The 70,578-nt window shown below is 52.9% G+C and overlaps 1 protein-coding gene across 8 annotated transcripts; it reads left to right on the forward strand.

Annotated features, from left to right (window-relative positions):
- Positions 1-27,066: 27,066 nt before the first annotated feature.
- ATCAY (ATCAY kinesin light chain interacting caytaxin) lies at positions 27,067-49,989 on the forward strand. Of its 8 annotated transcripts, none has more exons than XM_040537825.1 (13): positions 27,068-27,442; positions 29,325-29,454; positions 34,090-34,154; positions 34,506-34,727; positions 35,543-35,728; positions 36,405-36,507; positions 37,047-37,178; positions 37,562-37,648; positions 38,136-38,234; positions 38,507-38,542; positions 43,751-43,786; positions 44,614-44,649; positions 45,264-49,989. In XM_040537825.1, exons 2-13 carry the CDS (start codon positions 29,378-29,380, stop codon positions 45,271-45,273), a joined length of 1,089 nt encoding a protein of 362 aa, XP_040393759.1. In that variant the 5' UTR covers positions 27,068-27,442; positions 29,325-29,377; the 3' UTR covers positions 45,274-49,989. The 8 variants fall into 8 exon arrangements, with proteins under 8 accessions (XP_040393765.1, XP_040393766.1, XP_040393767.1 ...); XM_040537826.1 differs by having other exon boundaries at positions 44,617-44,649; XM_040537831.1 differs by lacking the exon at positions 38,136-38,234 and having other exon boundaries at positions 27,067-27,442.
- Positions 49,990-70,578: the final 20,589 nt, after the last annotated feature.

Raw genomic sequence — 70,578 nt, forward strand, 5'->3', positions numbered from 1 at the left:
GCATATATGTAATCAGAACGCTGCCAAGAGGCAACTTTCTGGTTTAGAAAATGGATTTCTTCTGTTCCATGTGAACTCATCCCATGCTGGGCTTGGAAAGGGGGAGCAACCATTCTCTTGGCTCTGGGAATTCGCTTTTCTCAGACTGGTGAACTACGTGGTGAGGTTGGTGTCCCTCACTCTTGCAGACTTTTCCAGCCTTTGCCTGGATATTACTGGTGGTTTTTGGCCCCAGCTACCATGAATCTGCAGACTGGAGGTAACCCAATGCCAACGACTTTGCTGCTTCCAATGAGTCTCATTATGTCTAAGGTTCTGTTCCCATTCCCAGCCCAACCTGGACTCTCAGCATCATATGAGGATACAGACTGGATAAAAGGGTACTATGAAGTTATATCCACAGCTACACAGCAGCCTAGGAGCAGAGGGTTCTTTTTGCTGAAGATTTAACAAGTAAAATATCAGGGAATTTGGAATCCCTCTGCCTCATTCTTCAGCTTGGTTGTGGTTTGGTTTTTGCCACATTTCCTACAGAAAAGCAGTGTGCAATATTGCTGCAGTTTAGATATTCTACCTACCCAGCATCCGCATACCTGCTGGTCCTCCATGCCCTATGTGCCTGCCTTCTCAGGGAGTCACTGCCTCTCCTCTCACATTAAAAGTTCTGCAGGAACCTCACCACTGCTGTATCTTCACTTTCATCTTCATTTTCTTCTTCACTGCCAAAGACTCTCCATGACATTTTCTGCTGGAGAAAATATTTGACCACCTCTGCATTCAAAGCTATCCTCAACATCTGGGGAAGGCTCAGGAGAGATCACAAGACTACAGCTATTTCATAGGTTAATATGTTCTAAGACCAGGAAAGATCACTCCATCCTCCAGCTAGGCCTGCCTCATTGTAGAACAGGACATCATCCACACAGGGACCAGCTGGCTGAAACACATTGTCCGAGGAGGTATCAGGATAGATTTGGGAGCTTTTGTGTGGCTTTAAAATTCAGCAGTTAGGGATCTGAGCTCTTTTTTTTTTCCTCTTTTTTTTTTTTTTTTCCCTCTCCTGCACCCATCACTCTCCTCCTGCAACAATAAGAACATGCTATAACCCAACTGTGAGCATGGATGGCAAAACAGAGCATGTCAGGGCATTCAGAGGCAGCTCCAATGCTATTGCCCTCAGCCTCCACTTCAAAACAGAAGGTAGATAAGATATTGCCTGCTAATGGCTTCCCATATAAATATTAGGACCTTCCCTCTCAACCAGTTTATTCTGTGCACTGACCCCTTTGCCAAGGTCACGGGGAATGGGAAACTGTGGGAGGTCCCCAAGTTTTATAAATGAGAGAGTCTCCCTGCATAGGCACGTACCATGAGGCAGGCGGGAGCCAGAGTCACTGATTAATGGTACCAAGAAGGTCTGTTGTAGGGGAGCAGCATAGGAGATGTGCTGAAGAGGGATTACCAAGAGATTTAGCAGTTCAGGTGGATTAAGGGTGATTTGTCATTTGTCTGCTATGGTTCTGTGGAAAAAGAAAAAGAAAGAAAGAAAAAGAAAAAGAAAGAAAGAAAGAGAGAAAGAAAGAAAGAGAAAGGAAGGAAGGAAGGAAGGAAGGAAGGAAGAAAGAAAGAAAAAGAAAAAAGAAAGAAAGAAAGAAAAAGAAAGAAAGGAAGGAAGGAAGGAAGGAAGGAAGGAAGGAAGGAAGAAAAAGAAAGAAAGAAAAAGAAAAAGAAAGAAAGAAAGAGAAAAAGAAAGAAAAAGAAAGAAAGAAAGAAAGAAAAAGAAAGAAATAAAGAAAGAAGGAAAGAAAGAAAGAAAGAGAGAAAGAAAGAAAGAAAAAGAAAAAGAAAGAAAGAAAAAAGAAAGAAAGAAAGAAAAAGAAAGAAAAGCCAACAGATGAAAATCGTTTAGCATGCAAGGAAGGGAAAAAACACAGTCGCTCCTTTTATAGTTGAGGTTTGGATGTGGGTCCAGGTATCACGTATGGGCTGATGGGTGGTCACACTGTTAGTCTGTGGAGTGGGTGAGGTTAACAGAGGTTACCTCCAGCACCAACTCACCATCTCTTCCACTGCAGCACATGCAGCTCCCATTAGCTCCCCAAGCTCCTTCACACCCAGTGGCTCTACTTTAGCCACTGTGCAATCAGGATCCCAAGTGTTTTGGGGGTGGGGTGGGGTTGCAAAGACAAGTCACAGCTACCCACACATAAGATAACAGCCTAAAATGGAGAAGAGGAAGATTGGGTTTTACCAGATGCTGGACACACCCTTGCAAAGCATCCTTTGAAAAGGCTGGACTGTACCCTGGAGATGGCCTGCTTGCAGTTGAATCCAGGTCTCCAGCTGCACACTTGGGTTGCCAGAAGAAATAAGATTCAGCAATGACCCCTCGTATGTACAGTATCTGTTTTTTCCAAGAAAAGGCAAAAGGAGGGACTAGAATGAGAAAATGTAATAGGCAAGTCGCTGAAAATGTAACTAATCGAATTATAATGGGGACCATGCTAGCGACACATCTCTGGTTTCAGAGGGAATCTAGATAGACAAGTAAAGGTGTAGTTGAAGTACCGCAGGTCTCAGATTGCAAGGAGTAATCCAGGACACACTGCTCTAAAATTTGACTCCTGCAGAGAGGACCATTTCGGAGTTCCCAGAGTGTGCTCGACTCAAGTTATTTCCTTGAACCTTTCCTAAGGATGGAAGAGGGAATGAGGCAGTGAACCACCTGCCTTCAGCTAATGAAAACCAGCACCCTAGCTAGGGCTTGTCAGGAAAGCACAGAACAAACCCTGATGAGGCAGGAGTGATTAGGGGAGCTGGGTCTGAGCAGGCACGCTCCCATGCCAGGAGAGACCAGCTCCCAGCTGCTATCTGTTGTATTCAGACTTGGTTAAAACACCATTTCTCTACAGGGTTGACAAGTCCAAGTGAGCACCATGGTTCCACCCCTTCCCCCCCCCCCCCCCCAAATATCATGCCTCAGAACAGTGGCAGAATCCCCTGGGAGATGCCCTGAAAAAGCTTTGGTGGAGCCCGGGATCAGCTAAGGTGTCTATTCCAGTTCTCAGGATCTCAGTTTGGGCCAATCAGGAGGCTCTGTTTCATTTATTTGGTAATGTTTCATTTTAGGCTGCAGTGACTTGGGCTACTTTGCTGTTTATTTTCACATTGTACTATACTGCCCTCAAGTTTCTAAACAGAAGTGACTTCCAATCCCCAAGTGGAAAATGTTTCTCTTGCAAAGGGAAAATGCAAACATTTCCATTGTGGTCATGTTTTTTTTCCCCCCACTAAAATCTTCCTGTGTGGAGATATCCAACTGCAATGACCCTTGACTGCAAAAAGGGTTCAAATCAGCCTTTCTAATAACTTCCCAAAACCGAAGCTTAAGGTTTCGGCTCCCAAGTTGACCACATCATTGCAGCGTCTGAGAGAAACACCCTGGTCATGTTGCCCATGACAGGTTTGCATTAGGGATAAGACAAAATTCAGGGCACACACAAGAAGATCTCCCAAACAGGATGTTTATGAGCACTTGGCCACTGCTGGTTGAGAGGGAGGAATGGGACAGAGCAAATCTGAGGCTGTTCTGGCTATTACAAATAGACTGCAGCCACCTTGGCAGTGCATTGCATGCACTTTTCTGCTTACAGGTTGACTGAACCACCCAGCTTTTCAATGCTTCAGCTGCCACCATCAATCTGAACCAAGGCCCCTGACCCAAGTGGGGCACTGTTCACACATTCCCTCATGAGGACCATACTTGGACCTGGCGGCAGTGTGGAGGGAGACTCAGCTGGTTCCCATCTGCCTCCTCCCAGCAGCTGTGCACAATGAGCTCCAGATGCGGGACTGGGTGTGCAAGGGCACGAGGCGCTGTGCTAGAGGGAGAAGGCGGAGGCAGACGAGACTGCTGCTTTTATCTCCTTTGCTTTGTTTATGAAAAGAGAATTAGTGCATGGTTGCCAACAATTTACTCTGGAAAGGGCGCTCCTCCAGAAATACTTTAACTGCCATCGCAGTGAGTGGACAGGGCTTGCCTTCTGTCAGCTTTCCCACTGCTGTCCAGAGATGCTGAGACCTGAGACCCAACAGTGGCCACTTGCTTGGGATGCTGACAGTGAAGCTCAGTTGAGCCTCTTGCAGCAGGTCCATGTGGCCAAAGAGCCTGAAGGAGACCAAGGAGACCAAAGCCTGCTGGTCTGCTGCAAGGAGACCAAAGCCTGCTCTGTTCAACCACCTTCCGAGAGGTTTCTCCTCAGGCACAGTGGGGTGGACAGGCAGACAGTCCAGCTTGCTCTGCCTTTGGGGTACCCCAAAGGCTGTGGCATCCCATAAGTCACATCCTGGCCAGGACACAAAGCCCTGCAATAGTCTGGACAGGGAAAGAGGCTGTAAAATGAGCATGCTGGACTGTAGGAGGCTCTTCCCCAAGAGCCTGCACCACAGAACTCAAAAAGAAAACACTGCAGCAGCTTTGGGCCAAAGAAATTCAAGACCTTATACTTTAGAGCTAAATGTCACCATCCAAGTGCTTTGAACCATGCATGAGGCAGGTCACAACCAGTACCCTCAGGTTGTAGAGCATGCCCTTGGATAGGGAGCTCACCCATGCTGCTGACCTGCCTGCAGACATGTTTCTGGAGAGCTCTGCTGAATTTGGGGCACAGTTGGAACCCAAAAGCCAGAAGAAGCTGAAGCCCCATTTTCCAACAAGATGGGGTTGGTGTGTCTTTCCTCCCAGCACTGCACAGGCCTGCTGATAAATAATTAGATTAAGAGCAAGCCAGCGTCTGCTCAAGGTTACTTATTGCTTTTAAGAGTCAAGCTTTATTTGAAATTATTTTTGTCTTCTCTTATTTTTGGTGCCTGCATTGGGTCTGAGTTCTGGAACATCCTGGATATACAAGCATCCCCTCTGCATGGTGTCAAACACTTGCCAGGCAAAGACATCCCTCCTGGAAGTACAGGAGATGGCCAGGAAATGTCTGCACATGGTTGTTTTCCCTTGGGGAGGGTAGGGGGGCTGTAAAACCCCAGCAGCTAGGAGGGCCATTTTGGAGGAAATCAGCAGGGTCAGGGCAGCAGGGCATGGTGCCACGTCTACAGCTGACACAGGTATCCTCCTGATATTTTGGTACTGCTGGAAGTAAGCAGAGACCTGTCCATGTTCCCTCTCCTCCTGCCAGCACTTAGTCCTCACTGCCAGAAAGGCCTTCCAGTCTCATTTCCTCTAAATGTTCCCCTCCAGGAGCCTCCAGGACCCTCCAGTGGCAAAGGCTTGGCAGGACTGCAATTGGACCAGGGATTCCCAGCCCAGCTAACAGACACAGACATTTCTGTGAGACTGTGCAAAGGGGAAGGCGGAAAAATGCAACTGGGACCAGGCAGGGATGAGCAGGGTGGTTGTGCCTGGAGGGGTTGCTTTGTGTGTGTACAGGCAGGTGTGCATTCACTCTTGTGTTCAAGGAGTGTGTATATACAAGGTTGGAGACAGGCTGCCCACTCTCTACAAATGCATACATGCACATGAATCTGCTGGTTGCACATGTGTACACTTCTATATGCAATCCTATCTATGATACCTGTGGTTCACCAGCCCTCCTTCTCCCAGCCCTACCTTGGCAGCCACCCAAACCAGTACTGACATGTTGAGGAGTTCTCCTCCATCAGCTCTAACAGGCCTTGCTGCCTTGTGGGGATCCTGCTCTGCAGCAGAGCCTCCCATTTGCATGCTGGCTGCCCTACCACAGCTCACAGTCAGCCTTCAACAACTCTGCTTCAATGAGGTAACCCAAAGCTCTGATTTTGCTGTACATTTGTTTTATTTGGGGGAAATTCATGAGGTTCTTGACCTGTGAAAGAAAGGAAGACAGGAAGGGAGGGAGAAAAGGAAGAAAAGATTTAATTAAAGTGTCATCTTACTGCCAGACTCTTTAAAATTTCAACTGTATCTGCAGTTGTGGATCCAAATTGCTACAGACTGACGTTCCGACAGGGATAACATGGTATCCAGGTGGCTGTTTCAAACAGTCACCCATCTAGGAACTGGGTCAGACCAGGTTTGGCCTTGCTTTCACATGGTCAAGGCAACAGTGAAGCTTTAACCCCAAGCTGGGGAGAGGTCTCTGATGTCCCCCATGGAGCTGTGACCCCTCCTGATGCTCCACCATGGTCCTTGCAGCTGAGGACTTAGCCCTGGCCGAGCCTCCAGCAGTCCCAACACAGCAGGTCCCTGCTTATGCAGGCAGCATCGGTTGCATAGGTGTTTATCTCTCCCAGCCTCCCTGCGACTTCTGGGCAAACAAGCTGTCCTGGCTGCCAGGGGACACTGGCCCTAGGAGAAGAGAACCCAGGCTGGATCTGGGCACTAGACACCTCAACCAGCAGTGGAAACGTATGCAATTGCCCGGTGCACAGAAATACTCTGTGGGGCTGTCCTCTTCAGAAAAACACATCTCTTACTTCATCAGTCTAAATATTGAGGACACTTTTTTTTTCCTTCTTCTTCTTCTTTCCTCCCTCAGTTCAGCTGCAAGCCCTTTGCCCTGGCACTGCTGCAGCACTGCTGGGAGAAAGCCGGGCCAAGATCCCCCTTCCTCTGTAGGTTGGGCCAATTTTTTACTCACTTTTATTCACTGAGACTCTGCCAGGAAGGTGCTCAGCATTTTACAAGCCCCACAAGAGTCCATCTGCCTGGAGATATGATTCAGGACAGCTTCTTGCATGGGCTGGCATAACACCAAACTTTTCTGATTTAAGCATATCTGTTTAGAAAGGGATTAAGCAGAAATAAGCAGCTGTTTTACAGAATAACAAAGAGAATGCAGGATCTGCACCCTGCTTGGCTCAGCAAGAGCTTCACAGGGAGATGAGTCCTAAACCACAGCAAGGGGAACCCATCCCACCTGAAAATTCTCCCCAGGATCAGGGAGGCTGAGGCAGTCACAGGAGGAGGGGCATTGCAATGGGTTTGGTTTGGTTTGGTTGGCTTGACTTTTTGGTGCGTCCTCCACCCGACACACACAAGTAGGTTTCAGTGGGAGTATTTCACAACCCTTAAAAACAACAACAGCAACAACAAAAAAATACTGCAGTGACCACAAAAGGATGTTTTTCATCTTGGGGAGGAAGCTCCTCTCTCCCTAGCAGTCAGGGTGGAAGTGGTGGGAGGAGCCAGTTTGGAGGAGGTTCTCTGGGTTGCCACAGGAAGGGCCTCCTGCCCCTAGCTGGGCTCTCCCATAAGAAAGGGCCTATGTGATGGTACCCAGAGCACAGAGAAGAGGGGGATTTGGCACCATCATCCAGATTTAAAGTTTTGATGTAGTTGTGCCACCTTGCTTTGCTGGGATCAAAGCTAAAGCAAACAAAGAGCAATTCAATGCTGGTTGGGCTCAGAGATCCAAGAACATCATCAAGGCAAGCTGGGCTCCTCAGTGGCAGCTGAGCAAGGATAATCACTGTGGCTTTCCTGAGATCAGAGCTGGGTTATGCTAAAACACGTCACCCAAACTGGCCAAGGGCATGCACATTTAGCAACCTGATGTTAAACTGTAGGACTTGCCTGTATATCTGAATCTGAAGAGTGTCTCCAAAGGGTGATCCTGCAGGTCCAGGAGTTGAATTTATCTTGCTTGCTTGGAGCTGGTGCGGTTTTTCATTAGGCTACTCCTAAATAAACCAACAGTGAAGCAACGTGAAACTAAAAAGAAAAGAAAGCTTTAATGCAAAAGCTGGAAAATGCCACTTACCTCCCACAGAGTGGGAACAGGCGCAAAGAGCAGAGCAATGGAAAAGCAGCATCTTTCTTTAAATAGCTTACTATAATTGATAGTGCCTCAGTCTGCTCTGTGTCGCTACTGGGAAAAGCTCGTGCCAATACCAAACCATTGCCTACAAGTACATCTGTGGTATTGGAAGGCTGTGGCAAGGCAGAGCTGAAAGAATAAAAACTCTTTGGAGGGGAAGATATATTTTCAGCTTGTCAGCTGCACTCACTTAAAATCAATTATAACCTCACTCCACATGTGGTGGTGGTTTAATGAATTCCCCCTTCCTCCTGGGACCACGCTATAGCCTAATTCACACCAGCAAGGGTGTTTCTAACTCTGCTCCAGCAAACTCCCCGGGCGCTCCTGTCTGACGTCAGTGGGAGCAGAGTGAGGTCCCAGCACCAGCCCAAGTCTGATTCTGCACAGCCTGTGCTGCTGTTTGCACTTCCAAAACATGACCGAGGTGCTTCTCCTGCTGGCATCCACTGCTGCTGGGTATGGGTTATGCAGGTTCAGGTCCTTGAAGAGTGAGGTTTTACTGTTGGATAAAAATTTGGGTAACTTGAAGAACAAGACAGCACATGATTTATTTTATATTTTTTTTCTTGAAATTGTCAAAGAATTAAAAGTTATAAATAGCATTGTCTTCACAATGTGCTGCTTACAGGGCTGTTGTTTGGGACTGGTTTGGGGTTTTTCTCTTCCTGTCCAGACGATATGGCTATTTTGCAAAATGCATCACCAATCAGACAAGGATGCTATTTTACCTCTTTAAAATGCCTTCTGGCTCAGTGGCCATATCTCCAGTGAGCACGAAACAGCGTCATGAACTCTGCAGGCTGTGGAAACCTCCATGAGTTACATCTGCAGCCAAAGGCACACAAGCCCTCCTTCAAAAACAAGGGACCTTCTGCCGTAGTCTTCCCACCCTGAATTCATGAGCTGGCTCTTCCAGTAACACACTCACTTGCATGTCATCAGGAAGGAATTTGTGGTATTTCTGATAATCAGAGATAAATTGGTACAGCAGCAAAATCCTCAGACCGCAAAACATTTCAGCGGGTCTTTTAAGCCTCTTGCTCTTCTGTATAGGCTGCCCAGGGGCTTGCTCATTCCTGGGCATCCCCAGCCCCACTCATAAATCAGAACATTCTAGTCCTGGTTTCCTCTATGCATCCGGGAACACTCACAGAGGTTTCTTTAACAAACTTAATCTGGGCAATTGTTCAAAAATTTTAAACTAACCTGCTATTTTTATGAAATAATGACAGCCCGTGGAAGCATAATTTAGCCCAGATCTGAAAATCTCTGTTTTAAGGTTAAAAAGTCCTCCAAGCTAAACCTTATCCAACAGCAGCAATGAAAAATCAACTTGCCCTATGTTCGTTTTTGTTCCTCTTATTAGTGAATCCATGCAGGATTCACAGCAGGGTCGGTCCAGCCTTGCTTTATGTAAAAATCCTAACTTAGAATCATATCATGGTTTGGGTTGGAAGGAACTTAAAGCTCATCTGGTTCCACCCCCTGCCATGGGCATGATCCCTCCTGTCAGCCCAGGCTGCCCCCAGCCCCATCCAGCCTGGCACTGCCAGGGATGGGGCACCCACAGCTCCTCTGGGCAGCCAGGGCCAGGGTCTCACCACCCTTATAGCGAATAATTCCTTCCTTATCTCTAATCCAAATCTACCCTCTTTCAGTTTAAAACCATTACCCGTTGTCCTGTCACTATAAGCCCTTGTAAAAAATCTCTCTCCATCTTTCTTACAGGCCCCCTTTAATTATTGATACACTGCAATAAGGTCTCCCTGGAGCCTTCACTTCTCCAGGCTGAACATCCCTAGCTCTCCCAGCCCTTCTTTGTAGGAGAGTTGTAGGAGAGGTGCTCCAGCCTTTCGATCATCTTTGTGGCCATCCTCTGGACCTGCTTGAACAGGTCCATGTCTTCCTTGTTCAGGGGGCCCCAGAGTTGAACACAGCACTGCAGGTGGGGTCTCATGAGGGAAGAGTAGAGGGGGAGAATTGCCTCCCTTGCCCTGCTGCCCATGCTGCTTTTGATGCAGCCCAGGGTACCACTGGCTTTCTGGGCTGCAAGTATGTGCTGCAGGCTCATGTCCAATTTTTCAGGCTGTTCTCGAGGTCACAGTTCAGTTAAGGGCTTGGACAACAGGTTAATTCCCCCAAAACCCATCAGTTTCAGGCTACACATCACAAGGTCCTTTAAAATGTTTAGTGAAAAGGCCTCTGGGAGGCCATTGATCTGCAAGATCAATGGATAAACACATCAGCTAAGTGAATGGACAGCAGTGCTATTGAAAGAGACTGTTTCTGGCGATACCCAGCTACCACAGAGATGTGCCTGGAAACCCCATCTCGACACAGATCCCGCTTCCCTGAAATGCAAACACTGCCTCACCCCTCAAAGCACTCAAAATCCACAGTCAGGGCTGGGATTCTTGGCAGGGATTCCCCTGGGGCCTTGAGATCCCCTGGCAGGAACAGGTCTGAGTGAGGCAGGAACCAGCCCCACATGCTAGGGCACACCGACTACTCTGGGGCTTAGGGTCTGAAGGGGGCCTTTGGCTTGTTAAACCTGCATTTCTCTGCTCAAGTGGCTCCTTGCAGCCCCCAGGGAGTGATATCCTCATGTATCAACAATGCACATTGAACATCTAATGTCTGATGTTTCATGGCTCTTTCCCACCATGGTATTTCCAAGAATTCCAGTGTTCTGGTGTAGTGCTGTCACAGGGAACATGTCTGAACCAGGACTCAGCTCTGAAACAAATGCAGGGGGAATAACATTTTCCTACAAGAATAAAATGAAAAGACCTGTTAATCCAGCCTGGAGGGGACAGAGAAAGGTGCCTCAGTGCAGCTGATGGGTTTTACATTAGCATTCTCCTTTTCTCAGGCTGGCCCCAGCTGATCCTGGCACTTTGCTTGCTCGGAGACCCGGGGGAAAATGGACCAAAGGGACATGATGACAACCACAGGGAGCAAACTATATTCTCCCAGCCACCCCATAACATCCCCTCCCAAAATCTCTTCCAGGCAGCACAACCTTCTCTCGGCTCTAGGTGCCAGTGACCAGCAAAGGAGGCTTCCAAGGGTGCAGAGAGGCACAAGTCCCTCTGGTGCCCAGTGTCCTGTGTGGCAGTGGCAGAAAGGAACACTCGCCATCTGAGCAGAGACCTACAGACAACCCCTGGATCCTCCAGGATGTGGGATCCTGTTTGCTGTCGGCAGCCTGCCCTGTGCAGAATACCTCAGATCTGCATCCAGCACAGCAGGAAGGCACTCCAGGAAGCTATTTCACACTGTCCTACTGCTTTGGATTAGACTCCAGCTGTCACCTGAGCTATGTAAATGTACGGGCTTGAGAAGTGAACTTTACACCCATGCAGGTGTGGAGCAGCCACTGCAGGGGCTGCAGAAACCACCCTAGATAAAGGGCTGACCAGAGAACTGCAGCTTCAGAGCCTCCCCAAAACCACTCAAGGGCCTGCTACAGATCTGATTCCAGTCAGGGTCAATCAGAAAATTGCCCTCTAATTATCAGCTGTCCTTTGGTTTACTGTGCTTTGTATCCTGAATGTGCAAAACAGTTCAGAAATGCACATTGCCTGTAAAAAACGCCTTGCTGTGATAAACAACCCTGAACCAACATTTATGCAGTAGCTTCCTGCTTCCTCTAAGACAGGAACCAAAGCAGGGCACCCTTTGCAATTAGCTATTGTAGACTTTCATTTAAGATTTTTCTGCCTTCCAGCAGGGCAGTCCATCAGGCACCACAGTGTTACAGTGAGAAACCACACAGGCTTAATGGGAACCTGCAGATCTTGCACACAAAACAGCCATAGCTTGGAGGTTTTTCAGCGCTTAGACTAGTAAAATGCTAATTAACAAGGATCTCTTCTCTCGGTCTTTTAATTTCTTTAAAGTTAGGGTTGTTTTCTGTCCTGTTACAGACGTCAGACTTGCTGCTGTTGGCACCCCTTTGCAGTGTGTGTGCGTGAGTCTGGCCCCCTCTGGCTCTCAGCAGGGAGACAAGGAGACTCAGGGACAGGGACATCCTCAGGTCTTGACACTTTTCCAACATCAAAGAAAACCAGCCCGTGAAGGGGGTAACAGCCTTTCCATCAAAACTATATCCACCTCTTTAATCAGTTTCTCCGTTTCTCCCTATTTCCTCAGTATTATAACTCAGAGACGAAACCTCTACCTGCAAATCCATCGTTGTGCCAGTATCTTCAGAAAAACAGGCATTCATCATCACTCACCTCAGCCCACAGGGGCTCGGCCAGCAGCTGAGGGAAGGCGCATTCACATACAGGCTGTGCTGTCAGCACCAGGACCCAAAAAGCTTCAGCATCTGCCCTGCACCAGCCCCATAACAGGCTCCCATTGCAAAATCTCCTACCCAGCCAGCCAAGAAACCTCTCTACAGGTTTTTGATTGGAACATGCATTTCTAGCACAGCCCAGTCATCTGGAATCATAGAATCATGGAATGGCTTGGGTTGGAAGGGACCTTAAAGATCATCTAGTTCCAGCCCCCCTGCCATAGGCAGGGATGCCACCCACTAGATCACGTTTGCCAGGGCCCCATCTAACCTGGCCTTGAACACCTCCAGGGAGGAGACATCCACAACCTCTCTGGGCAACCTGTTCCAGTGCCTCACCACCCTCTGAGTGAAAGCAAGGGAAAGTTCACACAGAAAGGAGGAGGTAGAGAGGCCAAGAACGTAGCTAGCTCCAAAACAGGATTAGACATTAGACTGTGGATGTCAGGTACAGCTAGAGTTAGTACAATAAATGATAACCATCTTGGCAGAGATAGAAACCAAGTGTTGCAGGATTTCTGGCAATATCCTTCTGTTGCAGATCAAGACGAGCATCTCCCCCCTCTCTCAGCACAGGATGTCTCTCTTCCATCTTGCCTTGAGGGAAGGTCCTGGCAGGACCCTGGCTCTGCCCCAGCGAGAGACCAAGAAGCTGTTGTGGGGACCTGGGAGCAGAGAGGAGAATGGGCTGGCTGGGCAGGGGGAGCCAGGATGGGGCAAGGGCAGGGGAATGTCCACATCGTGGTCCTTTCCTTTTGAACTCGCAGCTTGCACAACTCATGAGTTCAAAGCAAGGAGACAAGTTGCCTCCACACCCAGGTAATTTATTCTAGCAGATTCAGTTGAAATCCCATGATTTCTAGCACAGTCTCACAACTATTCAGTCATTACTTGCTCCTCACCTGTGATGCTTTAACAGGGAGAGGACAGCACACCAGTACCCCACAGCTGCTATGCAATCACCAACTTCGCCAGCTCTGGCCCGGAGGGAGCACCGCCAGAAACACACTGCTTTGCAGGCATCTCCCCAAATCACTCCCATGTGGGTGCCATGGCTCCAGCAGACGCCCAGAGTCCTAAGTGCTTCCAGGCTGAAGAAGTCACGGCTGCTGGTTGGCGTCACTCACACCAGGGAATGGGAGCCAGCGTCTCCCTACTGCCTGCACAAGGCCATGGCAGATGTCCCCAGAAGGAAAGTTACAGCCTTCAGTTACCCAGTTAAAAATGTGTTTGAGGGGTTTTGATTACTCAGTTTGACAGAGGGAAGAAAACCCTCCGGGTCCTGGCAGCAGTGAGGATTTATGAGCTGGGGCTTTGCTTCAGGTCACAATGCCTGATCATGGTAAGTATCACAGGAGCAAAAAAAAAACCCATAAAAGCTAAAACCAAACCAAACCAAACCAACCAACCCAAAAAAAAAAAAAAAAAAAAAGGAGCGATGGTGTCTGCATTCTTGCTGCTTGAATCAGATATGTTTCCTGGCAGCTCCAGCTCCCTCCCTCCCCCTCACAAGCTCCAGGGACTCAGGAAAGGGCAGGATGGAGCAGGTTGTCTCTGCTCTCCTGTGCCAAGAACTGTCCATGGCATCCCAGAGAGACATGTCCTAAACCAGGTCCACTCTCCCACCTCTTGTGCAGGAAGGAGGTGATCGGAGGTGTTAAGGCTTCCCCATCACTTGCAATCATCTCTCAAAGGATGTGGCAAATGCTTCAGCCCCAGTTTGCTCAAGGGCAGAATCTGCCTTCTTTCCAATTCAGGATAAACACAAGCCTGGCATTAATCCTGCTGTGTGGCTGGAATGCCTACTCCTTGCATGCCCCCCGCCTTCCCCTCAGCTCTCTCCCCTTCATCTCCCTGTAAAAGCATCACCGTCGAGTTGGGAAATGAGGGAAGACAAATCTCACAGCTGTCTGTCTCATTGCAGCATGTGAATGGCTTCCAGAACTGCCTCCAGACAAGGTGATTACTAGCAAGGGATTTGGGACCATGTATATTTATTGCCACAGCAGTGAATGGGAGACATGTGGCCACCAAACCCCAGTGCGGCTCAGAGGAAGCTAGCCTCCCAGAGCTGACCATCTATCTCCCGTAGGGCCCCAGGAGCAGCCTCCTGTTCACATTCATCCTCCTCACCTGCTTCAGGTCATCATTGAAGACAAGAGGCTGAGTTAACTGTGCTATCACCTTGCTCTTTGCTTGCCTTTGTACATAGCACCAAAATGCCTGGTGTTTCTCTTTAAGGCAACATTAAAATGAAAGGAAAAAAGTTATAAGTTATTTCAAAGGTCTTTGCTTCAAAAACATTCAAACCAAATTTATGTACCAAAGCCATAAATGTTCCATTTATTGCACACACAAAATAACCCTCTGCAATATGATTCCTCTAAATTTATGGTTCTTCCAGAGCTATTAATTCAGCCCAGGTCTTTTCTTCTTCTTTTTTTTTTTTCTTTTTTCTTTTTTTTTTCCTTTTCTTTTTCCACCTTAAGTAGAATAATTCATAAATGCTTCATGCTGGAGTGTACTTTATGAGCATTATTATGATCACTTGAATGTGGAAATGCCTGTGAAGTTATTACAATAACTTTAATACATCACAGACTCCCCAGCAGTATGGATAGCAAGGTACAAAACAACTCCATCAAACAGTGGAGGAAAGAGCTCTCTTGAGAAGCCATTTACTTGGCCAAATAATAAAGACTCTGTAGCCCATATATGTCTCTGAATTCAGTCAATAACAATGTCGGAGGTGAGTTTTAATTTACACTCCAGTTCAAGAGGGTTACATGTATTGTTGGCCAGAGCAGGACATTGATTCAGCCCAAATGGCTTAAGCCCACAAGTCACAATGCAATTTCCTTTATGTCATAGAATTGTCATAGAGCAGTTCCTTTGTGTCATAGAAACATAGGGTTGGAAAGGACCTACAAGATCGTCTAGTCCAACTGTCCTCCTATCACCAATACTACCCACTAAGCTACTAAATCATATCTCATAGCACCTTGTCCAGGCACTTCTTGAACACCGCGAGGGATGGTGACTCCACCACCTCCCTGGCAGGCCGTTCCAGTGCCTGACCACTCTTTGAGAGAAAAGTTTTTCCTCATATCTAATCTAAATCTCTCCAGGTGCAACTTGTGGCCATTTCCTTGAGTCTTATCATTGGTTATCTGAGAGAAGAGGCTGACCCCTTCCTCATCACAACCTCCCTTTAGGAAGTTGTAGAGTGCAATGAGGTGTCCCCTGAGGCTCCTCTTCTCCAGACCAAACAATCCCAGCTCCCTCAGCCTCTCCTCATAAGACTTGTGCTCCAGACCCCTCACCAGTTTTGTCGCCCTTCTCTGGACACACTCCAGGGCCTCGATGTCTTTCTTGTAGTGAGGGGCCCAAAACTGAACACAGTACTCGAGATGCAGCCTCACCAAACCCAAACCCAGAAAAAAGAGATGTCAAAAATGGTCAGAGGTGCAACAGCAGGGCCATCATAAGCATATTTAGAAGAGCATGTAATTTGAGGTCCCCAGATATCTAGTGAGATGCAGATAAGCAGAATTGCCCTCACCAGAAGGCAGACACTATTTTTTCTTTTATCCTTGAACATGTCACAGGATAGCATGCTGTTGAAAGCCAGAAATTAAGAGTTGCAGGATTGGATCCCCACAAAGATATAGCTGAAAACCACTGTTTTCTTCAAAGGAAAGAGGCAGAATACTACAGCTATTGAACTACTCCTAGATGGAAACAGGAAATCACCAAAATTAAACGTATTTTCCAGGATCGTTAAGCCATACAGGGTCTTCCCTCGGAGTGTCTCAAGGCTTTGCACATGCTTGTGGATTCCATGTCTGCGTTTCTCTTCCTCATTCTCCCATGTAAAATAGATCACTGGGGGGAACCATGGCCCAGAAAATGTAAAGCCAAAAATCAGTGGGAGGTGGAAGCATGTTTGAATTCCCTTAGAGGTGCTGTAGGACGACAACCCCTCCAGCACCCAAACCCAACTGCCCCATGACCTTCCCCAAGACCACCCAGAAAGAGCTGCAAACAGAGCCCCCAAGTCCTGTCTGCCTCTGAACCACCACTGCTCCCCAGAAAATCAGTCTTTTTGTCTTGTAAAGAACTCCTACAGTAATTGCCTTCATATCTCAAGGGTGTCTTGCAGCCACAGAGGTGCAAATATTTATCCATACTTGGAATTGCAGAGTGAAGCCTAAATAAGTGTTCCCAGACACTTCGGCAATTGTTGTTTTAAGACCTGAACCATAGACACCTGGCTGGAATTAATCAGCAGATGTGAATGTGGAGGCAAAGCAAAGCCCTTATTAACCCTTCACACGTGAATGTCAAGGTCACAGGGTGTTTCACTGGGGCAGCCTGTACCTAGATGTCAGCTGTCAACAGCTTGGGAATCCAAAAGCAAAAAATGTTCTCCACTGAACAGGGCATGAACCGGTAGCAAAATTTATTATGCTCCTGTCACCACTTGAAGACTTGCTGTACTGATGCACTCATTCGTGAATAACAGCAATAATAAATGTTTATTATTAGATAATAAAATACAAGAGTTAACTGCTTTCTCTATGGGCTCTAAATTCAATAGGAGTTTAAGCATCTCCAAGGGAAATCGTTCACTTTGTACCAGGTGTTTTCAAGTAGTTCACATCAACAGCTCCCCAACAAGAACAAAAATCCAAGCCCTTCAGAAGCAATCAAGCAAAGACCTCAGAAAACCTCATGGCCTCTCCCATACTAGCTCTTCTCCAACACAGTGGCTGATTCTTCTCCCATGGTAAACGATCAAGCCCCACTGTCCTAGACTCAAGCCTTCAAAAAATACACAGCACCAATGACTACTCCACAGCTGTTGTCCTGGAAGCATCAGGATAAGGCCATGCCCCCTTGATTTCATCCAGGGTGTATTCTCTGGTTCCCCCTATCCAAATGTCTTCATTCCCATCAGTTCCTTGCTAGGAAGGGACAAAAGCTGACAAAGCTAAGGCCAAACATTGGCACAAGAACATATCCCTACATGGTGAAATGAATTTGTTCACAGTAAAATACAACCTGAAATTAGAAGGCAGCTCCCTCAATGGCTGTGGCAAGGGAACAGCCTCTCTGAGGTTCCAGGACAGGCCCAACTAAGCCTGGCTATTACAGAACTGCAGCAGAACTAGCCCTTGGACCCACAAACAGAAGGCATTGCCTTCCTGGTGGAGGAGGTCATGCTTTTATGTCCAGCTAAACCTCCCAACGAGGCACCCAAGATGAGGTGCTGTGCGTTTTACCTTAATGCTAACCCATACAAAATCCAAGTATGGATGTAGCTGGCATTGATGAACTACATCAAGATGAAAAGAAAGACAACCTCTGCCCCATTCTGCCATTCCTTTTCACTGTGAGATGTCTGGTGAAAGAGAGTTCACCTGCTTTGAAGTGGGGATGGATCCAAGAACCAGGCAGGTGCAAAGCCTTCCTCAGCAGACAATATGCCATGAAGCTCACCCTGAAAGTCCATCACTTGCAGCTTCCTTTGGGTGGGCAAGGCTTGGGGGGATAATTCTAAGCAGATTAAAAACCTCTGCATGAATCACACCAACCCATCCATTTGAATCAACTTACATCCTGAAAAAGAAACGATCAGTTTTCTCTGCCACTGACCCGTGACATCCCTCTGCTGCTAAGCAGTTCTGATTGTGGGACTTACTGCAGAACACACTCACAGACACACAAACAAATAAATAAACCAATCTTCTATTTTAAAGCAGAGGAGAAAAGCCTCCCTGGAGCTGTCACTACAGATATTAGCCCATCGCCAGATTTAAAATGCTGCATTCTTGAGTGATGTTGGTTTTCATGGCCCATTTACTTGTTTGCTTCAATTTCCCCTCCTCAACAACTCCAGTTACTGGCAAACTCTAGTTTTTTGTAGCTTTGCTGGCAGGCTGGGATCTTTTTCACACATCCAGTCAAAGGATAAGAATGGGGCAGAATGAAGCTGGAAGGAAGATGCAGGGGAACAAAGGAAGGAGAGAAGCAGAATAGTGAGGGCATTATACAGGGAAAGGGAGGGACGGAGTTTGAAGGAGCGTAAGAGAAGCCTTGAAGATAAATGAATCAGAGCAGGAGGAAGGGTCACCTCAGCCATCCATCTCCTTTTATCCCTCCTGTACCTGAGCAGGATCAAGCCATACTTCTCATGCTGTGCTGAGATGGAAACAGCTTAGGCTCCCAGATCATCTGGAGCAGCTCTAAGAAATGGCTTCACTGGTTCACAGCTTGGCCAGGAGCAGAGTCCAACATCAGCTTCCTGGAGAGATAGTTCAAAGCATTGCCAAAACAGCCAAATATGACCCTGTAAACAAGAATCAAGGGACAAGGTCCTTACACAAACAGCCCCACCAGGTCAGGCCAAGGGCTCAGTTTGCCTCGTAGCTTCTCTTTAGCAGTAACTGTAAGAAGATTCTCAGAGAAATATGAGAATAAGACAAGCACATATGATATTACTGCAAGTCCCCTCCCAGTCTCCAGCTGTTTCCAAATCAGAGGAACTCTTGAGCCAGATGTACTTAGTACTCAGCAGTTTCTCTTGCATGCAATTGCCCAGTGTCCTCTTAAATCTGTATAAAATTTTAGCATCCACAGACTCCTTCGACAACAAAGTTGCGGGGTTGAGATCCTGCAATGTCTGTTAACGTTGCTCTCTCCAGCTCTGGAGGACTTCCCTGCCTGTCAGCAAGGTCAGACAGCATTGCTGCCTCTGTTCTCCTGACCATGCAAACTTTGAGCAGCTGCCTGGGCCATCAAATGCAGTTTCCCTCTCCTGCAAGGCACTGGGAAATGAACACAGTCTAGAAGGGCCAGATTTATCCCAGAGAAACTAAAAACAGCAAGGAACTTCCAAAAATTGTGGCCTGCTGCACTCAGTTGAAGAAGATCCCACCCAGCCAAACAGGTGTGAGTGCAGCCAAGGCCCAGGATGCTTTGAATCACAGCTACTTTGACACTAAACAATCCACTCCCCAAGCCAGGGCCAGCCCCAGCTCAGCTAAATAAAATAAAATAAAATAAAATAAAATAAAGCAGGTCGCTGGACAGCACTGTTTACGCCTTTCTGCATGATGTTTTCTTACTCAGGAAGACAAACAGGCAAATAGAGGAGGAAGAATTTGCAGCTAATCATCAGGGAGAAGGGTGTGGGTGAAATTTTGCATTTTATGAGATCTAAACAAGTCCAGCAAGGTTGGGCCGCGTGATGTCCTCTTACCACCAACCATTTTGTTGAGCTTAACAGCAGCACCCACACCAGGGCCATAATCTCTCCCAGATACTTTAGTCCTTTGTGATGGACCTGAACTAAGGGTTCAAACCTTAGGTGGGAGAATGGGGGATGAAATAACCTCATCCACTTTCATCCTTCTACAGCATCTAATTTCTACCCCAAAATATCTTCCCCTGGTGCTGGAGTTTGCAGAATGGCACTGCAGTGGAAGACAATGAGGGTTTACCCTGGTGCAGAGCCTGGGAAGAGGATTGGCCTGGGGCTGCTGCCCCAGAGAGTTTTTGGGAGATAGCCAGAAGCCCTCAGATAGTCAGGGAGCATAACCAACCTGCCGGTCAAGGTCTCTGTTTCCCCACACTCCATCCCCATCACAAATGAGCTTGTCTCACAAAGCCCATTCCAACATGACAAGTGTTTATATAAGACTAATGAACGTCCTGTCACGTACGACACCTTGACTTCCTCAGGCACCAGGGCCCAGGCACACATGCTGTTCCCTCTGCCATGAGCAGGTTTGCAAAAAGCTGCAGCCCTAGTTCGGCCCTGCTGGAGTTGCTCCACTGCAGGGAGCAGCCTGGCTTGCTTTGGGCTGTGCCTCCTCACACTACTGCCAGGCTGAAAGCCTTGTCCATGCAGGGAAACTACATGTGGCAAGAACCATAGGTGCTTCTCCAGGAGAGATGACTGTCCAATGGTGATGCTCTCGTCTCTTGCACAAGGACCAAGTGCCAACTGGCAGGAATGAGGCAGCCTGGCTCTCTGCAGAAGGTTGCAAGTCCCCACCATATCAGTGGGCAAGCACAGGATGCTTGCCTTTATGGTTTACTCATGCAAACCTCCCTGTGATTAAAATAAACACCATTTTCTCATTTAAATGCCTTAAAAATACCAACAGGATTTGAATAGGAAAATGCCAGCCTTTCTGTCAGGGCTCTCTTCATTCTATGCCACAAATATCTGGTGTAACTGTCTCCATCTTACCACTTTCCCAAGCAGCCCTAGCTCTGCTGGATTTTCCCCCTAAAGCCTCTCCAGAGAGGTTCAATAGTCACATGAAGTGATGGGGCCTGTCAGCAAACGACTGTGATTGGGTTTGGGCCATGCTTTCCTGACAGCTGCCTCTGTCTATGCTAGAGCTCCTTCCAGCTGACTCCTTTGGGCCCTGTAACCTAGGAGCCTCCTTGGAGCAAACATGTGTAACCTCTGACCGACACAGCCCAGGCTGCACTCCACCACAGGGCACTGCCTTCAGACAGGAAACCTGCAGCTGGGGAAGAACCAGCCTCCCCTCTCTCTTTTTCCATGTTGTCTCTTCCTTCGTAGGAGGCTGGTGGGACCCATGGGTGCCAATTCCCACCACAACCCCAGGATGGCCCAGTAATGTTGGTCAAGACATTGGATGTCGCTTCATAGGAGAGGAGGAAAGGTACTGCCAGCAGTCTCAGTTGGGAATCATGATGCTTTTTTTTTTTTTTTTCCAGAAACATTTGGGCACTTTCTTTTTCCTTTGAGACTGGGAAATGTGTGACCTTATTGATGCAGATGGTGCCCACCTGAATGGATTGTTCCTTCACACTGCATTCTCCATGCCCTTTACAGCTCCTAGGATTCATGCTCACTCATCCATCTGGACCTACAGATCCGAGTTTTGTGAGAGCGCACAGCAGCACCATTGTCCTGAAAAATGCAGAGAGCAGAAGGAAGCAGTAAGGAGAAGAGGCAGAGGCTTCTGCTGCTCTAAAATCTGCACTCAGCATGCTCTGGTCCAGCGCAGTCCAAAACACTAATGGTACTCGGCCCTTCCCAACCTGAAAAGCCCTGAAGCAAAGGGCCTGATGCAATGGGAACAGGCATAGATCCTCAGGGCAGTGGGATGTGCATCACAACCCCACTCACTTATTTCACACCATTGCCCAAACAGTCTTTTGCTGCCAACAGCTTTGAGCGCTGTTGTCTCCAGACTGGAAACTGCAGCAATTGTCCTATAAAAACCTCAAATGGAGAAGACAAACCTCCCAAGAAGAACTGGAAGACACTACAAGGTGAGGGTGTAGGGGTTTCCACATATTTATTCTGTGGTCTCCAGCTCCGCCAAGACTGAGCTGATCTCAGCAGCAGCAAGCGCAGAGTACAGCCATGCCTGGCAGCACTGCCCACGCTGAGATTGGGCTGCCCTACACATGTCCAAGCCCACCCCAGTCCCAGCCAGCCCTGGTTTGCCTTTAACAGAAATTACCTTGATGGGCCCTAGACAGGGGCAGAACCTGATAGTTCTGCTTTGTTACCACACCAGCACCCTGGGTGTTTCCAGTTCACCCCCTCTGGCCTCCCAGTAAGGAATCGCTGCACATCTTCTAGCTGTCGCAGCAAGCAAGATTTATGAAACCCATAGACAGTAAGGGGGGCCTCTAGCTGTCTCAGGATCCAGCTGCACACATGCCATCCTCTGCTAACCTTCTCTTTCACTCCTGATCCCTCCTCCTACTGAGCAGTCCTCCAAGCCCTTCCTGCTGAGACCCAGCATGGAAGCACCTCCATCCCAAAACAATCGATCACACCGTGCACCACAATAAACCAGCTCCATCCTCACACAATGCTCCCACACCCAGTTGAAACACCCCACAAAAGGCATAGTTAAAAAATAAGCAATTTGCAAAGGAGAGTTCAGATCTGCAACAACTGTTGTTCAACAGAACTAAGTCCTACCCAACCCCCCATTTCAGAAACCGGCCAGATCCCAACAGTGGCCTCCTTCCCCTGCTCCTCTTCTTAGATTCCTAGAGGTGAAGCTTAGACATGTGCAAATAGCTGGTCTATCCTTTAAAAATCAAAAGAAATTAGAAAGAGGAAAACATTTTCTCTTTAGGTCAACCCAAAATGAAACCTTTCTATTAGTTACAGCAAAATTATATTTTTTTTTCTTTAAGTGAAGACAATGAAAACATTTTGTTCTCCCCAAAATAAGGCATTTCTCTGTTTTCAAATGCATGTTTGAAGGCACTTGTGGTCCCCTCCTTTTTAATTAAAGGCAGGCAAATTTCAAATGGAGAATGTCACAGTGCAATAAAAAGTTAAAGAGTTTAATTTCAAGCATATCTTAAACAAAGCCTGCAGTTTTTCATCCCCAAAATACTCTTTATTTTTTCATTTCAGACTTGAACCAAAGTTGTAAATAATGTCAAAGGAACCAAAATAACTTTTTTATTTTTCCTACAAACAAATGTTTCATCTTAATTTCAGCCAGGCTAGCTTGAAGTGATTGGAGCCAGACTTTTCTCAGTGGTGCCCAGTAAATGGACAAGAGGCAATGTCCATGAATTGAAATACAATTTGTTTTAAATAGAAGAGAAAAATTATTATTTTTACTGTAGGGTAGCTAAACCCTGGAACAGGTTGTGCAGAGAGGCTGTGGAGTCTCCATCCTTGGAGATAATCAAAACCTGACTAGACATAGCCCTGAGCAACCCCCTAACTAATCCTGCTTTGAGAAGAGGGTTGTATTAGGTGATCTCTGGAGGTGCCTTCCAGACTTAATCCTTCTCATTTTATCATACACTGGAAAGGGAAGTATCCAGATCCTGCAGTCTCCTCTCTGAAGATTCACAGACATACACCAGGCCCATTGAACCACTGCAAGTTGTGGTATCACCAGCCCTGCTGAGTTTGAGAGTCACACAGAGCTTCATGCTATTTTTAAGTTCCAGTTCCTGAGATATTGTAATTGACTGTTTAAAATAAAACATGCATTTCTTACCCTTGTAAATGAAGAGAAAACCTGTAACCTCTGCCTGAACTGCAAGGGAGAAAAATAGAAGGCAGGTTTGTAAAAGAGAAACCCACAGGCATTTAAAATCAGCCATTCCTCAAGCAGTTTGAGCAAGCTGGATTTCTCTGGACCTTACACATCCTGCTTGGGTTCTCTGGTGCCTAGTAAGGTGTAAACTCTGGAAAGCTTCTCCCATAGCTGGGTATTCAAAATGTCCTGTTCCTGGGTAGATTCACTGGATCTTAATTTGAAGAGGCCGAGCTCACACTGGACTGTATAATTCATTAGGGGCTCACATTATTTTCCTGGCCACCTCACATAAGAGTCTGATATCCCCATGAGTTTGAGCCCACTGTCAGCTTGAACTGAAAGTGGTCACTCAGTACAAAAGCTGGTAGGGAAAACAGGCAGGCAGACACAGTGTCGCAAGCAGCCTTGCTCATCACAGCAGCAGTCACAGCTCAGATGGGCTCCTACCAGCTTTGCATCAGAGAATTTGCTCAACACTAAGCTGGGCACCGTCACCTCAGTCATTGCCACACTGCAGGATTAATAAAATGCTAGTGACTTTTGGAAAATTCAGGAAGTGTCCAAGTTTGTTAAAAAGAGATGGAAAGAAGAGTAAACATTCAATGGATGTTTCATATCTGGGCTTTTGGACTGTCAGAGTCTGCGGTCACCTCCACCTGTTGGGGTCAGGAGACGGGAGTGTGAATGGAGAAAGAGATCTATGAGTACGGAAATCTTGGACCCCTTTCATCACCAAGGCCTGAACTGCACTCCATCTCTGGGATGTTCAGCCGGACTCAAATATTTTAATGTCCTGGCCAATAAGAAAAACATTTAAAGTGCCCTTAATTTCTATAAGATTCCTAGAAACCACATGAACATGCGTGCAAATGCGCACACACACGAGCAATCCACAGCTCTGCGGTGCACACACAGCACTGAGCTCTCAGCTCCAGCAGCTTGTCCCAAGCAGCCCCTTGCATTTGGGGCAGGTTTGAGTTCATCTGTCATTAAAAGAACAGAGCGAGCATCTCTTGTCTGTTTTCTTCCAGCAGAACCCCACCTCGGGGCAGCGGCAGGATCTTTTCAATACTGGCTTTTGGAAAAGCATCTCAGCCCGTTTTCAGTGAGCCATCGAACTTATTTAGGGGTCAAATTTACCAACTCTGTTTTCCTCTTGGAGAAAGCCATCGGGACACTTTCACGCCTCAGACCCAGTCATCTCCTGGTGCAAAGTGACCTCTACAGTCTGCTTTGTGTATGTCCTGTTTCAGCCAGAAGAGACAGATTTCTCCGCAGGCTGGGCTGGATCCACTGCCCTCCTGTGGCCGACTCCAAAACTTCGCAGAAAGCCTGAGGTTTCTCGGTGTTCGATTTCCATCAGTGTAGAGAAACAGCTGGATTTGCCGTAATAGCGATAATATTAGCACTTTCGATCAAGCCAATAATTTATATTACAGGCTCACACATTTAAGAAAGTCAGCTAGAGCCTCTGGACTGCTGGTGACCAGCAGGACTGCAAAGTCCCCATCAGCACAACCTCTCGCTGCCAGAAGTGAAAAAAGCTAACAAGTAACTTAAAAACCTGCTATTCTAGGTGAGAGGAGCATAAGGAAACACTAGAGGGACTGGAGCAGGGTAAAAAAAGGTGCTCTGGAAAAAAAACAAACAGTGTTGGGAAGGTCCTGCACAATGCATTCCCTTGCCTCCTCCAAGTCAGCGGGACTCTGCAGGAGTTGTGCTCAGCAGTTGGAGGAACAGCAGAATTCTTGGAGGAATTGCAATGCTGGAAAATCAGCTCAGTGAAGTGTTCACTTTTTATGTACCAGCATACCAAAACAAAATGTACTGCGAAAAAACATTTGGGCTGGCAAGTGGAGATGGGCTAACTCAACCCTTCACGCTGTGCATCAGCTCAGCAAAATACAAGCAGTGCCTTGGTGACCTGATAGGGTTTTAGAAGCAGCACACTTGCTCCAAGTCCAAGGACCACAGCCAGTAGACGGCATTCATACGGGGTTGTATTATGTATATGTATGCTATTAGGTTTAAACTGTCTTGGAAAACATGGAGGATAGCATTTCTCATATAGAAGTGAAGGTAAAATGCAAATATTAACCTTAGCCTGCTGACTTTGATAAGCAACTTTGGAGCTGTCAGGTGTTACAGACTTTCTGGCATCTCTTTCACTCCCCATTGATCTTCTGGCTGCTTCTTACGCCTTAAAGAAATATAATGCCTCTCTAAAGCATCCCTAAGAATCTTGTGTATCCTGGACCACAGAGATGCCCAAACAGAGAGATGTGAATGAGGGATACCCCACCATTCCTCTGAGGGATGATCCAGGATCTACCAGGCTGATGATGCACATGGCTACAAGCTGCTAGTGCTTAGCTACCACTGAGGAAATACTGCCCTAAGCATCTCGTCCTGTAGGAGCCGCTGGTCCTAAGTAAGCAATGTCAGCATGGAGGTATGCCACTTGTGTAAGGCCTACCTCCCTGCTGATGAACCCAAGGTCCCAGTTCCCAACAGGTGAGGATGGGAACACCTAGCAGGTACATGTGGTTACAGAAGAATGAAATGGCTGAGGTAATAGGAGAGGCATTTCCTAGGTGGGCATCTAAGGAGTGTTTGTCAGTAGGGCTCCTCCAGAGCAGGGCCTCATGACATCGTAACTTAGCCAGCAACATAGCACATCAGCCCTTCTCCTCAGCCTGCTGACCTTGCCAGTGTTGACCAAAAGTGCTGGTGGAGCCCCCCAGCATCACACTGCGACTGCATGGGAGCCAAGACGACCACAGGGCTCATGTTCTTATTGTAGCAGAAAAAAGAGGTGCAATAAGTAGAATCCTGCTTCCACCATATCCCATTCCTTCATCTCCCCACCCTGCCCTGCTCTCTAGATCACTGCAGTCCCTCTGTCCATGGAACAGCCCCCCAGAAAATCAAATGCATCTTTAAGAGGTGGTAATAGGAAAATCCTAGTGCAGCAGGCAAATGTGGAGTTCACAGCCCTGCTCTATCTATTGATACAATAGAAGAAATAGGCTCTCTCAGACCATTTCTGCTAAGACTCAGAAGGAAAACTGTTTTATTTCCTTCACTGGGGGATCACCACTAAAAATGAAGATGACCTACCTTCATCTTAGTACAGCACCAAGCAAGTTGTCTGCTCTGTGCAAGCTTTAGGGGGATTTTTGACAGTAGACATCATCAAGCTAACACCAGGGCCTCTAACAGAAGCTGGGTTGAGTACTTGGCCTGAACTGGAGGTAATGCTGTTTGCTGGAGCCCAAGAATCAGAAGGCAGAAATCAGAACCTCTGAATATTACTGCTACTTCATTCACTTTTAGATTTACACTTGCAAAGAAACTTGCAAAGGCCTCAGGCTAATGCTGTTACTGACATCCTGGAAGCAAGTAACAGGAGTTGATCCCCCAGAATAGGGAGAACTCAGATCTATTTGTACAGTACTTGGCACCAGAAGTGAGACCTGTGCCTGAGTCTTAAGTACAGATCAGCTCTGAATGTGCCAGGCAAGATGGACCTTTAACACTGATACAGACAAGCTCCCTCGCATTCTAACACATGCTCAAACCACTTTTTTCTTTCTCAGCGAATGATGCACTGCATTAAAAAGCCCTCCTCTTCCTACCCGTCCCTCCCCAGCTCCATGCCTCCTCTGGGACCAGATCCTGTTGGATGAGGGGCATCCCTCACTCCCACTGAAAACAGCAAGGAGGTGGTGCGCTCAGTCCCTGGCATCATCATTCATCCCAAGCAAGAGCGATGGGAGATATTTGGTACCTCTCAGCCAATTGGAGGAGAGGTGGCACCAAGAGGGGGTGCTTTCAGCTCTTCTCTCCACCCATCCTCCCATAACCCCCCCCTGCCCCCCCGTCACTACCACCATCCTCCTCACACACAAAAGCAGCACAATTAGCTGACTTAAGAGAGCTGACGCTTAGCCAGCTGCAAGAGGAAAATAGTGAAACAGGAAGGGAGAGAGGCAGCTGAGAAAGCGGTCGCCATGGAAGAATACAAATAACAGCTCCCAATACCCTCCCAATGAAATCCACATCACAAAGCACTGTCTCCTGTGAGAAAGGCAGACCTAGATGCATCCACACAGTCTTCCACTGAGAAAGCACCACACGTCTGCATCCAGATCCAGGCACTGAACCTCCTGAGCAGCCCGTCTGCACTGGGAGGAATGCGCAGCTGGGATACAGGCAGGATCTTCTTTGTTCCACATTAGCCACAAGCATCGGTGAGTACAGCGTCATCTGGGCTTCCATACTGCCAGGCAATGTCTGATATTAAGAAACATCAGGCTCCACCCTGGGATTCGTTTCAATTTCTTCCCTTTCTCTTTCTCCCTCCATGATGCTTTCAAGGGCTAGCAGAAAGCAGACGACAGCTATGGGGAGCGGGGAGGGAAGGTGGAGTCTCTCTGAGCACCAAGGTATCTCCCTTACCTGCAAGTTGGGATATAAAAATGGGGACACGTATGACATGTCATGGGCATTGCATGCAGCCAGGCATGGTGGTTAAGGCCAGAATACAAAATGTGCATGCTGTGAGGAAAGGCTCAGAGATGCTGGTCAGCGAGAAAGCCCTGCAAACCTCACAGACAGCTCTTTGCTCTGATTCCTATCTCTGTCAGTGCCTGTAATAAAGATGGATGCCTGATTTACTCAGGCCTCTACACAACTTAATTCCTTCAAAGCAGATACACACAGGCAGATTTACTTCTCCCCAGTTCATCACCAGTGACACCCTCTGTAAATACAAGCCTCCAGGGAAGCAGAAAAAGCACTGGCTCTCTAGAAAAGCCTTATAGCAATGGGTCAAATTCTGCTAGATGATGATTTTCCTGACACAGGGGACAAACAGAGTAGCCCCATCCACTTGGGAAACCACTCCAGGCCTGTTACTCTAAAAATATATGTTACTGCCCAGCCCATGCCTGGATACATTTACAGCACAAGGGCTGAGCTCAGGAAGAACATTCAAAACTGTACTGCAGCAGACAAGTTAATGCTGTGCCCACCATTTGCGCTGATTTCACCTGAGCATGTTCTGTATAAGATAAAGCCTGCCCTTGTCCCCTTTGGGCTCAGGTGCTACTGAGCTCATCTGCAGCAGCAGCCAGCTGAGAGAAGCATTTCTGCTCTTGCCAACTGGAGCTGGTTCTGTAAGGACTGGTCCCGTTCCCTCAGCTGGACTTTGTAAGGGGTTGCACTTACACACCAAACACAGATGCAGTCCCAGGGAAATAGGTAGAAAAGTCTGATATTTGTTGGCTGGCAGTGTAGGAATCTTCTAATGAAGGCAACAATATTTCTGGTCTTACGGGCCCCTGGCACTACCAGGGTGTTACTATATGTGAGAACAAGGCCCCTGGATCTGAATCTCTCCTGTTCATACCAGTGCAGGTGAAAGCCCAGCCTGGGAACAGCACATCTGCATTGCCTCCATCTGAGGTGCTCCAGGTTTTTTGCTGCTTTTTTTAACTTAGAGCAAGGTAGAGAGCGAACTCTTCAGGGGTGTGAAAGGACATTCAACAACCCTGTGAAGGCCTCCTCACCCTCTCCCATTTCTCTCTTGGTACAGGGACAAGCATGGGGATGGAGAACAGATCAGGCAGCAGCATTCGGGAATTTCTTTGCAAAACCTGAGCCATTAGCTTCTGTTCAAGCCAGCAAAATGGAAAATGGTGCTACTGCAACACCAACCTGAAAACAGCCTGGGAGGAGCTCTTCTCTTCCCTTTAAGCCACATTTAATTTCCCTCAGCAGAGGTGCATGTTAATGTTGAGATTACTATTGCAAGAAAGGTAGTAAGGGAAAATAGGAGGGTGTCAGACCAGAAGGTATTTATTTACAGGGAGAAGAGCTAAGACCACAACAGTGCAGAGATATACCTGTTGCTTTGATTCAAGGCCAGCCTCACCTCCTCTTTTCTTGTCCAAAATGTGTCAAGAAGCCACAAACCTCCATGTTCTTGTCTTATGCCTTTTGCACAACAAGCAGCCATCTCGCTGCTTCTCTGTCGAGATTGGTATTGGCATACCTGCTCTGAACCTGCTCGGATTAGGTGCTCCCCTGTAGTGATGCTCAGTGCCAGCCTCTCTGCTTTCCATTTTCCAGCCTGAGCCCTTCCTTGAGGAAAACACTGTGCATCCAGACCATCTCTGAGCACAATGGGAACCACAGAAGCCACTCTGCGGATGGAGAATGTGGATGTGAAGGAGGAATGGCAAGATGAGGACTTCCCCAGGTTTGTTCCCTGAAAAAAAAAAAAATCAAGACAAAACAGGGAAAGCTTTATTTCTTCCTGTAAGAAACCAGCAGAGCATGGAGCATGCTGGTCCCTCCTACCAGCCCCAAAGGCAACAGAAGCCTTGACTCCAGCAGAACGACTGGCCAGAAAGCAGGGCTTCTGTAGCAAGGCTACTTTCAATGATTAGAAAAGTTTGGGTGGTTTCTGGCAGCACTCTGTAAGCATGCCAAGGAGGGTAAGGAACAGGGTGCAGAGGACAGAGAAAGATTAACAAGGATAAATACATGCCTATAGGGATGGATGGACGGAAGGACTGACTATTGGATCTCAGCCTCTGCATCAAGCAGTGTCTCCCCAAACAAAGCAACAATGCTTTGCCACAGGAACCAAAGTCATTGGGATACAATGACCACTGGAACTGACACGCTAAGAGGCAGAATCTGACCCTGCCATGGGCCATCTGCTTGGATGAATGAATGAATGAATGAGCAAAACACTGCTCTTTTCCTTCTCCCTTCTCCTAGGACAGCTTCTCAGTCCTGAAGATAATTACCTTTTCCAGGACACGGTAGATATAGACTCTTCCACCCACATGGGCAACCTGGTTGTTGCTCTTCTCATGCCTGAGACAACAGAGCACTGGTCGCAACAGTGGTTGCAAACCTTGCAGGAAATGATGTGTGGGCAAGAAAAGGTGCCAAGGTGACATCTTTCACCTTCACAGGCGCCTTATTAACCGCGCAGAGAGGTGACAAAAATCTTTGTAAGCTCAGTGAGCACTTAACTCCCTGCAGCCACTCAAGCATTGCCCCACACATCCAGCACTAAAGCCCATCGCCCAGCAGCAGCTTGCTGAGGCACACAGCACAGCCAACACCAAGCCTTGCTGCACCCAGCACAGCCAGCCCCAGGCACATAGGGGCCTGGGAGGTTGAGGGGCTTTTCAGGGCTGTTTCACCCCATCCCAGCTGCAGCTGAATCCCCCCAGCAACCCACAGGGTCCCTGTGTTTGCAGGACAGTGGCTCAGTGTGCTATGTGGGTAGGCACACACAAACCCTTGCCATGTTAGAAAGGATCTCCTGTGTCCCTTGGCACCGGTGGATGAGCTTAGCTCTGTTTACCCCAAGCCCAGCTGCAGTGCTAATCTAAGCATCTCTGCCTGCCAGCCCAGCACCTGGCTCCTAGGACATCACTTGTCCTTCCACTGGCCACAGAGGAGTGCTCAGCCAAGCCTTGGGTTTCTAGGACAGATTTTTCTTTCCTCTGAAAGCAGGGCTAGCCAAAGCTTTGGGCTGACAGACCTCTGCCAACATAAAGCTCCCTTAGAGTGTTGCACTGACAAGCTTTTAATTGAGTGGAATGGAAAGTGAGGTATAGAAAGAAATTATACACCCGATGCTCCCTAGAAAATCCGGGGATAAAGCTGGGCTAGCACCTGGACACCCATGCAGTATGCTGGAGCAGGAGTCAGGCTGTTTCACACTTGCCATGCAACCAGCAAATGTACCCTAGCAACAGGCAAACCTTCAAGGGGGCTCTGCAGAGCCCATGGCACCAGGTAACATGGGCATCATCACTCCTGACTGGCAAACAAAGCCCAGGGAGAGGCAAAGTAATGTGACCGTGGCTGTGCAGCAAGTCAGTGGCAGGGACAAGGCCAAAGCCCAGAGAACAAGCTCCACAGCCTGCTGCTAGACTGCTGCAGAGGGATTAAATCAGGAATGATGCAAGTGAAATACAACCCAAATATCCACTAATACCAGCTGTGTTTTGCTGTCATTAAAAAAAAATAAAAAAAAAATTCAATTAATTCCCTCCTAGAAGCATTAAAATAACAGGGCAGAGGCTGCTGCATGTGGGACAGTAGCTCTCTACCAGATGATTTGCTGCATAGCTATTTTTGCTTAGCTGTGATTAACCAATCTTGCTACAAAAAATATATACCCCAGACAAAGATCTGGGCTGGGGAACTGAATTCATCTCCTTATTAAGAACACAAGGGGACATTCCCATCCCTCCCCAAGAAGCTCCTTTGCAGAACAAGCTTCTGCCTTTTTCTGCTGCAAGGGTGTAATGCCAACACACTGAGACATCGCCTGGAGAGATCGAGCAGGGAGGAAGCAGAGAGGAAAGGGCCCCCCCCCCTCCTGCTGCTCCCTGAAGGCTGTCTCTTGCTGACAGTCTGTCTCAGCTGTTTGTGCAAGTGTCATCCTGCAATGATGCTGTAGCGTTGCAGCAGGGCGGGTGCAGGAGCATGCTCACTCCGCCACACATCCATCAGATCACAGTCAGAGAAGGCTTGGGCTGGTTGGGGCCTGAGATACAGGGAAGCTGGGCATCACACTATCAGCAGAGAGAAAAATGGTGGCACCTAACCCTTAGAAAAGCGGCTTCATTCAGAAAATTTGGCATCTAGGTCTAGCTGCGTGTGGGAAGGAAGATTTACACGGGAGACTGGGAGGTAGTGATTCAAGCTTCCTTTGGGAAGGTAAGAAAGACCTTTTCTTTGCCTCAGACTTTTGAATTCCTTCTCTTTAATAAATCCTAAAATCAAAGAGCAGAGTGCCTCACTGCAGCACTGACTTGGGTACAGCTGGGCCTTCCCCTCCTCCTTTTGATGCTGTATCACCAAGTTGTGCCAGGCACCAGCTCACAGCCAGATAAGCAACCAGACAGGCTCTGTTCAAGGTGAAAGCAAAAGGGAGGAGGAAAAGCTGGAGGGGGGCAGAGGGCCCTTCAGTCTGACTGCTCAGGAATATAGGGGGCTGCCCAAACAAGCAAGGACCAAGCACCTTTGATCAGGTCCCTAGCTCTCATAAATATACAACAACCAGCTCGGAGAGGATTATTCCTTAATCTAAATATTTATGTGGTTTAATTTGGCTGGTAGCTCTGGTGTTAAGGCCACACAAAGAGAAGCCTTTGTAGGGCAGAGCCAAACAGCATCCTTCTGCCGACTCAGAGATGCCAGTCCCTATCAGCTCTCTCCCTGTTATGGTCAGACTAACACCAGCAGCTGCTAGAAAGCAACCCTGTGGTCCCATCCCAATTCTTACTTTACTGCCTTAAAACTGGTGGGTTTTCCTCCATGTTTCACCTCAGGGCCATCCCAGAACACAAGATTTTATACCTGAATGCCTGGCCTGTTTCCCTGTTGTGGGGGAGCTTTCAGCAATGGGCAGGTAAAACAAGGGTAGCTTAGAAGGTCTTTTTTTTTTTTTTTTTTTTTTTTTAACAGTCTGTTGACATCATGAACATGTCATGGGGTTGGTGGGATTTGGTCATGGTGTGTGAAAAGTTTCAAACTGCCTCCCCTAGCTAATGACAGGGAAAGGTACAAATTATAGCTCAAATTAATGGGAAAAGTGTCCAGCTCAATTAATGGGAAAAATGTCCAGCTCAGGGTGGGCAGTGTGCTGTTCAGTACTGCCAGCTAGGGTTACGCATAACAGAACTGGGGGCAGATTCTTACTTCACTTACCCCTATGAGTTGGGAGCAACTTTACCAGTTTGCAAAGGGCAACAGCCACATAATGAGATCTGGCATTAACATCTATAAAGGGAAGCCAAACTTTTAATTCAGTTGACATTTCTAAGCCTCCAGCAACTGGCATGGTGATTTATACCAAGGGGATGAAGATGAAAATCCTGGCCTCTGACATGGAGCCCAAGGAAGAGATCGGGGGTCAGCCTTTGGATCCAAGATACTGGTTTGAGTGCCCGTACCTGGATCTTAGCTCAGAATGAACCTGCTTCCAGACCTCAGCAGGGTTTGGGTATCGCTGTCATCTTTTGCCAAGTGGGGACTGAGGTCAGGATGGGGGAATGACTCTGTGATCACACCTAAGGTTTAGAATTCTTGCCTTGAACACCAAAAAAACAACTAAAAGAGCAAAGTCACGACAGACTAAGGAGGCAACTGCCTTTCACAAGAGGTGGTTGTGGAGGGTGTTTTGAAAAAACATTTGCTCCACTTCAGCCATAGCCAGTGGCTGAAGGCAGGATGCACTGTTCAGAAAACATTGGTGGACAGTGGCAAATGCTCCTGTGCTAAGCATCTGCTGCTAGCTCACCTTCTACTGGGATCAGAGCATTCCACTCTGTGCTTGTAAACAGCCAAATTCAGATTGTACAGCCCACTGCATTGCCTACACTGTGCAGGGTTCAGTATCAAAGTACCAGCATTGGTACTCTTCATGAGGAGCCCTAGAGTTTGGCACTGCCTCTCAACCTTCTGATGGAGATCAAAATGGGGATAATATGGAGAAAAGGAGGGTGTTTTCTTTTTTTTTTTTTCCAAGGACAGTATTTGTTCCAGTGTCACTGGCTAGATTTTCCAGACTTTTGGTTGAATGACAGGATAAGAGACGTACTGGGGGGATAGTTTGGAAATTTCTTGGGATTGCACTGTTCTCCAGTGAGAAAGCACAGCTATTGGGTTGCTCCTGGGTAAATCCCCTGATGTTAGCACCAGGCTGATGCTCACAGACAAAAGGAAAAGGGAAGCGCACACATGGAGTTGTATGTTTTTCCCTGACATCCTCACTTCTGTCATGTCTGTCATGCAGTGACTTTCTTCTAAATATCACTTGTTTCCCATCTTTTACCTCCTCATCTTGGCTTGCCTGCAGACCTCTCCCAGAAGAGACAGGAATGGAGTCACTGGGCAGCCCTACAGAAGATGAGAATACATCCTGTAAGTACCAGCCTGCCTTATCAGGAGTTCAAAGGAAAACGAGCCTAAGGGAGTGACAGCATGCAGTTAGGGCAAAATTCAGTTCCCTTGGAGTCTCCACAAAAACTCCCATGTGGAAGAGGAAGCCACAGAGATCTAAATTTGCAAATCTTTTGCAAGAGGCTGGGGGAGGAAATAGGGATCTCAGAAGTGTAGGCACTTTTATCCAGCCATACCTGCATGTGTTAGGTACTGCCCACTACCCTTAGCTTCCAAGACCATATCCTGAAATAAGAATAAGGAAAACACCATCTCTTGCACTAAGGATACAGTACAAGGACAATCTGTCAGTTATTTTCCTTTTAACTCCAGCTCCCCCAAATACTTTAAACTTTAATGGGTCGCATCGTAAACGGAAGACACTTGTTGCACCTGAAATCAACATTTCCCTGGACCAGAGTGAAGGCTCCATTCTCTCCGATGACTTCTTGGACACACCAGATGACTTGGATATTAATGTGGATGACATTGAAACTCCTGATGAAACAGATTCCCTTGAATTCCTGGGAAACGGGAATGAACTGGAATGGGAAGGTAAAAGGATAATTTTGGGTGAACTTCTACAGGGGCCAGGGCACTTTTTTTTTTTTTTTTTTTTTTTTTTTTTTTTTTAACCCAAATTTTAACCACTTTTGATAACACTTACCATCAGCAGCTGTGGACTGACTTCCCCAGCAGTGAAGCACAGCACATACAACCACAGCCCATCTTCCGCACAATATCTACCCCACCAAGACACCAGCAACAGTCCAGGAGTGCTCTCTCAGCATTTCCACCAGTGGACAGTGTGGGCAGAAATAGTTCAATCAAACACCAGTCTAACCACATTTCAGGATAAAGCATAAGGCTGTGTACATACATTCCCTTCCAGCAGTACCTGGGCCACAACCCCAGGCTGGAAGGTGCTACCTACTCAGCTCTGCAGGTAGAGCTGTCATGTAAATGCTCAAACCAAACCAGATTGGTTTAAACAACTTGAATAACCTGGTCTTTGCTAACCTGGATGATTTTGACTGAATTGGGCTAAGAAAGACTCACTCAAGCAGCTCTGGTGGCAGATCAGAAGAGATCCCCTGATACAGGTAGTGTCCGCTTCAGTCAGTATAAATGGATCTGAAGGAAGATCCAGAAAAAAGTCCTGTGAACTACATGTGACTGCAGGTGTGAGATATTAAACTTATTTCTATTACAATTTGGCAATTGAAAAAAATAAAGATCCATAAACATACACAAATCAAAACTGCACGTGAAAGAGATCATCCCGTCTGTGGTCGTTACTGAACACCGAAGCTATTGCATAGCCTCTTCATACATGTTATTAATGGCAGAAATATTTGTCCCTTTTCCAGATGACACTCCTGTAGCCACAGCCAAGAACATGCCTGGGGACAGTGCAGATCTCTTTGGGGATGGTGGGACAGAAGATGGGAGTGCTACCAATGGACGACTCTGGAGGACAGTCATCATCGGAGAGCAGGAGCACCGCATTGACCTCCAGATGATCAAACCTTACATGAGAGTGGTGACACATGGAGGTGAGGCCTAATCCTAGCCAGGCGGATTTCTTGCACTATCTTTGTCAAGCTGGAAGGGATGCCCTGACTGTTTTGGCTGTCTTTAGGTAAATTTGCTATTCCTTTCATACTGCTATGTGGCAGATAAGCACAAAAAGCACCCTGCTTATGCTAAAAAAGAGATAGCCACAATAGCAAGGTTTCAATAAACAAACGCAATAATAAGACTGGCTCTGAGTGAGCACGAATACACCTTGAGCCTCTTCTACAGCTGCAGGCTAATGCTGCAGCTACATTGCCAATGCTGAAGTGACTGCAGCTGCTTAATCCCTCCATAAATTAGCGTCTGAGCTGTCTCTGAGGCATATCTAAAGGCTAAGATGCCCACAGTTGGTGACCATTTCTGAAATTTGGTCATAGGCAAACAAAGACCCAGGGCAAAACTCTTAGCTCTGTGCTTTCCATGTGTTCCTTCTCTGAACCCCATGTATATGGTACTGCCAAAACCAGGATAAGAAGCAAATCCAGTTGTGAAAAAGGTACGTAAAAAGGGACAAATACTTACCTAGAGCTGAAGAGAGACACAAAAAGCAGTACAGGCCCACATTTAGCAATGCATCTTTGCTGATATTTTTCCATGAACTCTTGTGTCTCCCCCTGGAAAGAGTCACTGATGCTGCCTGTCTTTCTTTCCCAGGATATTATGGAGAAGGTCTCAATGCCATCATTGTCTTTGCTGCCTGCTATCTCCCAGACAGTAACCTGGCTGATTACCACTACATAATGGAGAACCTCTTCTTGTAAGTGGCTGGTCAAGGTCTATGAGGGAGAGGAGGGCAAGGAAGGTAACTTGGGTCCTGGGGAAATAGTTTCCATGTATTCATTGCATCAGGAACCTCAGGTGGAAATAGTTTGAATCCAGGCCAAATATCTCTAGCATGCAGCTGCAAACTGGAGCAAACATCACTGTCCACAGCATTCAAAAACAAGTCTAATAAGCCAAAGCATTCAAATATTTAGTGTTAATTATGCCAGTAGTGGACTCACAACCAGGATAGACCATATGTATACAATGCTGAACAGCCTGCAGATTCTACTACTAGGCAGAAAAATGGTGCAGGAATTGGTCCATCAATGTACACTCTATGCTAACAAGTGCAGGCAAACCCTGAGAAACACCATCTGCACCCTGCAGAGATGCCAAGAGAGCTTGAAACATATTATAAGGTGTACAAAGAAAAGACCTGGAGTACTTTGGGGATCATACAAAGACACCCCAAGAAACCTCAAGGTACTTTTTCTGAGTCTCATGTCCCCATTGCTTCTGATCACCCAACAGATACGTGATCAGTAGTCTGGAGCTGCTGGTGGCTGAGGACTACATGATTGTGTACCTAAATGGAGCAACACCCCGGAGGAGGATGCCAGGCCTTGGCTGGCTAAAGAAATGCTATCAGATGATAGACAGAAGGTGAGAATCCTATTGGTGTTGCCTCTTCTTTTTTCTCTATCCTCTTTCCACATTTCTTCCACTGCTTTCTCACAGCCTTTCCCACCTGTTCCAGATTCTGTAATTTCTTCCTCTGTCACAGCTTGCTGACTTCATCTCCTCTTCTCCCTGACATGCTCCCTTCACAGAAATCTGACTAATACAACATTCAGGCAAGGAAAGCAGTACTCCTGAAACTGCCCAGCTCTGAGTTAAATAGGTCAGGGCTTTTGGCTGGAGACCCCGAGGTGTGGCTGCTGAGCATTATTAAAGCCTAAGTGTGCCCTCAGAGCCCTGAGAGATTACAGGTGAGTTTAAGAAAAGATAATTCAAGTTTGACTTTCTGTCCCATGACTTTTCCACAGGCTGCGTAAAAACCTCAAAGCCTTGATAATTGTGCATCCTTCATGGTTCATCCGGACAGTGCTGGCTATATCAAGGCCCTTCATCAGGTAAATATAACGTGTTCCCATACTCAGCTGGTTTTGGAATGGAAATTTAACCTCTTTAATCAGATCTTTTAAATAGTAGGGACCACGGTGAAACTTCATCATTTGTCCCATGTCTGATACTTCCAAGGACAACTCTAAAGATGGTTTCAGGAGACACTATGGTGATCTGGATACAGAGCAGACTTTGTCCCGGTGGGTAGTGTATAAAGAACACTGAAAGATAGCAAATTTACTGGGAAGTGCAGGAATGGTGGTCCTGGGCCCCTCCCGTAAAGCACACTGCAGATATTGAGTGGTACAGTGATGTAGTATCTCATCGTAGTTTTTAGTCATCAGCATATTAGCACTGGAAGGATATAAGTGCACTAAGACTGCAGAAGATACAGAGATGCAAAACTCCCTGTTCCTGTCAGGAAAAGTCTGACTTCCTACGGAGAGGAAATCAAAGCAAGGCCTCAAGAGCACACTCTTTCCCTTTCTTTGCCAGTGTGAAGTTTATCAGTAAGATCCAGTATGTTCACAGCTTGGAGGAATTGGAGCAGCTTATCCCAATGGAGCATGTACAGATTCCAGACTGTGTCTTACAGTAAGTATCACAGGGACCCTGGAGCACGTATAGATCTCAGCAGGCCCAGGACAAAAATCCTGTGTAGCAGAATATTGTATTGAATCAAAAGCCATGTACAGAAAACACAGAGCCTGGGGCAAACCATATCTGACTCATACACTTGTGCCAAGCAAAAGCCTGCAAACTGCTAACTTGCAGTTTCTGTCATCTTTGGAGCAAACACTGCATTTTACTGAAAGAGAACAGTCTTGGCCGGGTAACATTTAAATAATGTTTCCTGTTCTTTGCAGATATGAAGAAGAGAGGTTCAAGGCCAGAAAAGAAAGGTAAAATTAATTTCTTGGGTGGAAGGAGGGTTGGTTCGTTTTGTCAGGATATTGTTGCCTTTTTGCTTTCTCATATGGTTATTTATGCATTATAACCAGTCAATCCCGTGTTCCTCCTAGCCTATTCCACACAGTCTACATTTATTTTCTATTGATTTTCTTAAAATACGAAAAAGCTATAAGAGGAAGAAAAAGCTTGATTAAAAGATTATTTGTCCATAGAATTGTTCCTCTTAACTCCATAAGTCCACGTCACAGGCTCAGAGAATCATCAAATGGTTTGGGTTGGAAGGGGCCTCAAAGCCCACCCAGTCCCACCCCTGCCATGGGCACGACCCCTCCATCAGCCCAGGCTGCCCCCAGCCCCATCCAGCCTGGCCTTGGGCACTGCCAGGGATGGGACACCGACAGCACCTTTGGGCAGCCTGTGCCAGGGCCTCACTGCCCTCAGAAGGAGGAATTTTTTCTTCATATCTAATTTAAACCTACCCTCTTTTAGTTTAAAACCATTACCCTTGTCCTGTCACTACATGCTCTCCAGCCATTCATCCCCCAGTCTGCGCTGATGTTTGTGATTGCACTGTCCCAGGTGCAGCACTTGAACATGGCCTTGTTGATGTGCGTGAGGTTCATGTGGGCCTCATTTCACAAGCCCGTCCAGGTCTCCCTGGATGGCATCCCTTCCTTCTCTTGTGTCAGTTCCTCCACTCAGTTCAGTGTCATCCACAAACTTGCTGAGGGTGACTTGATTCCGCTCTTTACGTCATTATTAAACAGCACCAGTTCTGATACAGACCCCTGACGTACACCACTTGTCTCTGATCTCCACCTGCACGTTGAGTCACTGACCACAACTCTTTGGATGCTGCCATCCAGCCAATTCCTAATCCACCAAGTTTTCCATCTTTCAATTCCATCTTTCTCTACTTTAGAGACAAAAATGTTTCACGGAAGCATGTCAAAAGCCTTACAGAAGTCCGGGTAGATGACATCAGTTCTTCCCTTGTCCGCTGATGTAGTCACTCTAACATAGAAGGCCACTAGACTGGTCTGGCACAATTTCCCCTTGGTGAAGCCATGTTGGCTGTCTTGAGTCATCTTCCTGTGCCTTAGCATAGTTTCAAGGAGGATTCATTCCATGATCTTTCTCAGGCATGGAGGTGAGGATCACCAGCCTGTAGTTCCCAGGGCCTTCCTTTGTACCCTTTTTAAAATAGCTGTGTTTCCCTTTTTCCAGTTACTGGTGACTTCACTTGACTGCCATGACTTTTCAATTATGACAAAAGTGGTTTGGTAACTACATCATCCAGATCCCTCAGGACCCTGGGCTGCATCTCATTGGAGCCCATAGAAATCTGTATGCTCAGGTTCATCAAGTGGTGTCAAACCCAATCTTCACTGATATTGTGAGGGACTTTGCTTCCCCAGTCCCTGCCTTGAGGTTCAGAGACTTGGGAGATGTTGGAAGAGTGACTGCCAATGAAGACAGAGGCAAAAAAGTTGTTGAGTACCTCAGCCTTCTCCACTCCTGTTGTCACCAGTTCTCCCATCTTGTATCAATGGTGGTGCACTCTCTTTAGTCTTCCTTTTCTGATGAATGTACCTGTAGAATCCCTTTTTATTATTCTTTGCATCCCTTGCCAAATTCATCTTCAACTGTGCCTTGTGCCTTGGCTTTGCTAATCCCACCCCTGCACATCCGGGTGGCATCCTTACTCTTCCCAGACAACTTGTCCCTGCTTCCACTGACCATGCATTTTATTCTTGCCCTTCAGTTTGACCAGCAGGTCCTTGCACTGTATGTGCTAGCAAAGATAATCAGATATCAGCCCATGTATAAAGATGGCATATTTTCCCCATGTGACCATGCAACCTGACCTTAGAGTGAGAGCTAGTGCTCATTTTAAAAGCCACTTCATTCAGCTAGAGTGGCATAAAGAGGCCCATTAGTTTACAGTTTGTTTTGTTTCATTTTCTAGAGCCATTCCATCACCAGTGATTTAAGCTAGAAGTGCTAGCCATAAGCAATCAGTCAGCACTGCTAAGAGCAAAAAGGAGTCATGGGCAGAGGAAGGACTGTCTGGGTTAGCACAATAGCCATGTGCTATGATAACACCTCCTTAAGCTGGTGAACTGAATGTGAGATGCCAGTTTGGGGGATTCCATTCAGTTCAGCATTAGCTGCTGAAAAACAAGTCACCCAGCCCAAATTAGTCAGCTACCACCTTATGGGACCAACAGAAGCATACCAAGAACATTATAATTATTAAGGCTGCATATTACAGGGACAAGGCAGTTCTGAAGGGCAGAGGAGTCCAGGAAGGCTCCGATCTGGGGATTGTGGTTGACAGTAAGTTGAATATGAGCCAGCAGTGTGCCCTGGCAGCCAGGAGGGCCAACCGTATCCTGGGATGCATCAAGCACGGCATTGCTAGTCGGTCGAGGGAAGTGATTGTCCTGCTGTACTCCGCGCTGGTGCGGCGTCACCTCGAGTACTGTGTGCAGTTCTGGGCACCACAGTACAAAAAGGACATTAAACTGTTGGAGAGTGTCCAGAGGAGGGTGACTAAGATGGTGAAGGGCCTAGAGGGGAAGACATATGAGGAGCAGCTGAGGTTACTTGGCCTGTTCAGCCTGGAAAAGAGGAGGCTGAGGGGAGACCTCATTGCGGTCTACAACTTCCTCATGAGGGGGAGTGGAGGGGCAGGTGACCTATTCTCCGTAATCACCAGTGATAGGACCCGCAGGAACAGTGTTAAGCTGAGGCAGGGGAAGTTTAGGCTGGACATCAGGAAGAGGTTCTTCACTGAGAGGGTGGTCGCCCACTGGAACAGGCTCCCCAGGGAAGTAGTCACTGCACCAAGCCTGTCTGAATTTAAGAAGTGATTGGACTGTGCACTTAGTCACATGGTCTAAAATTTTGGGGTAGACCTGTGCGGTGCCAGGAGTTGAACTTGATGAACCTTATGGGTCCCTTCCAACTTGGGATATTCTATGATTCTATGATAAGGCTGGGCATTCTTCAAGAAGGAAATCTTAATGGCTCAGTAATGGTCTGTCCCCACGTGCCCAAAGACAAGCCGGCGCAGAAGAAGACAGGACTGGCTGAACAGAGAGTTGTGGCTAGAGCATAGAAAAAAAAGAGTGTTTATGATCTTTGGAAAAGAGGGCGGGCCACTCAGGAGGACTATAAGGATGTTGCGAGGCCGTGCAGGGACAAAATTAGAAAGGCCAAAGCTCATCTGGAGCTCAATCTGGCTACTGCCGTTAAAGATAACAAAAAATGTTTTTATAAATACATCAACACAAAAAGGAGGACTAAGGAGAATCTCCATCCTTTACTGGATGCGGGGGGAAACTTAGTTACAAGAGATGAGGAAAAGGCTGAGGTGCTTAATGCCTTCTTTGCCTCAGTCTTTAGCGGCAAGACCAGTTGTTCTCTGGATACTCAGTACCCTGAGCTGGTGGAAGGGGATGGGGAACAGAACGTGGCCCTCATAATCCATGAGGAAATGGTTGAGACCTGCTACAACACTTGGATGTATGCAACTCCATGGGGCCGGATGGGATCCACCCGAGGGTACTGAGAGAACTGGCGGAAGAACTGTCCAAGCCACTTTCCACCATTTATCAGCAGTCCTGGCTATCAGGGGAGGTCCCAGTTGACTGGCAGCTAGCAAACGTGACGCCCATCGACAAGAAGGGCCAGAGGGTAGACCCAGGAAACTCTAGGCCTGTTAGTTTGACTTCAGTGCCAGGGGAGTTCATGGAGCAGATTATCTTGAATGTCATCACGTGGCACTTGCAGGGCAACCAGGCGATCAAGCCCAGTCAGCATGGGTTTATGAAAGGCAGGTCCTGCTTGACGAATCTGATCTCCTTCTATGACAAAGTGACGTACTCAGTGGACAAGGGAAAGGCTGTGGATATGGTCTACCTTGATTTCAGTAAGGCTTTTGACACCGTTTCCCACAGCATTCTCCTCAAGAAACTGGCTGCTCATGGCTTGGACTGGGATACACTTCGTTGGGTTAAAAACTGGCTGGATAGCCGGGCCCAAAGAGTCGTGGTTAATGGAGCTAAATCCAGTTGGAGGTCGGTCACTAACAGAGTCCCCCAGGGCTCAGTATTGGGGCCAGACCTCTTTAATATCTTTATCGATGATCTGGATGAGGGGATCGAGTGCACCCTCAGTGAGTTTGCAGATGACACTGAGTTAGGTGCATGTGTCGATCTGCTCATGGGTGGGAAGGCTCTGCAGGATAGGCTGGACCGATGGGCTGAGGCCAACTGTATGAAGCTCAACAAGGCCAAGTACAGGGTCCTGCACCTGGGGCACAACAACCCCAAGCAGAGCTACAGGCTGGGAGATGAGTGGTTGGAAAGCTGCCTGGCAGAGAAGGACCTGGGAGTATTGGTTGATAGTCGGCTGAATGTGAGCCAGCAGTGTGCTCAGGTGGCCAAGAAGGCCAACAGCATCCTGGCTTGTATAAGAAACAGTGTGGCCAGCAGGTCTAGGGAAGTGATTGTCCCCCTGTACTCGGCTCTGGTGAGGCCGCACCTCGAGTACTGTGTTCAGTTTTGGGCCCCTCACTACAAGAAGGACATGAAGGTGCTCGAGAGAGTCCAGAGAAGGGCAACAAAGCTGGTGAGGGGTCTGGAGAACAAGTCTTATGAGGCGCGGCAGAGGGAGTTGGGATTGTTCAGCCTGGAGAAGAGGAGGCTCAGGGGCAACCTTATAGCTCTGTATAGGTACCTTAAAGGAGGCTGTAGCGAGGTAGGGGTTGGTCTATTCTCCCACATGCCTGGTGACAGGACGAGGGGGAATGGGCTAAAGTTGCGCCAGGGGAGGTTTAGGTTGGATATTAGGAAGAACTTCTTTACTGAAAGGGTTGTTAGGCATTGGAATGGGCTGCCCAGGGAAGCGGTTGAGTCACCATCCCTGGAGGTCTTTAAAAGATGTTTAGATGTAGAGCTTAGTGATATGGTTTATTGGAGGACTTGTTAGTGTTAGGACAGAGGTTGGACTAGGTGATCTTGGAGGTCTCTTCCAACCTAGATGATTCTGTGAAGAAGCTAATACAAACATTTCTGATCAGATGTGAAATTTTGAGTTCCAGCTATCTCCCTACAAAGGCCTTAGATACTCCACTCTTTGACACTGCTAAACCCTAGGTGACAGACTTCAAATGTAATTTGTGTTTGCAGGGCAGAAGACAAACAAGACATGGCTGAAAAGGAAAGGTAACTATTCTTTCATATTTTATATGAAACATATTAGGATATATTTCATATCCTAAGGATTTATTTCATATCCTTCACTTACAAAATACCTGGAACAGTCTTTTGTCACAAGAATGGTCCTACTGCTTGGCAGCACCTTCTGGAGAGCCAGGCTCACCACTCTCGGGAGATGTTTGGACCCAACAGGGTATTTCTGAAGTGCTTGGGAATTGATAAACTCTCTCTTTTCCCTAAGATCTCACTGTGCCATCACTTTTGTGATCACAGTGAGCCCTACTTTTGTTTTGTAACTTAGTTATTGACCTTTATTTATGTGAATGGATTCCTGACTCTGCTTTTAACCTCCATAAAACTGGCAGACCCACTGGGTCATGGAACAGAGCCAGCGGCACTGTAGAACATTTTCCTGACATTCAGTTTTTGCATTTGCACACCGGAGCAATGCAGAGAGCCAAATACTGCTGTCAAGCACATCTTGGGTGTACATAAATGCAAGACACAAGACTGTAACATTAGATGGGAAGGAGAATGCTAGGAAGGTTTGGAAGACACTGTCAAAATCCCTTGCCAGGATAATTTGGCTTGATTTCGGCTCTGCTTCTGACATAGCCTGTCTTCTTTATTCTATCTAACTAGCTCCTGAGAGGGAACAGTGGAAATTTCTGCTGTTCTCTTCACAGAGCAGCAGGAGCTTTGATCAAATTTGCCAAGGTCCATTTGAGTAATCTGAATTGTTCCAAAGAACCACATGGGACCTCAGGGCCAAAAGACAGGATGATAAATTTGTGGTGGAGATTCACTTACCCTTTTGATGGTTCTCTTCCAAGCAGGACTGTGCCCCCTGCAGAGGATCAAGAAACCAGGTTTGACTAGTACCTCACTCTTTTGTTTGTCTTTTCTCTGCTATGGGATGGATTCCATTGCATTTGTAATGCTCTAACAGGAAAGGCAAGACTGAGCTAAACACAAGACCTCTTTAGCCCAGTGCCATTCACCAAACACAACAGAGGCATCATCCATTTTGCAGCAGAGGTGTACAAACTGGGAAGCTGTTAACACCTTCACCCCCACTGCAATGTGGTTGCAGTTGCAACCACAACCACAGACTGCATCTTGCCCCAAAGCACTGACTTAGAACTGCAGCTACTATGCAGTCACTTGAGGAAAGTTGCCCCTCAATAAAAGGAGTAAATTACCTGGCATTTGCTACATGGTAAACGTGTGTGCATGGGAAGTTACTGCAGAGCTGCCTTCCATTACCCTACAGTAACTTCTTCATTGTCCTATACACACAGGAAAAGTCCTTAGAGAAGATGAATGCCCATTAAAGCTATGAATGACTTTATCTTTGGCCCCGATAGTATTTGGTAGAGGATTACATCCAAACATACTCATATTTTTAGATATTATGAGGATAAGAAAATATTTACTGCAATTTGCTTTCTAAAAATACCTCTGTATTTCTGTTCCTTCACAGTATGTCATGAATCGAAGGAGAGTTGAACAAGTGGAGTAGAAGAATGATGCAGTCTGGCAGTCACCCATGTAAATGACCTTTTGGTATAAGACCTTGTCATCATCTTATTCTGAGTTCTGTAAGATCATGGAGCGTGCCTCCCCCATCTCCAAGATGCCAAGTTCTTCAAAATTTTGGAAACATTTTACTTTAAACAGCAAGAAGAAAGAACAAATAAACAAAGCAGAGAATAGCACTTTTCAGGTCAGGTTCCGACGTGTTCAACAATAGTCTGTGGAGAGCTCTAAGTAGTGCAAATAGGTAACATATTTCCTGTTAGTAATTTAAGGGCATCCTGTAGCCCATGAGTTATCAGCATGAAAGAGAAACATATTTTGTTTAAATTATAAACCCTTCCCCTAACTTGCTGCTGGCCAGCACTGAGACATATTTCTTTAAACTGTACACCCAGTTTCCTCTACACAGGTGTTACAACAGCCATTGCCCCAGGAAATAACTAATGCAGGAAATGAAAAAAGTACATTTTCTTCCTTCCTCTATTCACTGTATGTTTCTTCCCATAAATCCCAAGTGCCCTGGTCTACACATTTCTTCCAGCCTTGACCTCCTCAGTTAATCTATTGCCAGTTCCTCTGATTAACTCATAGTGAACCTTTCCTATGCGTAAATGCCATGATTTTTCTTATTTGTTCTGTCTCAGTTTGCAAGGCACTGGTAATTTTAAAAAGGGTCCCATGTGGTATGACAGAACCTTTTTATGAGCATCTTCTAAAGTCAATGCACACACACTAAAAGGTCTGGTTTTAAGAAGGAGCCTTATGGACAGGAAAGTCTTTCATGCCTTGTCTTTATATTGATTTCATGACATTGGACAATCATTCACTATTAATACCTCCTATTGCAGAGACAAGCTGCTAAACGTTTGAAATTTCCCACTTTCTGTCCCTGGGTAATGAGGGTCTCATCTATTAATATACATGCCTGGGAAAAACCTGGGTGGAGTATGCTGCAGGACATTGTATCTGGGTTCAGCTTCTCAGTTATCCAAGAGACACAGATGTGATATTGGGACTCTGAAACTTGTTGTTTGGACCCATGAGGATTCTTTGACCAAAGAGAGAAGAAAATTTAGGAAACAACTAACTGGCAAAATCATTTGGAAACTCCTGATTTCATCAAAGCCAGCATAGATAACTGTCACATCTACCCCTTGCAGACAAATGAAGATGAAGAATTATCTGCAGATTTCACCACTCAAAGAATATTTCAGGCTGGCAACCTCAAACCATGGCTATTTAAACTTAACTTCACTCTGCTGTGAAATCCCCCAGAGGACAATTCTGGAAAAGCAAGATTTTCTTCAACATAGTGATGTCTTCTCTGTATTCATAAAAATTCTATTTTTTCTTCTCAGTGCATAATACTGTTGCAGATGAGATCTTTATTTTCCTGAATGCTACAAAAAAGCACCAAATATATTTGCTAACTTTACTTCTCATTTAATGTTTGTTTTTTCTCATATTATTTGGTCATAGACGTATTTACCAAACAGGCCTTTACATGAAAAAGAGAGAACTGCACCCATAACATTAACCCTTGATGCTGAAGATGAAAACTCGATATTCTGTTTCACTGGCATGTTTATAATAAGCACCGAACAAGCATCAACTGACAAGTCTTTCTAGAAATTTTATTATGAGCCTGTTATTGGCAACACGAGTTCCATGCTACAAGGAAAAAACAGCACTTTGGGAGTTTATGTTTTATGCCCATCAAAAAACATTCTGTAGTAAGCCTTCCAGACAGCAGACATACATTTCAAAACAGAAGTAGGAGTCAGAAATTTTGAAATCTTCATATGTTAACTTGATCTGCAAAGCTGGGCAGCCTTTTTCACACAGTCTGTCAGATGGACTCAACAAACCCACTGAAATGAAGAAAGGCCTCTTCTGATCAAATTAATTTCAGCTCAGACTATAAATAATCACAGATCTCTTTGTAGTACATAGTATGTGAATTCACTATCTCCCATTGGTAATACTTAAAGCTAGATTTTCCTTTTGAGACTGTTTTTATGCATTTAGACAAAATGTAATTGCCATGCTTTCCAAAAAGGAATGCAATGCAATTGGACACTGAAAAGGGAATCTACAATTATATAGTGAACAAAATTAGTAGGACATTTAATAGTGTTTCAAAGTACAACTCAAAATCTTTTTTTGCATGTGTAGTTTCTGAACACTTCAGTGAAAAATGTTCACAACATAATAGAAAATACTGCTGTTATGGAACACATGGACATGGAGAATAAGAAACCCAGATTGGATTTAGCATTGGGACCTGAAGAAACAGACTACTTCTTGATCCTGGGCAGTAACCATACCAGAAGAATGTTTTTTTCCACTTTTTTATTATTATTTTCCAAAGAAAAGACACTGTGTCTACATTTTAACAAACAAACAAACAAACAAACTACAGAATAATAAGACCTGGAGATGTAACTTCCTATTTTTTCAAGTAATTCCTCCAGGCCAAGGTTAATAGTTCACTTGTGAAAATGTACATATCACCAATTTCATTATAAGATACAAAGGTAAGAGTTTGAATACAAAAGTCAATTTGTAACTTCTTTGAAACAATTTTTCAAAAAGTGCACTTTCTGATAGAGCAGTCTAAATAGTATGCACTAAGTTTTAATTTTTAACAAACATTTATGAGTGTGTAATTATTTTTATTCCTGGATGGATGTCTAAGTTTTTTCAACATAGAAAAGAACTTTGAACCCATAGTGGATAAAATATAGCTAAAAGTAAAAAGTGTGTTTTTATAGCAACAAAGAAAAGCATCATTAACTTATTTCAGACAGTGATTTTAGATGCTACTTGAAACCAAAGTAGTTGCAAATTCTTTGAAAGAAACACAGTGATCATGTTGGCAGCGTCCCTTTACTGATCATGCAGCAAGATATCTAAGTTTGAGGCTGATAGACTAGCATGGGCTTCAAACAAAATCACATGCATTTTATAAAAGATCTTCAAAGAAAATACGCTGTACCAGCAAAAAATTTTGCTAGTGAAAGTGCATTTACAAGTGCATTTACATTAGGACTTTTGCCAGTATATATTCATATGTCTAAAAAATAAAATGAAGTAAATTACAACATTGCTATACTAGTCAATGTTCCAAATGTAGACCAGGCGTTGTTTCTGTCTCATAAAAACATCTCTGAAGGATAAATATTTTGACTAATGAATGCGCTGTATTATATCAAACAGCAGGTATTATCAACAACATTTTACTTGTCTTGGACTTTACCTTTCATGAGATTTACTTAGTTCTAATGGTGAATCCATGTATAGCAACATTTTAGCTGCAGAAAAATTGATTTTATCCCTATGACGGCATATTCACAAAAATCGTTGTATTCTTATTCACAGTCTAATTAATAAAAATTTCAACATCCTCCCAGCATCAACCTACAGAAAGAAAAATCAGATTCCTTCCTATATTAATAACAGACTAGGAAATACCTTCCCATCTCCTTAAGGTAGTAACAGGGGTCAGTCTAGCCTTCTGAAAAGTGAGCAGTTTTCAATGTATTATGCAGCAACCATCAAATTTATACAGTCAAACCACTTTGTTTTGGCATATTTAGGAATCACCAAGTTTTGGAACTGACCAATAATTTTCATTTTGATTCACAAGGAAGACATAGGAAATAAAACTGAGATGCTGCTCTCTATATTCAAGTTGGATAATTAATATAATTTCTTATGTACAGTACTGTGGAAATGTGAGTGGATAGAGTATACCTCATTGCAATTTTTCCATCTACTTTTTCCAAAGATTATTTGCTTACAGATATATATACATGTGTATGAGAAAACCTAAGTGGTAAAGGTTTTAAAAGCAACACATCTTATTTTACATATCCAGGAATTAAAAAAGGAAAGAGTTAATAAAATGCTAGTGGCATTTAACTCAGATAGGCCTGGCAGCAGATGAAAAATACAGGCAAAATTGCTGTAAAACAAAAGCACGTTTTCTCTTTTGTAATTCCATATTTTCTGACAGTCAAAAATACAGCATGCTACTGATAAAGTGAATTTTAAAAAGTCACCATGGCAATATAAGATAATCTATCTCAGTTTTTTTTCCTTTGTAGTGGGCCCTTTTAACCCAAACCTACACGTAAAAATGTGTGAACTGTCATTTTTCTAAAGTGTTTGTAATTAGATGGTTTATGCTAGAAGACATAGATTGCTGTTAAATATGTATTATTTTTCGCTTTGTATGATTCCTTAAGAATCCGTGGATATTCAATTAAAAAGAGACTAACCCTTAAGCAAAAATATGTACCCTTCTCTGTCCTGAAATCTCTTCTGTCATAAGAATTGTAAACTACACTGCTACCCAAGTGAAAATCTGGTCTCCCACATGTGCATTACATATCTGTTCTTCACTTTATAAAGTGACTGAGGTTCCTGAATGAAGCAATACTAAGCAAAGTGCAAATTACTGCATAGACTGTTCTGAGGTGTTTGCCATCGTTGCAATTATGATGCACCACAGATAAGAAAATAAGGTTCTCAACTCAAAAGAATTAGAATTATCTCCAAACAATTAACCTCAACACTATAGATGAGATTCATTTCACCTAATTTTATTAATCTAAAAATTAAATATGGAGTCTAAATTTTAGTTTTATGTTCCCTCTACAGTTGATGAAAAGAGAAAGAGAGATGATTTCACCTGTGAGGACTGGATGTCACTCTGTGGTGATGCCTTTCTCACTCTCTCTCCACTGACAAAACATTTAGCTAAATATCTGGCCTTACACCATGCAGGAATCTTTTACACTACACGGGTAAATGAATCATACCCTAAGGGAAGAAAATGAAGTGATAATTCAAGTCAAAGAGAAAGAAAGTGATCGACCATTCCCTCCTTTTTTTAGCACACAGAAGTTTAGTACTTTGATCATTCAACTTGTCACCTTAAGTTAACTTCTGAGGATGTTTGAGTCTTTGTTTACTTGACCTTTTGTTTAACAATTCAGTATGATCAAAAGCAGTCAGTTTCACTGAGTAGCATAAGAATGGAGATTAAGAAGGGAGTGCTAGCTGAAGAGCTGAGTTTTAAGAACAGATTTGAAGCAGGAAAGCCACTACATTTCAGTTAAAGTTCATTTTAGATTGGTTGCTTATTCTTTTTATTCAATCATGTAACAGCCAAAATGGAAAATTATCAGTTTTTAGATAAAAGTTAATGTCAAATATGAGCTGTAAGAATAAGATTTTGTATCTGGAATGGAAAGAAAAGATAAATCACTGGTAGAAATTGAACAATATTGCTAATAAGTGCTCAGAACATTGCTTTGAGGAAACCAAATTGTGAGAGCATTGGAGCTAAATACTCACTGGGCTTGAGTGTAAAGACATTGTTTCTTACTGTTATTGTAAGCAAACAACACTGCATGAAAATAAACTTGATTCTGTTCTCAATGTCCCCCCATCCTCCTCCAACCTACATTTTCCCAAATCTGGCTAACTCCTTACATCAGATGAAGGACAGTCATTATTCTTGCATAATATATTCAATTTCAACATTTTTTTTCATTCTTAAAACCTCCAAAATTTATATTTCCTCATTTCTTTTGTTTTGATTATTATTAATTTGTCATCCTGCAGTCAAATCAATAAAGATTAATGATTAATAATTCTACCATTGTGAACTTTGTTCTAAATATCAAATATAGCCTCTTAGAAAATATTACACCCACAAGAACCTATTTTAAGGAATATTTCTTAGAATTTATTTAAAGAATTTAACAGCTATCAACTGTTTCTGTTTGAGCATTGCAATGTAGTCATTTATTATATGATACATGGAAAATATTCTTTTACACAGGGCACGTAGCCCCCTAGGAACCTAGGTCTAAACGCAATGTCAGTTTTGCAATATTATTTTTTTAATATAGCTTTTCAAGTATGACTAATTTTAAGCATTTTTTTTCCACAGTAAACTAAAAATGAATTGTATATATCTATAATGAAAATAATGAATTTTGGGTAAATTTATTATATCAAGCACCTGAGTCATTTTAGCAATGTCTTATGAAAAACCATTAGACCAAGGCAGTCACTCAACATTGAAAATTTAAATATGGGCACCATGTGTGTGACCAAGTTTTAACCAACTTAAAAAAAAAAAAAAAGAAAAGAAAAAGACTGGTAATGAGAATAAGTGATCTGTATAAATAGCCTTAGAAACACTTTAGTCACTTCAGTAAATCTCCAAGGGAACTAAATTTCAATGTAAAATGCCTCTGCAGCAGATTAATTGACTCAGAATTTACTCCCTGCTCAGGATCTCTCTCCCCTAATCTTAACCATCTTGGAATTACACATGTAAGCTAAATTTGCAAGGTCATTGTAGTGGCCTATAGGCAATAGGGAGAAAGGGGTAACTCCAGAGGCTGACTCAGCACAACTATCCTACAATAAGCTATATATGGCAGCAATAGACAAATTCTGAGATGGCCAAAGGAAAGCAAAAGACTTCGGGTACACCTGAACTCCCTTGCGGAGGCTTTACACAACCCCACATGCAACAGGACTCTGCGCCTTCTCTCTTTCCAAACAACCCTAAACATAGCCATAACCAGAACAATAAGCCGAACCATAGTGAGACCCTAAAAAATGTGTACGGTGCCACTTTCTCCCACCAAAAAGTGCTCCCAGCGGAAGCCTTTGGGTACACCTGAACTCCCTTGGGGAGCCTTTACGGAACCCCACACGCAACAGGACTCTGCGCCTTCACTCTTTCCAAACAACCCTAAACGTAACCCTAAACCTAACTGTAATTAGGACCCTAAAAAACACGTACGGCGCCACTTGCAACCATCAAAAAGTGCTCCCAAGGGAAGCCTTTGGGTACACCTGAACTCCCTTGGGGAACCTTTACGGAACCCCACACCCAATGGTCCTCTGCGCCTTCTCTCTTTCCAAACAACCCTAAACCTAACCCTAATTAGACCCAAAAAAACATGTACGGCGCCAGTTTCTCCCATCAAAAAGTGCTCCCAAGGGAAGCCTTTGGGTACACCTGAACTCCCTTGGGGAGCTTTTACACAACCCCACACGCAACAGGACTCTGCACCTTCTCTCTTTCCAAACAACCCTAAACGTAACCCTAACGGGAACACTAAGACGAACCCTAGTTAGGACCCTAAGAAACACATGCGTGGCCTACTCTCCATGGGCTATAGGTCTGGTCTGGAATCTGCTCTGGCAGGGGTCTTCCACAGGCCGCAGTTTCCACCAGTGCAGGTCCACCAGCTCCGCCGTGGTCTCCACCATGGGCTGCAGCATGGAACCCTGCTCCACCGTGGTACTTCATGGGCTGCAGGGGACAGCGTGCTTCACCATGGTCCTCACCACAGGCCGCAGGGGACTTCTGCACTGGCACCTGGAGCATCTCTCCCCCTCCTTCTTCACTGACCTTGGCACCTGCAAGGCTGTTTCTCACACCTTTCACTCTCCCAGCTGCCGTGTGGCACAGCGTTTTTTTTTTTTCCTATCTTAAATCTGCTCTCACAGAGGCGCAAACAACATCACTTATTGGCTTGGCTCTGGTCAGCAGTGGGGCCCTTACCTAACATGGGGCAGCTTCTAGATTCTTCTCACAGAAACTACCCCTATGCCCCCCTGCTACCAAAACCTTGCCACGTAAACCCACTACAGCTCCCCAAGGCAGTTCAGGTATACCCAAAGGCTTCTGTTGGGAGCACTTTTTGATGGGAGAAAGTGGCGCCGTACGTGTATTTTAGGGTCTTAATTAAGGACCCCAGGCGCCTACTCCCGATGAACCCCTCGGACCCCTTGGCAGACCTGGTGCGCAGACTCCCACCGAGCCCCCGCACCCTGTGGCGGACCCCAGGTGCGGATTCCGGCTGAGCCCCGAACCCCACGGCGGACTCCAGGTGCTCACTGCTGCTGAGGCCCTGAAGCCTTCTGTGGACCCCGTGCGCTGACTGTCCACCAAGCCGCCCGGGGCCGTGCTGCGGACCCAGGGCGCCGACTCCTGCTGGGGTCTCGGACCCTGTGGTGGACCCCAGGCTTCAACTCCTGCCGAGCCTTCAGAGCCAGCAGCGGACCCTGGGCGCCAACTCCAGCCGAGGCCCTGGACCCTGTGGAGGACCCCGGGTGCCGAATCCCACCGAGCGCCTGGACCCCTCGGCAGACCCCGTGCACTGACTCCCACCAAGACCCCGTACCCCGCTGCAGACCCCGGTGGCCGACTCCTGCCGAGCCCCCACACCCGGTGGCAGACCCTGGGTGCTGAATCCCTCTGAGACCCATGGAGGAACCATGCGTGGACTCCTGCTGAGGCCACAGACCCTTCAATGGACCCCATGCGCCGACTCCCGTTGAGCCCCTGGATGCCTTGGTCCCCAGATCTGGTCCCCAGAATTTTTTCGCCAGGAACACGATTCGACAGAGCTGTCAACTGTTTTTTTTCAGCGTTGAGTATGCTGAAATGGTCCCTGGTTTGAAAAGAACCACTTCCCAGCCTGTCTCTAAAAATAGTTGCTTAGGGCTAAAATCTGAGTTTCCTTTCTGTTACTTGAACGTCCAGAGAGACTCATCCTCCCTTCTCAGTTGACTTCGGTGCTGCCTAGTCTTCAGATTTTCAGTACTCAGTCGTGTAGCCCAGACACTCATATTTTGAGAGGGATTGCACTCCCCTTACGTAATATGGGAATCCCATTTTTCTGTCTCAAGGGTGAATGGTGTAAGGCACTTAGAAATCATTGCAGATTGTGGTTGTTGTCAATTGCCATGTAAATTAAGGCCATGCAAGTACCTTCTACTGTTTCATCTTCCCTTTCATTTGTTGTCTGGTTACTACTCAATATTACATACTGGGTGAAATGTCCTAAAAAGACCTTACTCTTTAATTTTAACAACTTTTGTTTTTTCTTTCTCTAGGTCTGCCAGCAGCTGACAAGGTAGAAAGACAACACTTCACATTACGTAGATCACACTTGTCTGATTCTCTGAAATGATATCATACCTATAGTCTGCTGCAGGCTGAAAAGTAGCCTATGCCTCAGGTACTGTTTTAGGCCTTTGATTTTGTTACTGCATCCTTGTAAGCCTTCAAAAGGGAAATGAAATTATCCTATTCAGAAGAAACACCATCCGGAGGGTGTCCCCCAGGGTGCCCTGGGACCTGCCAGTGGTCAAGGGATGGGTTCTTGGGGCGCTCAGGGGCCCACCGCGGGTCTCAGGGGTGGGTCCTCCAGGGTGCCCCGGGGCCCGCCGGGGGTCACCGGGGTGGGTCCTCAGGGGCGCCTTGGGGCCTGGCAGGGGTCACCGGGGTGGGTCCTCCGGGGCGCCCGGGGGCCCGCCGGGGGTGACCGGGGTGAGTGCTCTCTGGCGCCTGGGGGCCTGCCGGGGGTCAGCAGGGTGAGTCCTCCGGGGCCCCCGGGGACCCGACGGGGGTTCACCAGGGTGGGTCCTCCGGAACACCCGGGGGCCCACTGGGGTCACTGGGGTGGGTCCTTCGGGGTGCCCGGGGGCCTGCTGCGGGTCACCGGGGTGGGTCCTCCAGGGCGCACGGGTTGCCCGCCGCAGATCACCAGGGTGAGTCCTCCGGAACGCCCGGGGGCCCGCTGGGGTCACTGAAGTGGGTCCTCCGGGGTGCCCGGGGGCCCGCCGCGGGTCTCAGGGGTGGGTACTCCAGGGCATCCGGGGGCCCGCCGTGGGTCTCCGGGGTTGGTCCTCCAGGGCACACCGGCGTCCTGCCAGGGGTCACTGGGGTGGGTACTCTGGGCCGCCCAGGCCCGCCGGGGTCTGCTGTGTGGGTCCTCTGGGTCGCCTGGGGCCCCGCCTGGGGTTACCAGGGTGGGTCCTCTGGTGCGCCCGGGGGCCCGCCGGGGGTCACCGGGGTGGGTCCTCCGGGGCGCCCGGGGGCCCGCCGGGGGTCAATGGGCTGGGTCCTCCGGGGCACCCGGGGGACTGTCGGGGAGTCAACTGGGTGGGTCCTCCAGGGCGCCTGGGGGCCCAGCGGGGGTCACCGGGGTGGGTCCTCCGGGGCGCCCGGGAGCCCGCCGGGGGTCAACGGGCTGGGTCCTCCGGGGCGCCTGGGGGACTGTCGGGGAGTCAACTGGGTGGGTCCTCCAGGGCGCCTGGGGGCCCAGCGGGGGTCACCGGGGTGGGTCCTCCGGGGCGCCCGGGGTCCGCCGTTGACCACCTGGGTGGGTCCTCCGGGGCGCCCAGGGGCCTGCCGGGGGTCACCGGGGTGGGTCCTCCAGGGCGCCCGGGAGCCTGGCGGGTTTCACCTGGGTGGGTCCTCCGGGGCATCCGGGGTCCGCCGGGGGTCAGCTGGATCGGTCATGCAGGGCGCCCGGGGTCCAGCTGGGGGTCACTGGGGTGGGTCCTCCTGGGCGCCCGGGGGCCCGCCGGGGGTCACCGGGGTGGGTCCTCCTGGGCGCCCGGGGGCCTGCCGGGGGTCACCAGGCTGGGTTCTCCGGGGCGCCTGGACCTGCCGGGCGTCACCGGCGTGGGTCCTCTGGGGCGACCGGGGGCCCGTCGGGGGACACCGGGTTGGGTCCTCTGGAGCGCCCGTGGGCCCGCCGGGGTCACCGGCGTGGGTCGTCCGGGGCGACAGGGTCCCGCTGTGGGTCACCGGGGTGGGTCCTCCTGGGCACCCGGGGATCCGCCGGGTATCACCGGGGTGGGTCCTCCGGGGCTCCCGTGCGCCCGCTGAGGGTCACCAGGGTGGGTCCTCCGGGGCGCCGGGGGTATGCCGCGCGTCACCGGGGTGAGTCCTCCGGGGCGCGCGGGGCCCGCTGTGGGTCACTGGGATGGGTCCTACAGGGCGCCTGTGCACCTGCCGGGAATCACCGGGGTGGGTCCTCCGGGGTGCCCGTGGGCCCGCTTGGGTTCACCGGGGCGGGTCCTCCGCGGCGCCCAGTGGCCCGCTGCGGGTCACCGGGCTGGGTCCTCCGGGGCCCCCGGTGGTCCGCCGGGTATCACCGGGCTGGGTCCTCCGGGACGCCTGGTGGTCCGCCAGAGGTCACCGGGGTGGGTCCTCCATGGCGCCCGTGCGCCCACTGGGGGTCACCAGGGTGGGTCCTCCAGGGTGCCCGAGGGTATGCCGGGCGTCAATGGGGTGCGTCCTTCGGGGCGCCAGGGGATCCGCTGTGGGTCATCTGGGTGGGTCCTCCGGGGCGACCAGGGTCCGCCGGGGGTCACCGGGGTGTGTCCTCCGGGGCGCCCAGGGTTCCGCAGGGGGTCACCGGGGTGGGTCCTCTGGGGCGCCCGGGGGCCCGCCGGGGGTGACGGGGGTGGGTCCTCTGGGGCGACAGGGTCCCGCTGTGGGTCACCGGGGTGGGTCCTCCGGGGCGCCCGGAGGTCTGCTGGGTATCACCGGGGTGGGTCCTCCAGGGCGCCAGGGGGACCTCCGGGGGTCACCGGGGAGGGTCCTCCGGGGCATCCAGGGGACCGCCGGGGGTCACCGGGGTGGGTCCTTCGGGGCGACAGGGTCCCGCTGGGGGTCACCGGGCTGGGTCCTCCGGTGCCCCCAGGGGTCCGCCGGGAATCACCGGGGTGGGTCCTCCGGGGCGCCCGGGGGTCCGCCAGGGGTCACCAGGGTGGGTCCTCCGGGGCGCCCGGGGGCCCGCTGTGGGTCACTGGTGTGGGTCCTAGAGGGCGCCCGTGCACCTGCCGGGGGTCACCGGGGTGGGTCCTCCGGGGCCTCCGTGCACCTGCCGGGGGTTACCGGGGAGGGTCCTCCGGGGCGCCCGCACACCTGCCGGGGGTCACCGGGGTGGGTCCTCCGGGGCGCCCAGTGGCCTGCCGCGGGTCACCGGGGTGGGTCCTCCTACACGCCCGGGGATCCGCCGGGGGTCACCGGGGTGGGTACTAAGGGGCGCCCAGGGGCCTGCCGGGGATCTCCGGGGTAGGTCCTCCGGTGCACCAAGGGGCCTGTCGGGGGTCACCCGGGTACGTCCTCCGGGCCAACCGGGAGTCCGCCGGGGGTCACTGGGGTGGGTCTTCCGGGGAGACAGTAGCCCGCTGTGGGTCATCTGGGTGGTTCCTCCGGGGCAACCGGGGTGCGCCGGGTGTCACCGGGGTGGGTCCTCCGGGTCGCCCGGGGGCCCGCTGTGGGTCACTGGGGTGGGTCCTCCAGGGCGCCCGTGCACCTGCCGGGGGTCACCGGGGTGGGTCCTCCGGGGAGCCAAGGGGCCCGCTGTGGGTCTTCTGGGTGGGTCCTCCGGGGCGATCGGGTTCCGCCGGGGGTCACTGGGGTGTGTCGTCCGTTGCGCCCAGGGTTCCGCGGGGGGTCACCGGGCTGGGTCCTCCAGGGCGCCCGGAGGTATGCCGGGCGTCACCGGGCTTGTTCCTTCGGGGCGCCCGGGTACCCGTCGGGGGTCACCGGGCTGGGTCCTCCGTGGCACCCGGGGGCCTGCTGGGGGTGGCCAGGGTGGGTCTTTCAGGCGCACTGAGGACCGCCGGGGGTCACCGGGGTGGGTCCTCCCAGGGCGCCTGTGCACCTGCCGGGGGTCATCGTGGTGTGTCCTCCGGGGCGACCGGCGGCCCGCCGGGGGTCACCAGGGTGGGTCCTCTGGGGCGCGCGTGGGCACACTGGGTATCACCGGGTTGGGTCCTCCGGGGCGCCCGGGGTCCACCGGATGTCACCGGGGTGGGTCCTCCGGGGCACCCGGGGGCCCGCCGGGGGTCACCAGGGTGGGTCCTCCTACACGCCCGGGGATCCGCCGGGGGTGACCGGGGTGGGTACTAAGGGACGCCCAGGGGCCTGCCGGGGATCACCGGGGTAGGTCCTCCGGTGCACCAAGGGGCCTGCCGGGGGTCACCCGGGTACGTCCTCCGGGCCGACCGGAAGTCCGCCGGGGGTCACTGGGGTGGGTCTTCCAGGGAGACAGTAGACCGCTGTGGGTCATCTGGGTGGTTCCTCCGGGGCAACCGGGGTCCGCCGGGTGTCACCGGGGTGGGTCGTCCGGAGCGCCCAGGGGTATGCCAGGGGTTACCTAGGTGGGTCCTCCGGGGCGCCCGGGGGTATGCCGGGTGTCACCGGGGTGGGTCCTCTTGGGCGCCCGGGGGCCCGCTTCGGTTCACCGGGGTGGGTCCTCCTGGGCTCCCGGGGGCCCGCTGTGGGTCACTGGGGTGGGTCCTCCGGGGCCCCCAGGGGTCCGCCAGGTATCACCGGGCTGGGTCCTCGGGGGCGCCCGGGGACCCGCTGTGGGTCATCTGGGTGGGTCCTCCGGGGCGACCGCGGTCCACCGGAGGTCACCGTGGTGTGTCCTCCGGGGCTCCCGGGGTTCCGCGGAGGGTCACCGGCGTGGGTCCTCCGGGGCGCCCGGGGGCATGTCGGGCGTCACCGGCGTGGGTCCTCCGGGGCGCCTGGGGTCCGCCAGGTGTCACCGGGGTGGGTCCTCCGGGGCGCCCGGAGGTATGCTGGGCGTCACCGGGTTGGTTCCTCCGCGGCGCCCGGGTACCCGTCGGGGGTCACCGGGTTGGGTCCTCTGTGGCACCCGGGGGCCCGCTGGGGGTGGCCAGGGTGGGTCTTTCGGGTGCACTGAGGCCTGCCAGGGGTCACCGGGGTGGGTCCTCCGGGGCGCCCGTGCACCTGCCGGGGGTCATCGTGGTGGGTCCTCCGGGGCGACCGGCGGCCCGCCGGGGTTCACCGGTGTGGGTCCTCTGGGGCGCCCAGGGGCCCACCGGGTGTCACCGGGGTGTGTCCTCCGGGGCGCCCGGGGGCCCGCTGGGGGTCACCGGGGTGGGTCCTCCGGGGCCCCCGGAGGTCCGCCGGGGGTCACCGGGCTGGGTCCTCCGGGGCGCCTGGGGGTCCGCCAGGGGTCACCGGGGTGGGTCCTCCAGGGCGCCCGTGCAGCCGCCGGGGGTCACCGGGGTGCGTCCTCCAGGGCGCACGGGGACCTGCCGGTGGTCACCGGGGTGGGTCCTCTGGGGCTCCCTGGGGTCAGCCGGGGGTCACTGGGGTGGGTCCTCCGGGGAGCCAAGGGGCCCGTTGTGGGTCTTCTCGATGGGTCCTCCGGGGCGACCGGGGTCCGCCAGGGGTCACTGGGGTGTGTCGTCCGTTGCGCCCAGTGTTCCGCGGGGGGTCACCGGGGTGGGTCCTCCGGGGTGCCCAGAGGTATTCCGAGCGTCACCGGACTGGTTCCTCCGGGGCGCCCGGGTGCCTGTCGGGGGTCACTGGGGTGGGTCCTCCGTGGCACCCGGGGGCCCGCTGGGGGTGGCCAGGGTGTGTCTTTTTCGGCGCACTGAGGACCGCCGGGGGTCACCGGGGTGGGTCCTCCTGGGCGCCCGTGCACCTGCCGGGAGTCATCGTGGTGGGTCCTCCGGGGCTTCTGGCGGCCCGCCGGGGGTCACCGGGGTGGGTCCTCCGGGGCGCCTGGGGGTATGCTGGGCGTCACCGGGGTGGGTCATCCGGGGCGCCCGGGGGCCCATAGGGGGTCACCGGGGTGGGTCCTCCGGGGCTTTTTGGGTCCACCAGGGGTCACTGGGGTGGGTCCTCCGGAGCGCCCGGGGGCCCGCCGGTGGTCACCGGGGTGTGTCCTCCGGGGCGCACGGGGTTCCGCGGGGGGTCACCGGGGTGCGTCCTTCGGGGCGATAGTGGCCCGTTGGGGGTCACCGGGGTGGGTCCTACAGGGTGCCCGGGGGCCCGCCGGGGGTCACCGGGGTGGGTCCTCCTACATGCCCGGGGATCCGCCGGGGGTCACCAGGGTGGGTCCTCCGGGGCGCCTGGGGGCTCGTTGGGGGTCACCGCGGTAGGTCCACCGTGGTGCCCTGGGGCCTACCGGGGGTCGCCGGGGTCGGTTCCCCGGGGCGTCCTGAGGCCCGCCGGGGGACACCGGGGTGGGTCCTACGGGCTGCCCGGGGGCCCGCCAGGTATCAATGGCGTGGGTCCTCCAGGGCGCCTGGGGGCTCGTCGTGGGTCACTTGGGTGGGATCTGCGGGGCGCCTTGGGGCTCGTCGGGTGTCACCGGGGTGGGTCCTCCGCGGTGCCCGTGGGCCCACTGTTCGTCACCGGGGTGGGTCCTCCGGAGTGCCCGGGGGCCCGCCGGGGTTCACCGGGGTGCGTCCTCCAGGGTGCCCGGCGGCCCGCCGGGGGTCACCGGGGTGGGTCCTCCGGAGCGCCCTGGGGCCCGCTGGGGGTCACCGGGGTGGGTCCTCCGGGGCGCCTGAGGTTATGCCGGGCGTCACCGGAGTGCGTCCTTCGGGGCGCCCGGGGACCCGCTGTGGGTCATCTGGGTGGGTCCTCCGGGGCGACCAGGGTCAGCCGGGGGTCACTGGGGTGTGTCCTTCGGGGTGCCCGGGGTTCCGTGGGGGTGTCACCAGGGTGGGTCCTCTGGGGTGCCCGTGGGCCCGCCGGGGGTCACCGGGGTGGGTCCTCTGGGGTGACAGGGTCCCGCTGTGGGTCACCGGGGTGGGTCCTCCGGGGCGCCCAGGGGCCCGCCCGGGGTCACCGGGGTGGGACCTCGGGAGCGACAGGGTCCCACTGGGGGTCATCGGGGTGGGTCCTCCGGGGCGCCCGGGGGTCTGCCAGGAGTCACCAGGGTGGGTCCTCCTGGGCGCCCGGGTGCCGACTGTGGGTCACTGGGGTGGGTCCTAGAGGGCGCCCGTGCACCTGCCAGGGGTTACGGCGTGGGTACTCCGGGGCCTGAGTGCACCTGCCGGGTGTCACCGGGGAGGGTCCTCCGGGGCGCCCGTGCACCTGCCGGGGGTCACCGGGGTGGGTCCTCCTGGGCTCCCGGGGGCCCGCTGTGGGTCACTGGGGTGGGTCCTAGAGGGCGCCCGTGCACCTGCCAGGGGTTACGGCGTGGGTACTCCGGGGCCTGAGTGCACCTGCCGGGGGTTACCGGGGAGGGTCCTCCGGGGCGCCCGTGCACCTGCCGGGGGTCACCGGGGTGGGTCCTCTGGGGCGCCCAGTGGTCCGCCGCGGGTCACCGTGGTGGGTCCTCCGGGTCGACAGGGTCCCGCTGGGGGTCACCGGGGTGGGTCCTCCGGGGCCCCCGGTGGTCCGTCGGGTATCACCGGGCTGGGTCCTCGGGGGCGCCCGGGGGTTCGCCGGGGGTCACCGGGGTGGGTACTAAGGGGCGCCCAGGGGCCCGCCGGGGATCACCGGGGTGGGTTCTCCGGGGCTCCCGGGGGCATGCCGGGGGTCACCGGGGTGGGTCCTCCAGGGCTTTTGGGGGTCCGCTGTGGGTCACCGGGGTGGGTCCTCCGGTGCATCAAGGGGCCTGCCGGGGGTCACCCGGGTGCGTCCTCCAGGGCGACCGGGAGTCCGCCGGGGGTCACTGGGGTGGGTCTTCCGGGGAGACAGTAGCCCGCTGTGGGTCATCTGGGTGGTTCCTCCGGGGCAACCGGGGTGCGCCGGTGTCACCGGGTTGGGTCCTCCGGGGCGCCCGGGGGCCCGTCGGGGGTCACCGGGGTGGGTACTCCGGGGCGCCTGGGGGCTCGTCGGGTGTCACCGGGGTGGGTCCTCCGGGGCGCACCTGGGGGCTCACTGCAGGTCGCCAGCGTGGGTCCTTCAGGCGCACTGAGGCCCGCCGGGGGTCACCTTGGTGGGTCCTCCGGGGCGCCAGGGGGCCCGCCGGGGGACACCGGGGTGGGTCCTCCGGGGAGCCTGGGGGCTCGTTGTGGGTCACTTGGGTGGGAACTGCGGGGCGCCTTGGGGCTCGTTGGGTGTCACCGGGGTGGGTCCTCCGTGGCGCCCGGGGTCCCGCTGTGGGTCACCGGGCTGGGTCCTCCAGGGCGCCCAGGGACCCATCGGGGGTCACCGGGGTGGGTCCACCGGTGCGCCCGTACACCTGCCGGGGGTCACCGGGGTGGGTCCTCCAGGGTGCCCGGAGGCCCGCCGGTGGTCACCGGGATGGGTCCTTCGGGGTGCCCGTGCACCTACCGGGGGTCACCGGGGTGGGTCCTCCAGGGTGCCCGGAGGCCCGCCGGTGGTCACCGGGATGGGTCCTTCGGGGTGCCCGTGCACCTGCCAGGGTCACCGGGGTCGGTCCTCCGGGGCACATGTGGGCCCGCCGGGGGTCACCGGCGTGGGTCCTCAGGGGCGCCCGTGCACCTGCCGGGGCTCACGGGGGTGGGTCCTCCAGGGCGAGCGGGGTCCCCCAGAGGGTCACCGGGATCGGTCCTCCGGTGCGTCCGGGGTCCGCCGTGGTCACCGGCGTGGATCCTCCTGGGCGCCCGTGCATGTGCCGAGGTTCAACTGGGTGGGTCCTGTGGGGCGACCGGGGGCCCGTGGGGGTCACCAGGGTGGGTCCTCCTGGGCGCCCGTGCACCGGCCGGGGGTCACTGGGGTGGATCCTACGGAGCGCCCGGTTTCCCGTAGGGGATCACCGGGGTGGGTCCTCCAGGGCGACCGGCAGCCCGCCGTGGGTCACCGGGGTGGGTCCTCTGGGGCGCCCGTGGGCACGTCGGGGGTCACCGGGGTGGGTCCTCCGGGGCGCCACTGCACCTGCCAGGGGTCACCGGGGTGGGTCCTCCGGGGATACTGGGGGCCCTCAGGGGGACACCGGGCTGGGTCCTCCGGGGCATCCGGGGGCCGGCCGCGGGTCACCGATGTGGGTCCTCCGGGGAGCCTGTGGGCCCACTGTGGGTCACCGGGGTGGGTCCTCGGGGGCGCCTGGAGGCTCGTTGGTGGTCACCAGGGTAGTTCCACCATGGCGCCCGTGCACCTGCCAGGGGTCACCGGGGTGGGTCCTCCGGGGCGAAAGGGTCCAGCTCGGGGTCACCGGGGTGGGTCTTCCGGGGCGACAGGGTCCCGCTCGGGGTCACCGGGGTGGGTCCTCCGGGGCGCACGTGGGCAAGCTGTGGGTCACCGTTGTTGGTCCTCCGGGGCGCCCGGGAACCCGCCGGGGGTCACCGGTGTGGTTCCTCTGGGACGCACTGGGGCTTGCCGTGGGTCACCGGGGTGAGTCCTCCGGGGAGCCTGTGGGCCCACTGTGGGTCACCGGGGTGGGTCCTCCGGGGCCCCCGGGGGTCCACCGGGTATCACCGGGGTGGGTCCACCGGGGCGCCTGGTGGTCCACCAGGAGTCACCGGGGAGAGTCCTCCGGGGCGCCCTAAGGCCCGCTGGGGGTCACCGGGGTGTGTCCCCCGGGGCGCCCCAGGGCCCGCCGTGGGTCACCGGGGTGGGTCCTCTGGGGCGACGGGAGGCCCGCTGGGCCTCACCGGGGTGGGTCCTCCGGGGCGACAGGGTCCCGCTGGGGGTCACCACGGTGGGTCCTCCGGGGCGACAGGGTCCCGCTCGGGGTCACCGGGGTTGGTCCTCCGGGGAGCCCGTTGACCTGCTTTGGGTCACTGGGGTGGTTCCTTCGGGTCGCCCGTGCCCCTACCGGGGGTCACCGGGTTGGGTCCTCTGTGGAGCCCATGGCCCCGCTGTGGGTCACCGCTGTTGATCCTTTGGGGCGCCCGTGCACCTGCCGTGGGTCACCGGGATGTGTTCTCCGGGACGCCCGGGTTCCCTCCGGATGTCACCTGGGTGGGACCTCCTGGGAGACCGTCCACCTGCCGGAGGTCACCGGGTTGGGTTCTCCGGGGCGCCCGTGCACCCATCGGGGATCACCGGGATGTCTCCTCCTGGGCGCCCGGGAACCCGTCGGGCGTCACCGGGGTGGGTACTCCCGTGCGCCCGGGGTACCGTCGGGGGCCACGGTTGTGGGTCCTCCGGAGCGACCCGGAGGCTCGTTGGGGGTCACCATGGTGTATGCTCCGGGACGCACTGGGGCCTGCTGGGGGTAACGGGCGTGGGTCGTCTGGAGCGCCCGTGCACCTGCGGTGGGTCACCGGGGAGGGTCCTCCGGGGCGCCCGTGCACCTTCCGGTGGTCACTGGGGTGGGTCCTCCGGGGCGAAAGGGTCCAGCTCGGGGTCACCGGGGTGGGTCTTCCGGGGCGACAGGGTCCCGCTCGGGGTCACCTGGGTGGGTCCTCTGGGGCGCACGTGGGCAAGCTGTGGGTCACCGTTGTGGGTCCTCTGGGGCGCCCGGGAACCCGCCGGGGGTCACCTGTGTGGGTCCTCTGGGGCGCCCGTGAACCTTCCGGGGGTCACCGGTGTGGTTCCTCCGGGACGCACTGGGGCTTGCCGCTGGTCTCCGGGGTGAGTCCTCCGGGGAGCCTGTGGGCCCACTGTGGGTCACCGGGTTGGGTCCTCCGGGGCGCCCGTGCACCCATCGGGGATCACCGGGATGTCTCCTCCTGGGCGCCCGGGAACCCGTCGGGCGTCACCGGGGTGGGTACTCCCGTGCGCCCGGGGTACCGTCGGAGGCCACGGTTGTGGGTCCTCCGGGACGGCCGGTGGCCCGTGGGGTTTCACTGGGGTGCGTCCTCCGTGGCGACCGGCGGCCCGTCGGGGGTCAACGGGCTGGGTCCTCGGGGCCGAAGGAGGCTCGTCGGTGGTCACCGGGGTAGTTCCACCATGGCGCCCGTGCACCTGCCTGGGGTCACCGGGGTGGGTCCTGCGGGGCGCCCGGGGGCTTGTCGGGGGTCAACGGAGTGGGTCCTCAGTGGCACCCGGGGGCCCGCTGAGGGTCGCCAGGGTGGGTCCTTAGAGTGCACAGAGGCCCGCCGGGGGTCACCAGGGTGGGTCCTCTGGGCCGTCCAGGGACCCGCCGGGGGTCAATGGTGTGGGTCCTATGGGGCGCCCTTGGGCCCGCCGGGGGTCAACGGGGTGGGTCCTCCGGGGAGCCTGTGGGCCCACTGTGGGTCACCGGGTGGGTCCTCCGGGGCGCCCGTTCACCCGTCGGGGGTCACCAGGGTGGGTTCTCTGGGGCGCCCGTGCACCCATCGGTGATCACCGGGATGTCTCCTCCTGGGCGCCCGGGAACCCGTCGGGCGTCACCGGGGTGGGTACTCCCGTGCGCCCGGGGTACCGTCGGGGGTCACGGTTGTGGGTCCTCCGGAGCGACCCGGAGGCTCGTTGGGGGTCACCATGGTGTATGCTCCGGGACGCACTGGGGCCTGCTGGGGGTAACGGGCGTGGGTCCTCTGGAGCGCCCGTGCACCTGCTGTGGGTCACCGGGGAGGGTCCTCCGTGGCGCCCGGGAGCCCGCCGGAGGTCACCGGGGTGGGTCCACCGGAGCGCCCGGAAGCCCGTCGGGGATCACCAGGGTGGGTCCTCCGTGGCGCCCGGTGGCCCGTGGGGGTTCACTGGGGTGCGTCCTCCGTGGCGACCGGCGGCCCGTCGGGGGTCAACGGGCTGGGTCCTCGGGGCCGCCTGGAGGCTCGTCGGTGGTCACCGGGGTAGTTCCACCGTGGCGCCCATGCACCTGCCAGGTGTCACCGGGGTGGGTCCTCCTGGGCGCCCGGGGACCCGGCGGGGGTCGCTGGGGTCGGTCCCCCAGGGCGCCCTGAGGTCCGCTGGGGGTCACCGGGATGGGTCCTCCGGGACGCCCAGGGACCTGCCGTGGGTCACCGGGGTGGGTCCTCTGTGGCGCGTGGGGACCCATCGGGGGGTCATCGGGGTGGGTCCTCCAGGGTGCTAGTTGGCCCGCTTGGGGTCACCGGGGTGGGTCCTCCCGGGGCGCCCGTGCACCTGCCGGGGGTCACCGGGGAGGGTCCTCCGGGGCGCCCGGAGATCCGCCCAGGGTCACCAAGTTGGGTCATCCAGGGCGCCCGGGGGCCCGCTGGGGGTCACCGGGGTGGGCCTCCGGGGCGACCGGCGGCCCGTCGGGGGTCACTGGGGTCGGTCCTCCGGGGTGATGGGGTTCTGAGGGGTGTCACCGGGGTGGGTCCTCCGGGGAGACAGGGGCCCGCCGGGTGTCACCAGGGCGGGTCCTCCGCGGCGCCCGGGTGACCACCGGGGGTAACCGAGGTGCGTCCTCCAGGGCCACCGGGGTTCCGCCGGGTGTCACCAGGACGGGTCCTCCGGGGCGCCCGTGCGCCCGCTGGGGGTCACCGGGGTGTGTCCTCCGCGGCGCCCGGGTGTCCGCCGGGGGTCACTGGGATGGGTCCTCCGCGGCGCCCGAGGGCCCGCCGGGGCTCACCGTGGTGGGTCCTCCGGTGCGCCTGGGGGTCCGCTGGGGGTCACCGGGGTGGTTCCACCGGAGCGCCTGGAAGCCCGTCGGGGATCACCAGGGGAGGTCCTCCAGGGCGCACGGGGGTCCAGCGGGGGTCACCGGGGTGGTTCCTCTGGGCCGTCCAGGGACCCGCCGGGGGTCACCGGGGTGGGTCCTCCGGGGTGCCCGGGGGCCCGCCGGGGGTCAACGGGGTGGGTCCTCCGGGGCGCCCGGGGGCCCGTAGGGGGTCACCGGGGTGGGTCCTATGGGGCGCCACTGCACCTGCCAGGGGTCACCGGGGTGGGTCCTCCGGGGATACTGGGGGCCCTCAGGGGGACACCGGGCTGGGTCTTCCGGGGCATCCGGGGGCCGGCCGCGGGTCACCGATGTGGGTCCTCCGGGGAGCCTGTGGGCCCACTTTGGGTCACTGGGGTGGGTCCTCGGTGGCGCCTGGAGGCTCATCGGTGGTCACCGGGGTAGTTCCACCGTAGTGCCCGTGCACTGCCGGGGGTCACCGGGGTGAGTCTTCCAGGGCGACAGGGTCCTGCTCGGGGTCACCGGGGTGGGTCCTCCGGGGCGCACGTGGGCAAGCTGTGGGTCACCGGTGTGGGTCCTCTGGGGCGCCCGTGAACCTTCCGGGGGTCACCGGTGTGGTTCCTCCGGGACGCACTGGGGCTTGCCGCGGGTCACCGGGGTGAGTCCTCCGGGGAGCCTGTGGGCCCACTGTGGGTCACCGGGTTGGGTCCTCCGGGGCGCCCGTGCACCCATCGGGGATCACTGGGATGTCTCCTCCTGGGCGCCCGGGAACCCATCGGGCGTCACCGGGGTGGGTACTCCCGTGCGCCCGGGGTACCGTCGGGGGCCACGGTTGTGGGTCCTCCTGAGCGACCCGGAGGCTCGTTGGGGGTCACCATGGTGTATGCTCCGGGACGCACTGGGGCCTGCTGGGGGCAACGGGCGTGGGTCCTCTGGAGCGCCCGTGCACCTGCTGTGGGTCACCGCGGAGGGTCCTCCGTGGCGCCCGGGAGCCCGCCGGAGGTTACCGGGGTGGGTCCACCGGAGCGCCTGGGAGCCCGCCGGAGGTTACCGGGGTGGGTCCACCGGAGCGCTCGGAAGCCCGCCGGGGGTCACCGGGGTGGGTCCTCCGGGGCGCCCGGTGGCCCGTGGGGGTTCACTGGGGTGCGTCCTCCGTGGCGACCGGCGGCCCGTCGGGGGTCAACGGGCTGGGTCCTCGGGGCCGCCTGGAGGCTCGTCGGTGGTCACCGGGGTAGTTCCACCGTGGCGCCCGTGCACCTGCCGGGGGTCACCGGGGTGGGTCCTCCTGGGCGCCCGGGGGTCCTCAGGGTGTCACTGGGGTGTGTCCTCCCGGGGCGCCCGTGCACCTGCCGGGGGTCACCGGGGAGGGTCCTCCGGGGCGCCGTAAGGCCCCCTGGGGGTAACCGGGGTCTGTCCCCCGGGGCGCCCCAGGGCCCGCCGTTGGTCTCCGGTGTGGGTCCTCTGGGGCGACAGGGTCCCGCTCGGGGTCACCGTTGTTGGTCCTCTGGGGAGCCCGTTGACCTGCTTTGGGTCACTGGGGTGGTTCCTTCGGGTCGCCCGTGCCCCGGCGGGCCCGGAGGACCCACCCCAGTGACGCCCGGCATACCCCCAGGTGCCCCGGAGGACACACCCCGGTGATACACGGCGGACCCCGGTCGACCCAGAGGACCCAGCAAGATTATCCACAGCGGGCTACTGTCTCCCCGGAGGACCCACCCCGGTGACTCGCACCGGACTCCAGGTTACCCCGGTGGTCCCACCCCGGTGACCCCCGGCGGACCCCCGGGCGCGTAGGAGGACCCACCCCAGTGACCCCCGGCGTACCCACAGGCGCCCCAGAGGACCCACCCCGGTGACGCCCGGCATACCCCCGGGCGCCCCGGAGGACACACCCTGGTGACCCCCGGCGGGCCCCTGGGCGCCCCGGAGGACCCACCCCGGTGACATCCGGTGGACCTCTGGGCGCCCCGGAGGACCCACCCCGGTGACCCCCGGCAGACTCCCAGTCGCCGCGGAGGACGCACCCGGGTGACCCCCGGCGGGCCCGTTGGCGCCCCGGAGGACCCACCCCGGTGACCCCCGGCAGATGCAAGGGCGCCCCGGAGGACCCACCCCGGTGACCCCCGCTGGCCCCCGAGCGGCCCAGAGGACCCAGCCCGGTGACACCCGGCGGGCCCCCGGGCGCCCTGGAGGACCCACCCTGGTGACCCCCAGCGGGCGCACGGGCGCCCCGGAGGACCCACCCCGGTGACCCCCGGCGGGCCTCCGGGCATGCTGGAGGACCCACCCCAGTGACCCCCGCTGGCCTCCGGGCCTCCTGGAGGACCCACCCCAGTGACCCCCGGCAGGTGCACGGGCGCCCCAGAGGACCCACCCCGCTGACCCCCGACGGGCTCCCTGGCGCTCCGGAGGACCGACCCTGGTGACCCCCGGCGGGCCCACGGTTGCCCAAGAGGAGCCACCCCAGTGACCCCCGGCGTGCCCACAGGCGCCCCAGAGGAACCACCCCGGTGACGCCCGGCATACCCCCGGGCGCCCCGGATTACTGACCCTGGTGACCACCAGCGGGTGCACGGGCGCCCGGTAGGACCCGCGCCAGTGACCCCTGGCGGACCCCCAGGGGCCCCGGAGGACCCACCCCGGTGATACCCGGCGGACCCCCGGGGGCCCCGGAGGACCCACCCTGGTGACATCCTGCGGGTCCCCGGGCGTGCCAGAGGACCCAACCCGGTGACCCCCGGAGAACCGCAGGTCGCCCCGGAGGACGCACCCCGGTGACCACCAACGGCCCCCGGGCAACCCGGAGGACCCACCCCGGTGACCCCCGGCGGGCCCCCGGGGTGGCCCGGAGGACCCACGCCGGTGACCCCTGGCGGACCCCCAGGCGCCCCGGAGGACCCACCCCGGTGATACCCGGCGGACCCCCGGGGGCCGCGGAGGACCCACCCTCGTGACCCCCCGCTGGCCCCCGGGCGGCCCAGAGGACCCACCCCGGTGACCCCCGGCGGGCCCCCGGGCGCCCTGGAGGACCCACCCCGGTGACCCCCGGCAGGCGCACGGGTACCCCGGAGGACCCACCCCGGTGACCCCCGGCGGACCCCCGTGCGCCCCGGAGGACCCACGCCGGTGACCCCTGGCGGACCCACAGGTGCCCCGGAGTACCCACCCCGGTGATACCCGGCGGACCCCCGGGGGCCGCGGAGGACCCACCCTCGTGACCCCCAGCTGGCCCCCGGGCGGCCCAGAGGACCCACCCCGGTGACCCCCGGCAGGCGCACGGGTACCCCGGAGGACCCACCCCGGTGACCCCCGGCGGGAACCCGGGCGCCCTGGAGGACCCACCCCGGTGACCCCCAGCGGGCGCACGGGCGCCCCGGAGGACCCAGCCCAGTGACCCCCGGCGGGCCTCCGGGCATGCTGGAGGACCCACCCCAGTGACCCCAGCGGGCCTCCGGGCACCCTGGAGGACCCACCCCAGTGACCCCCGGCGGGCCTCCGGGCCTCCTGGAGGACCCACCCCAGTGACCCCCGGCAGGTGCACGGGCGCCCCAGAGGACCCACCCCGGTGACCCCCGACGGGCTCCCTGGCGCTCCGGAGGACCGACCCCGGTGACCCCCGGCGGGCCCACGGTTGCCCAAGAGGAGCCACCCCAGTGACCCCCGGCGTGCCCACAGGCGCCCCAGAGGACCCACCCCGGTGACGCCCGGCATACCCCCGGGCGCCCCGGATTACTGACCCTGGTGACCACCAGCGGGTGCACGGGCGCCCGGTAGGACCCGCGCCAGTGACCCCTGGCGGACCCCCATGGGCCCTGGAGGACCCACCCCAGTTATACCCGGCGGACCCCCGGGGGCCCCGGAGGACCCACCCTGGTGACATCCTGCGGGTCCCCGGGCGTGCCAGAGGACCCAACCCAGTGACCCCCGGAGAACCGCAGGTCGCCCCGGAGGACGCACCCCGGTGACCACCAACGGCCCCCGGGCAACCCGGAGGACCCACCCCGGTGACCCCCGGCGGGCCCCCGGGGTGGCCCGGAGGACCCACGCCGGTGACCCCTGGCGGACCCCCAGGCGCCCCGGAGGACCCACCCCGGTGATACCCGGCGGACCCCCGGGGGCCGCGGAGGACCCACACTCGTGACCCCCCGCTGGCCCCCGGGCGGCCCAGAGGACCCACCCCGGTGACCCCCGGCGGGCCCCCGGGCGCCCTGGAGGACCCACCCC

This window comes from Cygnus olor, chromosome 26, assembly GCF_009769625.2.
Source record: "Cygnus olor isolate bCygOlo1 chromosome 26, bCygOlo1.pri.v2, whole genome shotgun sequence".
Classification (NCBI taxonomy): domain Eukaryota; kingdom Metazoa; phylum Chordata; class Aves; order Anseriformes; family Anatidae; genus Cygnus; species Cygnus olor.

What these genes read in the sequence shown, in the direction of transcription:
- ATCAY (XM_040537825.1), top strand. Translation starts at nt 29,378, where the DNA reads ATGGGAACCACAGAAGCCACTCTGCGGATGGAGAATGTGGATGTGAAG. An exon ending in CAAGATGAGGACTTCCCCAG is followed by an intron (nt 29,455 to 34,089) that starts GTTTGTTCCCTG and finishes GCTTGCCTGCAG; the next exon opens with ACCTCTCCCAGAAGAGACAG. An exon ending in GACATGGCTGAAAAGGAAAG is followed by an intron (nt 43,787 to 44,613) that starts GTAACTATTCTT and finishes TTCTCTTCCAAG; the next exon opens with CAGGACTGTGCCCCCTGCAG.